Source organism: Garra rufa, chromosome 10 (assembly GCF_049309525.1).
Source record: "Garra rufa chromosome 10, GarRuf1.0, whole genome shotgun sequence".
Lineage (NCBI taxonomy): Eukaryota > Metazoa > Chordata > Actinopteri > Cypriniformes > Cyprinidae > Garra > Garra rufa.
The window spans coordinates 23,653,325-23,725,413 of record NC_133370.1 but is presented as its reverse complement, the minus strand read 5'-3'; the positions used below and the strand labels follow the sequence as shown (position 1 = coordinate 23,725,413).

The following is a 72,089-nucleotide window of genomic DNA, read 5'->3' as shown; positions in this document are numbered from 1 at the left end:
AAAATAAAAGTTCTAGATTGCACAGACTACTTTCACCTCAGATTGAGAGTGCACCTTGCCACAATGCTAATAGCAGAGTTTCAGGATTATCTGATGTGGAATTACAAAATAAGAGCCCATCCAAATCTGATTTATACACTGTTTTGTCTCTACTTTAAGAAGCTATAAAAATAAAAGTTCTAGATTGCACAGACTACTTTCACCTCAGATTGAGAGTGCACCTTGCCACAGTGCTAGCAGCAGAGTTTCAGGATTATCTAATGTGGAATTACAAAATAAGAGCCCATCCAAATCTGATTTATACACTGTTTTGTCTCTACTTTAAGAAGCTATAAAAATAAAAGTTCTAGATTGCACAGACTACTTTCACCTCATATTGAGAATGCACCTTGCCACAGTGCTAGCAGCAGAGTTTCAGGATTATCTGATGTGGAATTACAAAATAAGAGCCCATCCAAATCTGATTTATTTGTTGTTTTGTCTCTACTTTAAGAAGCTATAAAAATAAAAGTTCTAGATTGCACAGACCACTTTCACCTCAGATTGAGAGTGCACCTTGCCACAATGCTAACAGCAGAGTTTCAGGATTATATGATGTGGAATTACAAAATAAGAGCCCATCCAAATCTGATTTATACACTGTTTTGTCTCTACTTTAGGAAACTATAAAAATAAAAGTTCTAGATTGCACAGACCACTTTCACCTCAGATTGAGAGTGCACCTTGCCACAATGCTAGCAGAAGAGTTTCAGGATTATCTGATGTGGAATTACAAAATAAGAGCCCACCCAAATCTGATTTATACACTATTTTCTCTATATTTTAAAAAACTATAAAAATAAAAGTTCTAGATTGCACAGACTACTTTCACCTCAGATTGAGAGTGCACCTTGCCACAGTGCTAGCAGCAGAGTTTCAGGATTATCTGATGTGGAATTACAAAATAAGAGCCCATCCAAATCTGATTTATACACTGTTTTGTCTCTACTTTAAGAAGCTATAAAAATAAAAGTTCTAGATTGCACATACTACTTTCACCTCATATTGAGAATGCACCTTGCCACAGTGCTAGCAGCAGAGTTTCAGGATTATCTGATGTGGAATTACAAAATAAGAGCCCATCCAAATCTGATTTATTTGTTGTTTTGTCTCTACTTTAAGAAGCTATAAAAATAAAAGTTCTAGATTGCACAGACCACTTTCACCTCAGATTGAGAGTGCACCTTGCCACAATGCTAACAGCAGAGTTTCAGGATTATCTGATGTGGAATTACAAAATAAGAGCCCACCCAAATCTGATTTATACACTATTTTCTCTATATTTTAAAAAGCTATAAAAATAAAAGTTCTAGATTGCACAGACTACTTTCACCTCAGATTGAGAGTGCACCTTACCACAATGCTAGCAGCAGACTTTCAGGATTATCTGATGTGGAATTACAAAATAAGAGCCCACCAAAATCTGATTTATACACTATTTTCTCTATATTTTAAAAAGCTATAAAAATAAAAGTTCTAGATTGCACAGACTACTTTCACCTCAGATTGAGAGTGCACCTTGCCACAATGCTAGCAGAAGAGTTTCAGGATTATCTGATGTGGAATTACAAAATAAGAGCCCACCCAAATCTGTTTATACACTGTTTTTTCTCTACTTTAAGAAGCTATAAAAATAAAAGTTCTAGATTGCACAGACCACTTTCACCTCAGATTGAGAGTGCACCTTGCCACAGTGCTAGCAGCAGAGTTTCAGGATTATCTGATGTGGAATTACAAAATAAGAGCCCACCCAAATCTGTTTATACACTGTTTTGTCTCTACTTTAAGAAGCTATAAAAATAAAAGTTCTAGATTGCACAGACTACTTTCACCTCAGATTAAGAGTGCACCTTGCCACAATGCTAGCAGCAGAGTTTCAGGATTATCAGATGTGGAATTACAAAATAATAGCCCACCCAAATCTGATTTATTTGTTGTTCCCCTTCAGTCGAATCACTTCGACGTTACATTGGGATCTTGCTTGAGAGACCAATCATCTCTGAGCCTTATTCAAAAGGCCAATGAAAATTGGCGAGTGGTGTGTGCGTGCCAGCCACACCCCCGTACGTACGGGTTTATAAGATGGTGGCGCGCACCACTCAAACAGGCTTTTGCTGAAGAGCCGGGAGAGCCCGGCGTCAGCGCAACGTCAGGTCGTGGCAGGGGAATGTAACGTCTCCGTTCGACGTTACATTGGGAACTTAGACCCATGGAAAAGGCCACGACCCTGACGCTGCGTTACGCCAATGCCACGTGCAGGCAGGTCCTTTCAGAAGTGACCGCAGGCGGCTATTGTAACGTAACCTTCCCAACGCCCTGGGGGCCGAGTAGGGACCCCACAGGGATGCCAGTTATACTGAAGCAGGGGTTGGGGGGGGCGGTGCACATGAGATATTTTACATGTGGAATGAGAATAATTCGATGTATCCATAGGGGCTAGGGATACACGAGGGAAACCACGGCCTTCTGGCTGACCGGGGGAATAATACTGAAGTATTTTGCCACAACCTTGCGGGGCGAAGGAGACACGGCAGGAGCACAGTCAGTAACTACTCCACACTAGGCTGACTGCGGGGCATGGAGGACCCAGGTTCGCTTCTTGGAGGGAACAGCTGGGAAATGGCGCACGGATCCCGAAGGAATGGCGCAGCAAGCCGGCACCAGCCGGTCTCCCGTTTGCCTGATGTCTTATATTAAGACACGAGAAGACACGGCTTCTACGCAGAGGTTATAAAACCTGGCGAAGGTATTAGGTGTCGCCCAACCCGCAGCTCTGCAGATGTCTGTTAGAGAGGCGCCATGAGCCAACGCATAGGACGAGGCAACACTCCTTGTTGAGTGAGCTCGAAGTCCTAAGCGGCATGGCTTTACCTGGTATAAATAAGACAGGGAGATGGCCTCGACCACCCAGTGGGCCAACCTCTGTTTAGAGACAGCATTCCCTTTCTGCTGACCTCCAAAACAGACAAGGGGCTCCAGGGGCAGAGCTTGCAGGTTCACCACCTGATCGCGGAAAGGCGTGGTGGGAACCTTGGGCACATAACCCGGGCCGGGGTCTCAGGATAACATGAGAATCGCCGGGCCCGAACTCTAGGCACACTTCGTCGACAGAGAAGGCTTGTAGGTCCCCTACCCTCTTGATGGAGGCCAGCGCCGTCAGGAGCGCTGTCTTGAGTGACAGATATTTTTTTTAGCTCAACTGAGGCGAGTGGCTCAAATGGAGCGTCCTGCAGGCCACGAAGGGCGACGGAAAGGTCCCAAGAGGGTACGAGGTGCGGCATGGGAGGATTGAGTCTCCTGGCACCTCTAAGGAACCTCACATCCAGTGGGTGCTTACCTAGGGATGTTCCATCCACTGCATCGTGATACACTGCGATGGCCGCAACGTACACTTTGAGAGTCGAAGGGGACAGCCTGCGCTCCAACATCTCTTGCAGGAAGGAAAGCACAACTGCAATCGTGCATCTCTGGGGGTCCTCTGCTCGAGAGGGGCACCAGTCGACGAACAGACCCCACTTTAGTGCATAAGCCTGCCTTGTAGAGGGAGCCCTGGACTGAGTGATAGTGTTTACTACGGCCTGTGGGAGGCCAGCGAGGTCTGACGCGTCCCGTCCAGGAGCCAGACGTGCAGGTTCCATAGATCGGGACGCGGGTGCCAAATTGTGCCCATCTCCTGAGAAAGAATGGTCCTTCCTCAAGGGGATTTTCCAGATCTATCTGGGCCTCCCCGAAATGGCTACAAATCAGCTGGACTGTCTCGGGGTGGAGTCGCCATTCTCCAGGGTGGGTGGACTGCCGTGAGAGCTGATCGGCCACACGGTTGAGTTCCCCTGGTATTTGAATCGCACGTAGCGATTTCAGCCACGTTTGACTCCAAAGGAACAGACAGCGGGCAAGTTGTGACATGCGACGGGAGCGAAGACCACCCTGACAGTTGATGTAAGCTACAGTCGCAGTGCTGTCGGTACGAACAAGCATGTGTTTCTGACGCAACACCGGTCGGAAGCGGCGAAGGGCCAGAAACACCGCCAGCAACTCGAGGCAATTGATATCCCACTGCAGTCGAGGTCCTGTCCAGGAGCCCGATGCTGCTTGCCCGTTGCATACAGCACCCCAACCCATGGTGGAGGCATCCGTGTAGACCACGGTGTGCCTGGACACCTGTCCTAGGGGCACCCCTGCCCGTAGGAAAGCAGGGTCGGACCACGGGCTGAATAGGCGGCGACACTGCGGGGAAACGCCAATCCGGAGTGCGCCACGGTGCCATGCCCATCTCGGGACTCGATCGTATAACCAGTTCTGAAGTGGTCTCATATGAAGCAAGCCCAGCGGCATGACCGCGGCTGCAGCTGCCATATGCCCCAGGAGCCTCTGAAATGTTTTGAGAGGAACCGCTGTTTCTTGTCTGATTGTTTCCAGACAGTTTAGCACCGACAACGCACGCTCGTTGGTGAGGCGGGCTGTCATCTCGACCGAGTCCAGCTCCACACCGAGAAGAGAGATCCTCTGCACTGGGGAGAGTTTGCTCTTTTCTCGGTTGACCTGAAGGCCCAGACGGCTGAGGTGCTGGAGCACCAGGTCCCTCTGTTCGCACAACAGATCTCGCGAGTGAGCTATGAGAAGCCAGTCGTCGAGATAGTTGAAGATGGAGAGGCCGAATGGGAGAGCTTTGTACTGATACGTTCGATCCTCGAAAGCAGACCGTAGAAAGGGTCTGTGTCGAGGAAGAATCGAGACGTGAAAGTACGCGTCCTTCAGGTCGATGGCTGCAAACCAATCCTGGGGGCGGATGCATGTGAGCATGCGCCTCATAGTGAGCATCTTGAACGGCAGCCTGAGAAGGGGCCGATTCAGTGCTCTGAAATCCAGGATGGGTCTTTACCCACCGCCCTTCTTGGGCACGATGAAGTAGGGCCCGTAGAACCCTGACTTCATCTCGGCTGGAGGGACAGGCTTGATTGCATCCTTCGCCAGTAGGACTGCAACCTCCGCACACAGGACAGCGGCATGTGTGTCTGATTGAACAGTAGTGTGAAACACGCCTCTGTACCTGGGGGGACGCCTGGCGAACTGAATCGCATAGCCGAGACGTACCGTCCGTATCAACCACTGCGAGGGGCTGGGAAGCTGAAACCAGGCTCCCAGCAGAGTCGACAGGGGTATCAAGGGAACGTTGACCAACGTGACCGCGGTGGGGCAGCCTGGGGGGGAAAGGGGACTGATCCCAGAAGGATAAACGTCCTGGAGAAAAGTCTGGCTGCATTGAGCAGCGCTTACGTTCTTCCCCGATTCCCACGCTGACGACATCCGGCTCCGTGTCTGGTTCCGAGGAGTGGAAATGCTGCTCAGGAAGGAAACACGGGGCCGGAGCTCCGGAGGTGAGATACCCAACTCTTTTTGTGTACAGCAACTTCCGGCCCTCCACCGGAAGTGGGGAAGCAGATGTCCGCGTCCCCCAAAGAGCGGATTTTTCCACCTCCGGAGTCCCCGCCTCAGGGACGCTTCGTGGCTCGCCTGCGGGTATTCCTCGCAGGACCCTGAGAAACGGGCGGCGTCCCTCTCCCACGGGGAGCTCGATGTCGGGCTGCGAGTATCTCTGCAGGGGACGGAGCTAGTGTTGGTTTAGGCCGCCGGTGCCCCCCCCAGGAACCAATCGTCCAGCCTGGAAGGACTGGACGGAGGTTCTTTGGAAACCTCCAAACCGATCCCCCTGGCGGCCCGGAGGAGCATAGCCGACAGCTCGACATCAGTCTCCAAAGGAGCAGCGACCACGAGGGGGCGCTGCGCCAATGGAGAAGACGTCTCACCATCTGACTCTCCCTCTGATGCTGCGTTAGACATCTCATTCTCTGCAGGAGCACCGAAGGAGACGCTCAGCCTGGCAGGTGGGGAAGCGTACTGCTGCGGGAACTCGACGGGGTCACGCTGATGTAGAGAAGTCCGCTGGGCTTTACGGTAATTTGAATGTCTCCCCCAGGCCTCACTGCGGCGGCCGGAAAGTATTGACGGCTTAACGGCCGACTGCGGGAGGAAGGCGGGGGGAGCCGGCTCGTGAACGAGCGGCGGGACTTCAGCGTGTCCATGGTCATGCTCTCACAGTGTGGGCATGAACCATCCATGAAAGCTGCGTCAGCGTGCTCGAAGCCCAGGCACGTGAGGCAGCTTTCATGTCCGTCCGCTGAGGAGAGGAAACTACCGCACCCAGAAACGCACAGTCGAAAAGCCATTCTGAAAAGAACGTCTTAACAGCCGTGAGAAATTGCTCTTTTGTGATCCCGGTTTGCCCAGGGTATGTACGGGGGTGTGGCTGGCACGCACACAGCACTCGCCAATTTTCATTGACCTTTTGAATAAGGCTCAGAGATGATTGGTCTCTCAAGCAAGATCCCAATGTAACGTCGAAGTGATTCGACTGAAGGGGAACAACAAATAAATCAGATTTGGGTGGGCTCTTATTTTGTAATTCCACATCAGATAATCATGAAACTCTGCTGTTAGCATTGTGGCAAGGTGCACTCTCAATATGAGGTGAAAGTAGTCTGTGCAATCTAGAACTTTTATTTTTATAGCTTCTTAAAGTAGAGACAAAACAACAAATAAATCAGATTTGGGTGGGCTCTTATTTTGTAATTCCACATCAGATAATCCTGAAACTCTGCTGCTAGCATTGTGGCAAGGTGTACTCTCAATCTGAGGTGAAAGTAGTCTGTGCAATCTAGAACTTTTATTTTTATAGCTTTTTAAAATATGGAGAAAGTAGTGTATAAATCAGATTTGGGTGGGCTCTTATTTTGTAATTCCACATCAGATAATCCTGAAACTCTGCTGCTAGCACTGTGGCAAGGTGCACTCTCAATCTGAGGTGAAAGTGGTCTGTGCAATCTAGAACTTTTATTTTTATAGCTTCTTAAAGTAGAGACAAAACAACAAATAAATCAGATTTGGATGGGCTCTTATTTTGTAATTCCACATCAGATAATCCTGAAACTCTGCTGCTAGCATTGTGGCAAGGTGCACTCTCAATCTGAGGTGAAAGTAGTCTGTGCAATCTAGAACTTTTATTTTTATAGCTTTTTAAAATATAGAGAAAATAGTGTATAAATCAGATTTGGGTGGGCTCTTATTTTGTAATTCCACATCAGATAATCCTGAAAGTCTGCTGCTAGCATTGTGGTAAGGTGCACTCTCAATCTGAGGTGAAAGTAGTCTGTGCAATCTAGAACTTTTATTTTTATAGTTTCTTAAAGTAGAGACAAATAAAACAAATAAATCAGATTTGGGAGGGCTCTTATTTTGTAATTCCACATCAGATAATCCTGAAACTCTGCTGTTAGCATTGTGGCAAGGTGCACTCTCAATCTGAGGTGAAAGTGGTCTGTGCAATCTAGAACTTTTATTTTTATAGCTTCTTAAAGTAGAGACAAAACAACAAATAAATCAGATTTGGGTGGGCTCTTATTTTGTAATTCCACATCAGATAATCCTGAAACTCTGCTGCTAGCATTGTGGCAAGGCGTACTCTCAATCTGAGGTGAAAGTAGTCTGTGCAATCTAGAAGTTTTATTTTTATAGCTTTTTAAAATATGGAGAAAGTAGTGTATAAATCAGATTTGGGTGGGCTCTTATTTTGTAATTCCACATCAGATAATTCTGAAACTCTGCTGCTAGCACTGTGGCAAGGTGCACTCTCAATCTGAGGTGAAAGTGGTCTGTGCAATCTAGAACTTTTATTTTTATAGTTTCCTAAAGTAGAGACAAAACAGTGTATAAATCAGATTTGGGAGGGCTCTTATTTTGTAATTCCACATCAGATAATTCTGAAACTCTGCTGCTAGCATTGTGGCAAGGTGTACTCTCAATCTGTGGTGAAAGTAGTCTGTGCAATCTAGAACTTTTATTTTTATAGCTTTTTAAAATATAGAGAAAATAGTGTATAAATCAGATTTGGGTGGGCTCTTATTTTGTAATTCCACATCAGATAATCCTGAAACTCTGCTGCTAGCATTGTGGCAAGGTGCACTCTCAATCTGAGGTGAAAGTAGTCTGTGCAATCTAGAACTTTTATTTTTATAGCTTTTTAAAATATAGAGAAAATAGTGTATAAATCAGATTTGGGTGGGCTCTTATTTTGTAATTCCACATCAGATAATCCTGAAACTCTGCTGCTAGCATTGTGGCAAGGTGTACTCTCAATCTGAGGTGAAAGTAGTCTGTGCAATCTAGAACTTTTATTTTTATAGCTTTTTAAAATATGGAGAAAGTAGTGTATAAATCAGATTTGGGTGGGCTCTTATTTTGTAATTCCACATCAGATAATCCTGAAACTCTGCTGCTAGCACTGTGGCAAGGTGCACTCTCAATCTGAGGTGAAAGTGGTCTGTGCAATCTAGAACTTTTATTTTTATAGTTTCCTAAAGTAGAGACAAAACAGTGTATAAATCAGATTTGAATGGGCTCTTATTTTGTAATTCCACATCAGATAATCCTGAAACTCTGCTGCTAGCACTGTGGCAAGGTGCACTCTCAATCTGAGGTGAAAGTAGTCTGTGCAATCTAGAACTTTTATTTTTATAGCTTCTTAAAGTAGAGACAAAATAACAAATAAATCAGATTTGGGTGGGCTCTTATTTTGTAATTCCACATCAGATAATCCTGAAACTCTGCTGCTAGCATTGTGGCAAGGTGCACTCTCAAGATGAGATGAAAGTAGTCTGTGCAATCTAGAACTTTTATTTTTATAGTTTCCTAAATTAGAGACAAAACAGTGTATAAATCAGATTTGGGGGGACTCTTATTTTGTAATTCCACATCAGATAATCCTGAAACTCTGCTGCTAGCATTGTGGCAAGGTGCACTCTCAAGCTGAGATGAAAGTAGTCTGTGCAATCTAGAACATTTATTTTTATAGCTTTTTAAAATATAGAGAAAATAGTGTATAAATCAGATTTGGGTGGGCTCTTATTTTGTAATTCCACATCAGATAATCCTGAAACTCTGCTGCTAGCACTGTGGCAAGGTGCACTCTCAATCTGAGGTGAAAGTGGTCTGTGCAATCTAGAACTTTTATTTTTATAGCTTCTTAAAGTAGAGACAAAACAACAAATAAATCAGATTTGGATGGGCTCTTATTTTGTAATTCCACATCAGATAATCCTGAAACTCTGCTGCTAGCATTGTGGCAAGGCGTACTCTCAATCTGAGGTGAAAGTAGTCTGTGCAATCTATAAATTTTATTTTTATAGCTTTTTAAAATATAGAGAAAATAGTGTATAAATCAGATTTGGATGGGCTCTTATTTTGTAATTCCACATCAGATAATCCTGAAACTCTGCTGCTAGCACTGTGGCAAGGTGCACTCTCAATCTGAGGTGAAAGTAGTCTGTGCAATCTAGAACTTTTATTTTTATAGCTTCTTAAAGTAGAGACAAAACAACAAATAAATCAGATTTGGGTGGGCTCTTATTTTGTAATTCCACATCAGATAATCCTGAAACTCTGCTGCTAGCACTGTGGCAAGGTGCACTCTCAAGATGAGATGAAAGTAGTCTGTGCAATCTAGAACTTTTATTTTTTATAGTTTCCTAAATTAGAGACAAAACAGTGTATAAATCAGATTTGGGTGGGCTCTTATTTTGTAATTCCACATCAGATAATCCTGAAACTCTGCTGCTAGCATTGTGGCAAGGTGCACTCTCAATCTGAGGTGAAAGTAGTCTGTGCAATCTAGAACTTTTATTTTTATAGCTTTTTAAAATATAGAGAAAATAGTGTATAAATCAGATTTGGGTGGGCTCTTATTTTGTAATTCCACATCAGATAATCCTGAAAGTCTGCTGCTAGCATTGTGGTAAGGTGCACTCTCAATCTGAGGTGAAAGTAGTCTGTGCAATCTAGAACTTTTATTTTTATAGTTTCTTAAAGTAGAGACAAAAAAAACAAATAAATCAGATTTGGGAGGGCTCTTATTTTGTAATTCCACATCAGATAATCCTGAAACTCTGCTGCTAGCATTGTGGCAAGGCGTACTCTCAATCTGAGGTGAAAGTAGTCTGTGCAATCTAGAAGTTTTATTTTTATAGCTTTTTAAAATATGGAGAAAGTAGTGTATAAATCAGATTTGGGTGGGCTCTTATTTTGTAATTCCACATCAGATAATCCTGAAACTCTGCTGCTAGCACTGTGGCAAGGTGCACTCTCAATCTGAGGTGAAAGTGGTCTGTGCAATCTAGAACTTTTATTTTTATAGTTTCCTAAAGTAGAGACAAAACAGTGTATAAATCAGATTTGGGAGGGCTCTTATTTTGTAATTCCACATCAGATAATTCTGAAACTCTGCTGCTAGCATTGTGGCAAGGTGTACTCTCAATCTGTGGTGAAAGTAGTCTGTGCAATCTAGAACTTTTATTTTTATAGCTTTTTAAAATATAGAGAAAATAGTGTATAAATCAGATTTGGGTGGGCTCTTATTTTGTAATTCCACATCAGATAATCCTGAAACTCTGCTGCTAGCATTGTGGCAAGGTGTACTCTCAATCTGAGGTGAAAGTAGTCTGTGCAATCTAGAACTTTTATTTTTATAGCTTTTTAAAATATGGAGAAAGTAGTGTATAAATCAGATTTGGGTGGGCTCTTATTTTGTAATTCCACATCAGATAATCCTGAAACTCTGCTGCTAGCACTGTGGCAAGGTGCACTCTCAATCTGAGGTGAAAGTGGTCTGTGCAATCTAGAACTTTTATTTTTATAGTTTCCTAAAGTAGAGACAAAACAGTGTATAAATCAGATTTGAATGGGCTCTTATTTTGTAATTCCACATCAGATAATCCTGAAACTCTGCTGCTAGCACTGTGGCAAGGTGCACTCTCAATCTGAGGTGAAAGTAGTCTGTGCAATCTAGAACTTTTATTTTTATAGCTTCTTAAAGTAGAGACAAAATAACAAATAAATCAGATTTGGGTGGGCTCTTATTTTGTAATTCCACATCAGATAATCCTGAAACTCTGCTGCTAGCATTGTGGCAAGGTGCACTCTCAAGATGAGATGAAAGTAGTCTGTGCAATCTAGAACTTTTATTTTTATAGTTTCCTAAATTAGAGACAAAACAGTGTATAAATCAGATTTGGGGGGACTCTTATTTTGTAATTCCACATCAGATAATCCTGAAACTCTGCTGCTAGCATTGTGGCAAGGTGCACTCTCAAGCTGAGATGAAAGTAGTCTGTGCAATCTAGAACATTTATTTTTATAGCTTTTTAAAATATAGAGAAAATAGTGTATAAATCAGATTTGGGTGGGCTCTTATTTTGTAATTCCACATCAAATAATCCTGAAACTCTGCTGCTAGCACTGTGGCAAGGTGCACTCTCAATCTGAGGTGAAAGTGGTCTGTGCAATCTAGAACTTTTATTTTTATAGCTTCTTAAAGTAGAGACAAAACAACAAATAAATCAGATTTGGATGGGCTCTTATTTTGTAATTCCACATCAGATAATCCTGAAACTCTGCTGCTAGCACTGTGGCAAGGTGCACTCTCAATCTGAGGTGAAAGTAGTCTGTGCAATCTATAAATTTTATTTTTATAGCTTTTTAAAATATAGAGAAAATAGTGTATAAATCAGATTTGGATGGGCTCTTATTTTGTAATTCCACATCAGATAATCCTGAAACTCTGCTGCTAGCACTGTGGCAAGGTGCACTCTCAATCTGAGGTGAAAGTAGTCTGTGCAATCTAGAACTTTTATTTTTATAGCTTCTTAAAGTAGAGACAAAACAACAAATAAATCAGATTTGGGTGGGCTCTTATTTTGTAATTCCACATCAGATAATCCTGAAACTCTGCTGCTAGCACTGTGGCAAGGTGCACTCTCAAGATGAGATGAAAGTAGTCTGTGCAATCTAGAACTTTTATTTTTTATAGTTTCCTAAATTAGAGACAAAACAGTGTATAAATCAGATTTGGGTGGGCTCTTATTTTGTAATTCCACATCAGATAATCCTGAAACTCTGCTGCTAGCATTGTGGCAAGGTGCACTCTCAATCTGAGGTGAAAGTAGTCTGTGCAATCTAGAACTTTTATTTTTATAGCTTTTTAAAATATAGAGAAAATAGTGTATAAATCAGATTTGGGTGGGCTCTTATTTTGTAATTCCACATCAGATAATCCTGAAACTCTTCTGCTAGCACTGTGGCAAGGTGCACTCTCAATCTGAGGTGAAAGTAGTCTGTGCAATCTAGAACATTTATATTTATAGCTTTGTAAAAGCAGAAACAGAGAATATATATATATATATATATATATATATATATATATATATATATATATATATGTATATATGTATATGTATATGTATATATGAGCGCTATGGTAAAAATCACGTTCTAGACGAGCTCTGCCATTTGGATCAGTTCTCGGACGCATTTACCGTAATACGCTGTTTATGCGCGACCGTCGAAATATATTGGCGGCTAGATTGACTGTGCTTTTCGACTTGGCGGCTGGCCTGACCGCAGTCAAATACGAGGGGTATTGCACAAAAGTAGAATTAAGAAAGCCAGGATAACAGAACAGTCGCGGCTTGACCTAGTTTAATCAGTGCATCCTGGCTTAATCCGTTGCACGTTTGCTGAGCCAGGATGAGAACGCGCGGATATGTTAAGCCAGGTGTATATAGTTTGGATAAATGCGCGTTCACGGTATTCTTAAAAAGATCACGAAATCGATCACAGAATCACCGATGCAAAAATGGACAAAACCCGTGCGGCATACTTTTCGCCTAATGAGCAACAGCTTCTTATGGAAACGTATGAAGAAGTGAAACATATAATATGTAAAAAAGGCAATACAGCTGCTGTAATAAAGCAAAGAGAGAATGCCTGGCAAACAATAGCGGACCGATTGAATGCGTAAGTAGTCCAATTAACCAGTGCTCCACTGAAACCCTCATAATTACAATTCAAGGAGTTACTTGTCATTTTCAAAAATAATTGTATACTTTGCCTTAAATGTGTCCAGTGGACATGCATTTAACATGAAGAATAATTGCAAACACTTACCCACTATGTGCATCTATTTGATATATTTAGTTTATTTTATGTCTCTAATCTGTTTTAATCATTTTACTCTTGTCTATTTGTATGTAGGTTTTGTTTCTAATTGATTTGATGAAATCTATAATCAGATAATTTGCTCTATTTTTATCCATCTAATCTATTTTATCATTTGCATCTATCTATTCCTCTTAAAGAACAAACATGTCTGGCCAAAAAAGAACTTGGCAGCAAGTCAAGATTAAATACAAGAATATTTTGCAGGCTGGTAAGTGACTTGTTTGCTGAGAACATACAGTAGGTGACATGTTTGCTGACATTTTATTATCTGTGCTGATTTTAGCCATAAAAAAAAAAAGTCATATTACTGGTACGGGGGGTGGCCCTCCAACCCAAGACTTCACCCCAGCAGAGGAGCTGGCCCTGGACTTAAATAAAGGGAAGCCAGTGATTGAAGGGATCCAGGGAGGGACAGCCACTGACTCTGGCCCAGCAAGGGATACTGGCCTCTTCATACAATGTACATTATTGCCATACTACTGCGCATGGAAAATATTGAAATCCATTTATATTTTGTTATGTGGACTGTGTGACTTTGCCTTACCTTGCAGTGGCTGGTAACACCCTTACACTTTTGGAGCCACCAGACTATGATTTGCCGGTGAGTATTCTTTATTAAATCATTTGCTTTGCGTGTTCTGTCAAATATATCAATACCAGTAATGATTATGGCAGAGGGAAGCCACATCTACAGCAGTGGAGTGCACTTCTGCCGATGATGAGACCGTGTCGCTGGACTCTAGAAGGCTCGAGGTATCATGTCAATTTTGTGGAAATGGACAAATTTTTTCAGTTTATAATAGATAAGAAGTCAGGGAAGTGGTACTAATAGAAAATATCATTTGATAAAGGATCCTGACATTGGGCAGCCTGATAAGCAGCCTGGTAACATAGTGAGTAGAGTAAATTTACACTATGCAAAAATTCTGCTATGCTAACTAAAAGGTGTTCACAGAATTCACAAACTGTCAGATATCTCTACACAACACATCTTAAGAGACAGATCGAGCTGACAGAAGTCAAGATTGATGTGAGCAAAAGAAAGCTGCAGGACCTTGAGATGCAAATTAAACGAAAGACACTTAGGAAACTGGAACTGGAAATCCAGAAACTAGAAAAAGAAGTAAGTGACTTCAGTTCATACTGTAACCATGACTGTAACACAATGTATTAATCATCATAATTTCTTCTCTCCAAAGCTCCAAGCTGACAAGTGATAACAGCAAAATAATAAAAGAAAAATATTCCAAAACCATTGTGGTCTTGTAAAATTATTTATGAATGTCAAGTACACTTTATAGTTATTGATCCAGTGAAGTGGAACTAGAATTTGGGAAGATAACCACAGTGTGTGCTACTGATGCCAAATAAAATGCATGTACACATGAAAAAGTTATATAGCCTCCATTATCCTTTATTAAAGGATGGGCTAAATCAAAACTAAATTAACTGAAATAATTTGCAATGTATTGTTCTCAAGTCTACCATTTCTGTTATCTGGGAATATGGCAGCATTGTCCCAATCAACATCCAAAGCAACTCTGGGAGCCCTTTCTTTTCTTAGGCTGGCAATATTATGCAGCACTGTGCAGGCAACAGTCACGTCGCATGCTCTGTCTGGGACGACCCTCAGGTGGTGCAGGCACTGAAATCGGGATTTCAGGAGGCCGAAGGTCATTTCAATTCGAGCCCTGGTTTTGGCATGGGCATGGTTGTAAGCTTGCTGTGCTGGGGTTTGGGGGTCTGTAAGGGGAGTCATCAGAAATGTCTCACAGGCATAACCTTTGTCCCCCAGCAGCACACCAGAGAACTCACCTGTGAATACAAAACATAATTCTTACAAGTACTGTACTCTTGATGTTCAAGGTGCTTAAAAAAAATGGGGTGGTTTACCTAGAGAGAGTCTCTGGTAAATTCTACTGGCCCGAAAGAATCTGGAGTCGTGGACTGAGCCAGGCCACTTTGCCTCTAAATTTGTGATAAGGCAGTCAGCATCACAGATCATCTGAAAAAATATATAGCCTATTAAGGTAATTTAATGCACAGAATAATTATGTAGCTGACAGTAACCATTACTTATTCTTACCTAAACATTGACACTGTGGAAGGATTTCCTGTTCACATAATCTCCCTCATGTGCCCCTGAGGGCCGTTGGATACGAATATGGGTGCAATCCACTGTACCAATTACATTAGGAAAAGCTGTAACACAAAACAATGAGTGTCATACTGTGACTGTGCTAATGTAACATTTTGTAGTAATCTGTTATTATTCATGTTACCTGCAATCTTGTAGAACTCCTCCTTGATGTGGATGAATCTTCTGTGGCCAGGGAACGTGATAAATATGTGCACAAGAGATTTCAATGCCAGACTTACTTTTCTTATTGTGCGGCAAATAGTGGCTTTATTGAGGTTTTCTGCATCACCGACAGAATACAGAAACATGCCACTTGCAAAGAATCGCAGTGCTATGCAGACCATCTGTGGGACAGTGAGAGCATGGCTCCGTGCGGTCCTGTGCTGTATGTTTGGACCCAGCAGCCTACACAAATATCTGATGCCATCACTTGAGAATCTGTACCTTTCAGTCAGATATTCGTCTGAAAAGGCCAATGGGTCTGCCCTATCTCGGAAGACTCTTTCATGCCTGAATGCTCGTCTGAGTATTAAAACTTCCTCATCAACTACATCATTCAACAAAGGGCAAGCCATTGTGGATAGGAAACACACAAATCTTTAGTCTATATATACTACATATTGACCTCGTTACGGACTTAATTGAAACCACATTTGCAAATTCATGAGCCATTTCTTATTATCTCATCAACTGCAAGAAAATATAATATATTGATATTTTTTATCATTCAACAGTACATTTCTACTCTATACTTGCATATATAGATATACATAGTCTATATTCTATTTCTCATATTGTATAGTATAGTTCTTTTGCACTGTGTTGGCATTCATTGTGGACAGCAAAGTAATAATTGCTCAGGAAAATCTGCTTTCCTCACTGGGTGTTTTAAATCTCTTTAAATCTCGAATAATATATATATTCATCAAACCTCTGACAGTGAAATGAACAGCAGTTTTCAATAATAACTAAAATAACAGTACGCATAAATAGATAAATGACAGTATATCTAGTTTTTTTAATGCAGGACCATGAAATGACTAAAACACATTAATATCTAGTAGGATTTAGGGAGGAACTAGCCGACAAATCACTAGGATTAATCTTAGCCTGGTTGTTAGCCTGCTCCGGAGCAGGCTAGCTGCAAAGTGTAAATCTCCATAGTAACTTAATGTAGATTAATTTAGCCTCCCTTCATGCAACCGAGTCAAGGCTAAATTCAGCCCGGATAACTGGAAAATCCCAGCTTAATCCCTTATCTTGGTTTTGTGCAATACCCCCCTGATCTTGTCTAAGCTAAGTCAAAATCGATTATAATAAACGTGAATTTATGTCATTACACAAACAAATAGGGTAAGGTTTAAATGTTTTATTACCAATTACCATTTTCCTAACTTTAATCAACCAAAGCAAGCGTTTTACCGGCTGTTCGAATGTAATTAGTTCCATATGAAAGATGACCTAGGTTTAATTTGTATTATTTAATACAAACTGTTTTGTTTACATCCCCGATACAACATACTTCCGCCATTCTTGCACATGCGTACAACATCGGGATTCTTTTTTTTTATTTATTTTATTAAAGAATAATTGGACATTACAAAAATATTGAAATAGAAATCCAGATACACAAAATACAAGCTTAATCTGTATACAGTAATACAATATGTAATAAGAGGGGGAAAAATAATAATAAAAAAATAAAAATAAACTAATACCATAGAGAGAAAAAAATAAATAAATAAACGTATAAATAAAAAGTAAATAAATAAACAAAAAATAAATTAAAACCTAGAAACAACTAAGCAATAGTTCAAATTTTCTTCCTTTTCCCTTACTTATACAAAAATTATATTGTGGGAGCATAACCTGAAAAAAAGTTCTCCGTGAAATGTAACAACAAATGTAAAAGACTTTTTAAAAACTTCTATTTCTGATAAAAATAAATTACATTTTGGTATGCATTTAGCAAATTTCTGTTTATGAATATAATATTTGCCTTGCAAAATGTAAAAGTTAACAACGTACTCAATCATTTTACTTTTATGAGAATAAGTACAGATAACATTTTTTAAAGCATATAATTAACATTTCTTTGCAGAAATAGAAAGGTGCTAACATCAGACCAAAAACTAAGAGACAATTCACAATTATAAAACAAATGACACAAGTCTTCCTCATGTGTGTTACAAAAACTGCGGGTATTATCAATGTCTATGAATTTAGAAAGAGCTACTTTACATGGATAAATTTCGTGAAGTATTTTGAAATGCACCGCTGTAAGGCTACCGATGGGGAGGGGAGTCACACGATGACGCATTGACGTGGGCGTGGTGTCTGACGTCACACATGGATGTGGGCGGGGTTGGATGTCCACCGCAGGCTGCAGCCAGAGCCAGAGAGTTGCGACAACGGAAGTCCAAAACGCTCGATCGTCACGTGATTCACGCAGCCCTCAAATAGTTCCAGGAAGTTCATAGCGGGCAATTGGAATACACTGAGTTAGAGGGACAGAACAGCAATTTTTGGTATTTAGTTGACAAAAAATGATTTATTGACATTATTTATAAAATAATGTATACATGTATACGTAGTATATATATATGTAGTTGTAATAGTGTTGGTTTTAAAAGATAAAAACCGCTAATATTTGAGGATTAATGTGGTTAGCGATCTGTACCTGCCTTGTTAACATATTTAAGGCTGAAGTTACCATGGTAAAAGTCCGTGTTTGCTATATAAACAACATCGTGGTCTTTTACCAAGTAATTCAGCCTTTATATATAACGTTAAATACAATTATTTCTATATGTGCGTGTGTTCTTACACCTTGTATGTTAATCAAGTGCAATCACATCTTAATGTTTATTGTCGTTTTACTAATCTCATTGTAGGTGTTAAGTTTGTTGTCTTTTTTAAATTAATTCCAAATAAGTAAAGATATTTTAAGATTAAGTGAAAATGAATCTTGATTAAGGTTTTTGATTCTTGTGCACCCCTCAATTATTAATATCTAAAAATGTATTTGTAGTATATTCAAATTGAAAAAAATTAAAACATTTTTACACATTAAATCATATATTTTATGTATGTTGAGTTTTGTTATGCACATATTTACAGAAATCAATTTAGACATTAATAATAAATTATAAACCAAGTTGTCCTTGAACAGTCTCCATTACAGTGGGAGTGCACCAGTTACATAAAGCAGAGTGAATGTATGGTTACTCTACTGATCTGGAGAGGAGAAAAAAATTATGCATCAAGTTTTGTTCAATTTACATTTATTTGTATGGCACTTTTTAGTATACACATTGTTTCTTGCAGCTTTACAAATAAGAGCTCTGTTAACAGGCGTATCTGTTTTACTGTAATGTCCATATTGCAGAAATGTTCTGAAATTAAGCTATACAAATCATGCAGTTAAGTAACGTCACGTAATCAGAAACAATGAACAGATTAAAGCATGATGTGATCATGTTGATTACAGTGCAAGGGCAATTTATCAGTTTTGTATATTTATTTAGAGTCTGCTTCATCTGAAGTCCTCTCAAGGGTTGGCGTCATCTCTTCACAGGTGCTGGTCATCTGAAGTCTTCATAAAAAACTGGATATAGTCAGCAGGAGCAATCTATAGATTACATTGACAAAATGTTATGTAATCATACTTAGGAGCTGGCATTGTTTTACTTCAGGTGGTTCTTGTTCTGAAAGCAGGATAGAGAAGGAGAATAACAGGAGAAATGATTTTGTAGTTCTACTTAGCTAAGACGTTTAAGTGTAAAAACAGTAATAACATACAGGTTTATAATACAGCAGTGGTATATATATATATATATATATATATATATATATATATATATATATATATATATAGCCTAGCATGATTCTGAAACGAAAATAGCTCGCCTATTTTAAAATTTTCATTCTCACTTTGGTCAATCAGTATTCATTGCAATAAATTCAGAACTATTAAGTAGCTCCCATCAGCAAAAATCCTGTTTAAAAGCCTTAATTACACAATGATGGATGAAACTGCACGGACATAATGCATAACATCCCGTAAATCTACTAATTAAGTGAGAAATAATGTAATAATAATCTGTTTAATGCACAAGTTAAATTGATTAGCTGTGCTGATAGTATACAGTTTTGTTCTATAAATGTCTTACCGTTTAAAAGTTGATCACAGCGGTCTCTTCTGCTGCATCTCTACGGCGCTGATATTATTAGCGCGAACTTCCGGGAACTATTGAGCGTCTCCACGATCCGCCATTGCTGTAAAAAAATGGTCCATTGGCGTCAACGGAGTTGTCGCAACTCTCTCTCTGTATGGCTCTGGCTGCAGCGAGCCCTACTTGGAGGAAACGCTCATTCGCTATCACCAAATACTATAAGCCAATCAATGGCAGGGTTTTCAGAAGTACACAGACAACATGAACAATGACATCGTATTCATGAGATGGAGGATTTTAAGAGAACTGGTGGGATTTTTTTTTACAGGTAAGCCTGACTAGGACAGCAACGTTTGTAATTAGCCAAATGTTGCTGACTGGACTGCGTGGAGAAAGAATAGGAGCTGGAAGACTGTTTGCAAACAATCATTAGCTGTAATCATATTCCTCATTATTCCTCAGATCATCTGTGCATAACACATTCCGCAACGAACAAGAATGATAGCCTTATATTGCTGAAGAAAAGCGTTATAAATTCTGTAGCCATTCTGTATGTAATCAGGCCATACAACCCTGCTGAAACATCACAGAAATTCTAATGGTTTCCACTACAAATAAGATAGCAAGAACATTTGGGCCAGATGTGGCTGATAGCTGTCACGTTTGGCCTACAGTCGTGGCCAAAAGTTTTTAGAATTACATAAATATTGGAAATTGGAAAAGTTGCTGCTTAAGTTTTTATAATAGCAATTTGCATGTACTCCAGAATGTTATGAAGAGTGATCAGATGAATTGCATAGTCCTTCTTTGCCATGAAAATTAACTTAATCCCAAAAAAATCTTTCCACTGCATTTCATTGCTGTCATTAAAGGACCTGCTGAGATATTTTCAGTAATCGTCTTGTTAGCTCAGGTGAGAATGTTGACGAGCACAAGGCTGGAGATCATTATGTCAGGCTGATTAGGTTAGAATGGCAGACTTGACATGTTAAAAGGAGGGTGATGCTTGAAATCATTGTTCTTCCATTGTTAACCTTGGTGACCTGCAAAGAAAAGCGTGCATCCATCATCGTGTTGCATTAAAATGGCTTCACAGGCAAGGATATTGTGGCTACTAAGATTGCACCTAATTCAAAAATGTATAGGATCATCAAGAACTTCAAGGAAAGAGGTTCAATTCTTGTTAAGAAGGCTTCAGGGCGTCCAAGAAAGTCCAGCAAGCGCCAGGATCGTCTCCTAAAGAGGATTCAGCTGCGGGATCGGAGTGCCACCAGTGCAGAGCTTACTCAGGAATGGCAGCAGGCAGGTGTGAGCACATCTGCACGCACAGTGAGGCCAAGACTTTTGGAAGATGGCCTGGTGTCAAGAAGGGCAGCAAAGAAGCCACTTCTCTCCAAAACAAACATCAGGGACAGATTGATCTTCCGCAAAAAGTATGGCGAATGGACTGCTGAGGACTGGGGCAAAGTCATATTCTCCGATGAAGCCTCTTTCCGATTGTTTGGGGCATCTGGAAGAAGGCTTGTCTGGAGAACAAAAGGTGAGCGCTACCATCAGTCCTGTGTCATGCCAACAGTGAAGCGTCCTGAGACCATTCATGTGTGGGGTTGCTTCTCATCCAAGGGAGTGGGCTCACTCACAATTTTGCCCAAAAACACAGCCATGAATAAAGAATGGTACCAAAACACCCTCCAACGGCAACTTCTTCCAACAATCCAACAACAGTTTGGTGAAGAACAATGCATTTTCCAGCACGATGGAGCACCGTGCCATAAGGCAAAAGTGATAACTAAGTGGCTCGCTCGGGGACCAAAACGTTGAAATTTTTCGTCCATGGCCTGGAAACTCCCCAAATCTTAATTCCATTGAGAACTTGTGGTCAATCCTCAAGAGGCGGGTGGACAAACAAAAACACTAATTCTGACAAACTCCAAGAAGTGATTATGAAAGAATGGGTTGCTATCCGTCAGGATTTGGCCCAGAAGTTGATTGAGAGCATGCCGAGTCAAATTGCAGAGGTCCTGAAAAAGAAGGGCCAACACTGCAAATACTGACTCTTTGCATAAATGTCATGTAATTGTCGATAAAAGCCTTTGAAACGTATGAAGTGCTTGTAATTATATTTCAGTACATCACAGAAACAACTGAAACAAAGATCTAAAAGCAGTTTAGCAGCAAACTTTGTGAAAACTAATATTTGTGTCATTCTCAAAACTTTCGGCCACGACGGTATGGCATGGCTGAGCACATATGGGCCAAACTTGTACCATATATGTTTTGCCATGGCTTTAGAATTGGAGGGAATTTTCATTTGGGTAACTTTTTGTATATGGCCCATATGACAGTACACAGAGGAGAGCCATATATGGCTCGGATATGGCACATCCTGAAATATGTTAAGTTATGGTTAACATTTGGCTTTTACTAGGAAAAACACACATGACCTGCTATAGTCATGTGTGGCTGGTTCGTGGCAGTCCACATGTCAGCCCATTCATTCATTCTTCCTGTATTCCTATTGGTGGATTACTGAAAATTTGAAAATATATGTCCGTTCCCTGATGAAAAAACCAGCATATGCTGGTTAGGTAGGTTTTGGTGCTGGGATGCTGGTTTTAGCTGGTTTATGCTGGTCCTTTGCTGGTTTATGCTGGTAATGTTGCTGGTCAAGGACCAGCATAAACCAGCAAATGGCCAGCATAAACCAGCAAAGGACCAGCATAAACCAGCTAAAACCAGCATACCAGCACCAAAACCTACCTAACCAGCATATGCTGTTTTTTCCAGCAGGGTTATTTCCCGCTCTGCTCCCTCTTTACAGCCTTTGCCCACACACACTCTTATTCAGGTAAGTGCAGTTTTGGTGTTTTAAATGTTTTCTAGGGATGTAATTGTACGCTTATTCGTACAGAAAAAAAGAGTGCGTATAGGTATGTGTGCCGAACAAACACAGTTTCGTTTTGACCGCGATCATGTGCTGAATTCATATACGTGAATAAAACTTCATTATACATACCTCCTGTCCAGTAATCACGATAAGCTTTGTGTTTTATTATTTCCGATAAGTCTCATTTTTAAAATTATGTCTATTATATCAGAAAATTGAAACGATAAATTCCTTTTTGACGCTCTTTGATGTTGCGTGACAGACCGCTGTAAGTAACGTTACAAGCGGGAGAGCGCATGAATGCGATCATCCCTTTCTCCTTTCTACTAGTTTTAACGTGATTTAAAAACTAACAAATCTCTCTTGTCTCATGTAATCTCAATTAGTTTTCCTACCGTGGAAAAATGCTAATAAAACATGATTACCTACGAGCACTCATGTCATATTTGTTTTAATATTCAAATAATATCTAATATCATGATATGCTGCTAATGTTCTTTTTTCTATCCTTTTTCCTGACAGAATGTGAAAGAAAGGCTGGTGAGACTTACTAAAAGTATCCATTATTGTTCATTTATTTACTCATTTGACATTTACACCACACTTTGTTGTTCTGTATTGTACATCTGTTATTAAAAATTTTATTATATTAACAATGTCTGTGAATCAGTTTTGTGTTTAAGATGCGTTTAAGATTTACTGTGTAATTGGTATTTTAAATAAATAATAGGTGTGGCGTAAGTATTGTTAAATGGCTTTTGATCTATCAGCCACATGTGGTCCACATACGGGCCATAGCCCTTTACAGAACTCAGCCATATAAGAATACCATGTAAGATCCACATATCAGCCACATCTGTTTTCATGATTTGGCTCATTTTAGGTTGGGTTATGGCACTATTTTGGCTTGGTTCTGGCTAAAAAGATGTGGACCAGTTTTGGGCTGGGGAACCAAAACTTATCTGGGCCACACTTTAGCTGTTGGTATGGGCCAGATCTGGCCCAGAGGAAATTTGCTGACTGGTACCATTCTGAACATTACAAACCATCATCTTTTAACCATTAAAACCTTAAAATTGTTTTCTGTATTGTATTTTTGTGACATATTCCACTAGGATTTAGTGGTTTTAATAAGCCACCAATAGAAGGTGACCAATTACCAGTAGAAACCCACAGGGTTCATAAAAGTTTCCATTAAAACCAATACAAGTCCTATCATAACCAGTAAAACCATTACAAATGTTGTCAGGGTGTCTATTGTTTGTTGTTGTTTTTTTTTCAGCAGGGAATTAACATACAATTTGCAATATCCTGTCAAATTGTGATGCGCTGAGTTCTTAACATGTAATGCGACAATGCGATCTTCCAACACTAGGCGTCACTGAGGATCCAGCAACAAAGCACTTGTTGCTTTGCTGCACCTTGCACCATCCCGCACATACAGAACAGCACATTATTTAATTAGGACGAAATAAACTATGCAAAGGTATTGTGCAAATGGGCTTCGATTTAGGCATATTAGTTAAACATATTAGGACTGCGTTTGCCTAAAGTGAAAACTATTGTACAAATCAACTTAGAATTATTGACTTTGTTTCATAAAAGCATCGTTACCTGCATGCTCTGGAGTAACTAGCTAATCGCGGAGTGATAGTTTGCAGACAGACTCATTCAGTCACCTGCAAGAAAACCCCAAAATACACCTGAACGTACGACACTTTATGCGTTTCATGATTTATATCTGACAACATCTTTGTCATTGCCAGGATTAGACGCACGATTGTGGCCTTAGTAGATTTTTTTTTTAAAAAAGTTGCATGATTGTAATGCAACATTTCAGTACTTCTTGCGCGTTCATGTTAAGTGCGCTCTAGGGAAAGGCACCTTTAACGCACTCTTAATGGCTTAAATTAATTGTTTTCGGAAAACTGGGCCCTGGGTTATCGTTTTTGCAAATAATAAATATAGCTCTCTTAAATGAATTAAATTGCATATGAATATTTATCTTTCCCTCTCTTAGTTCATTATATTCATAAACATAATAGGCCTGATCTTAAAGTGCACTGTAGCCAAAGTTCACTGTTACAAGTCTGCCAAATCTAAATTGTAAAAACGTATGTAAAGAGCTTTGGAATAAGATATTAGACCTAATGCAGTTTTGTTGTTGTAGAGAATTGTACATTATCTCTGAGGATTAAAAAAAAGAAAAATACAAATAAACTGCTAAAATCGTCTTTTAATCGGTGATTTTAAATTATTAAATCAGAATTATAAGATATAATCTCGCAATTATCATTTTCTTTTTTTTTTTTGGGGGGGGGGGGGGGGGTATTTACATTTTTAATTTTGTTTTAACAGGACAAGGACATCACCATCCCCAACATCCAAACCCCTCGCTAATAAGGGAAATAAAGTTTATTTATGCATACATTTATATACACTTCAAATAAGACCAAATCAATTTCTAATACTGGTTATAAATTGTAACAATAAAACCGTACATAGTTCAGACAATGAAAATTGAGAAGGAAATCCTTACCACAAGTTTATGATGTCAAAGGACATGCGCAGTGAAATTTTGTGTTTTAGCGCATAAATTACCTGTCGCATATGAATAATATTACAACATTTGGCCCTTTTGATGTTTGTTCATTTCATAGGACCTAAAAATCACCCTTCCGCTGTTTGTTGTTTATGCATAAACAAAATTGTCATGTCCTGTTATATTACAAATTTTCCATATTTCATCTATTAGTTTTAAATGGTAAGGAAATATCTAATTTTAAAGTCATTTTGTTTACTACGATTAAACAATTTGGGTGTTTTTTGGGGGGTGACACAGAGTAAAACCATCAACTTTGTTTTAATTAGTCATGGACCAAATTTGACAGGGAACATTTGTACCTAATAATAATTGTTTCTCCCCCTCATATTAATTTTGTTTCATAACTTTCAACGTTCGTATTTTGGGATAGAAATAGAAACATTGCGAAATTTGGACCTTCGGCACCTTTGTACATGACAGCTCCCTTACGTTCTGCTTATAAACAAACCAGTCTGCTGCTGGTTTGTTGAATTTCTTTTACTTGCCACAGCATGTAGCACTTTTCTGTTAAGGATTTTATTTACAGGACAATATCGATATTTTATAAACAGATACTTCAATTTTACTATTAATCAAGTTTGGAATTTTTAAACCTGTCGATGCTTATGATATAAGATTTATTTGTAGTGCACTAACTTGCAGAATGAATAATGAAAAAATAAAGGGAATACAACTAATCCCAGTGATACAGCGAGACCCTCCACCCCCAGCGCTCCCCTTTTCCTGAGGTTTATTTGCTGGACGCTATAAAACAAACACCTCACTAATCTGAAACAGCCTGCGGGCAGCCATATTTTCAGATTAACACAGATAGACAAATCAATTAGTCTAGGATGTAGTGAATCAATAATCTTCTTAATCTCCGACGAGGATAAACGTAATAACAACTATGTAACACTTTTATAGGTGCTGTTTACGCTTTTGAGAGGATTATGATGATTAGCGCTTCTAAATACATTCCCCAGTTCCAGATCCATGAAATTGATGCTTTTAATCTAGGATAAATTATAATGGGTTTAATCGAAGTTTTTATTCGATTAAATATCGTTGATATAGTGGATACATTGAGTCTGCGTTTTTGCTGACACTTGAAGAATAAACCATTGCCTTTCTTAACACGTTAAGGGACAATGTGTCCCCGTGTGATGTGCCACTTAAGAAAGAACGCTTTATTTGTTCATCCTCTGTGAATGCAGGAATCCCTCCACACCCCACGACTGCCGTTCTAATTTGTCTGGCAAGCTGGAGGACGAGCGCTCGGTGCGCTGTTGCTGCTCCTGTTGCTCTGGCGCATGTGGTTGGATTCCCAGGGATCCCCAGTGTTCTGCAGCTTGCGCTCCTAACATCTATGACCCTTCAAAGAGGCCGTGAAAACGCAAAGCTCCTGTAGTCAATAGTTGTCTACCAGTCAACCTTTTTGAATACCAGGTCAATAAATGTAAAGTGTGGAAACAATGAAAGCCACTTGACAGGCGCGTCGACAAAGTGTGGTGCCTTTTATCGTTTTACATTACCCAACACGCGAGGACCAATGCCACTCACATCGTGCGCCTTTTGTTTCAACAATTGTTGGCTATTTGTTGCCAAAAATAGAGTGTCTTCAAGGGAAGCCAAGTCAAAAATCATGTCTTCTACAACATTGGGGGTTCAAGAGGTTTGGTGAATCTACTATCAAGTCCGTATTACCTTGTTAAGTAGCCCAATTATTGTCATTGATTGATTCATTTTAATCTGCCTTTATATGTAATCCTTTATCTAATCCTGTTTGACTCAAGAGATTAAACGGATTAACAGCGATTTCCACTGTATTTGGAATTAAATCAACTTTCTTTTCGCTAATCCATACTCTTTCTAAAAACAACTCTATAATAACAATAATAATGTTATTAATATTGTTGTTTTTACGCGCTTGACGTGTCTTTTTCTGCTGCTTGCAGCCTTTACTCCCCTCATGAACTGTATAATGCACCGTGACCTGAAATAAGACGTCTCATTTATAATGCTCATCGTTGTAATATCTGTTCAGAAATCCATGTGTTGCTATTCCCATGCCAGCCCAAGGTCTGCAGCCGCGGCCGCTGAGATATGTGACATTGCTTAATTGATAGCGCAAAGGTGACGGTCACGGTCCTGTCTGTGCTTAATGGCTGAATGACTCGCTTTGCTGAACAACCGGTGGGCGTTCAGGTGCCACTTGTGTCTCTCCACAGTGGACTACAGGTGCACCATTCCAATTCGTGGGCAGTTTATATGCGCGTTATGCACTTAAACGCGAACTTTGTGCTCTTGAGTAAATAGCTGATAAGTGACATTTCTTATTTATGTTATATAGCCTAATCTAGAAAAACAAAATCATTAGGCTGCTCGCTGAAAACTCGCGACGTTTTCCGTTAGAAATGCGTGTTTGCACCTTTTTAAACTTTCAAGCAATACATTAATTAAATGAGCAGTCTTCTTTAAAAGAGAGAGAGAGAGACATTTATCAACACCTTTTTTAATATTCTAAATACGCGTTTTAGCATACAAGCTGTACGGCTGCTCTGTTCATTCAGTGCCGGCAGTGGGTCTCTTTGAGTGCAGAGCGCGCAAGTGGTGTGATTCCCACGGATTGTCCCTCGCGTTGCAGCTTGCAGCGGGGTGCAACAACCATACACTCACCAGACCCTTTTTTCCCTTTTACTAACAAAGTGACCCCCTCCATCTTTATTTGAATAGCGGAGAATAAGGGTTGTTTATGGGCTCCAACCAGTTAGCATCTCAGGTACCAGCATAATTTGTTGTGAGGTGTCTTACAAACCTCCTCATTGGCGACCACTGTGAGGCACACTGCTCTTAATGCCAGTACCAGCCCCCTACATAATAAAACCATACCCGCTGCTTGTCGTTTCTCCGCTGGTTTATTTATTCGTGTTTGTTATTCAAGCACTTGTCTGGTGTTAAAAGAAAACCTTAAAGCACCCACTTTATAAGACAAAACTCCCTCTTTTCTAGAATCTATGGGAATTTGTCGGTGAAAAGCGCGCCCTGCTTCTCTACAACTCAACTGCAACTCTACAATATTTCTTTTAAATGCAATTTAGTTGGTATTTACTTATTTCGCCAAGTCAATAAATAATTAATTTTAAAATATTTTTTGGAAAATTAACATCGAGGTTTGAAAGCAGGATTTACCTACGTTTTCCTACATATATTAAATTGGTATTTACGTGAATTATTGTCTGATAGTTAAACCATTGTTCTCTCTTTTGTTTTTGTATTTATGAATAATAAGCTGTTTGGAGAATGAGAGAAAATATACAAACATGACTTTTATCTTATCTTATCTTTATCTATCTTTTTCTAAAAGATAATATTGGACAGTATTTAAAATTCCCAGAAGTCATTGTGGCGGTATAAAGTAGTAAGATGTGACCCTGGACCACAAAACCAGTCATAAGGGTCAATTAAAAAAAATTGTATGTATATATATATATATATATATATATATATATATATATATATATATATATATATATATATACATATGTTAGAATAGGACAATATTTGGCCAAGATACAACTAACCAAAATTTTCAGAAAAAAAATCTAAATATTGAGAAAATCGACTTTAAATTTGTCCAAATGAAGTTCTTAATGCATATTACTAATCAAAAATTACGTTTTGATATATAATTATGGTAGGAAAATTTACAAAATATCTTCATGGAACATGATCTTTACTTAATATCCTAATGTTTTTGGCAAAAAAGAAAAATCTATCATTTTGACCTACACTCTTAAAAATAAAGGTTCTTCACGATGCCATAGAAGAACCTTTTTTGTCTAAATGGTCCTATAAAAAACCTTAAACATCTGAAGATTCTTTCTTTCATAAAAGGTTCTTTGTGGCAAAAGAAGGTTCTTCAGATTCTAAAAAGATAAGAAAGAGATGGTTCTTTTAAAGAACCTTTGACTGAATGGTTCTTTGTGGAACCAAAAATTGTTCTTCTATGGCATCGCTTGAGGAACCTTTAAAAGCACATTAAAAGCTTAATGCATTTTTGCCTATTGCTACAAATATACCCGTGTTCCAGGGTCACATATGAACTTTTAAAGTACTATTATGTACATTTAAATGTTCAGAATTGACCATATATGGGCATATAACAGACAAATAAGGTATTTTTATACATTAGAGTACCGCGTTGTGTTTTTCTAAGCGTTCATTGAAAAGCCGCTCATTAGTTTTTAAAACCCTCTATATTAATACTAACTTCAAACTTCTTTTTTTAACGAAACTAAGAGACGATTTAATTTGTCGTTCTGTGGTGTTTTTCAAATAGCGCTTCTCTTATTGTAGGTACAATTCAGTAAGTCATTTTTATGTTTGTTTTGCCATTCAATATTTTTTCCGCCTTTTCAAGAACACGTATTGTCATTTAGGGTGTCGTTTAGGGTGACTATAGGTTGTTCGCATTGAAAGCTGCAAACGCCCCCGCTTTAGCACTGAAGCTCTTGCCTTATTCTTGTGATTGTTTCTTGAACAGGCGAGTGTCCACTGCTTCGATACAAACGTGCGGCCTGGCATCCTACAACCCGTGATTGATGAGAGACCTTTTCTTTGCCCTTTCTGCCTCTTAAATGACAGCTCCTTTCACTGACATCACTCATACACTAATGTTTGTGCTGTATTGTATGGACCTCGTGGACAACCAATGGGGCTTTAACATAGCTGCACGTCTTGATAATTAAGAGGCCGATGGAAGGGGCTTCGCGCACGCGAATGGTGAGCGCCTGAATGGTTACCTGCTTTAAGAGGAGCCTCAAGGTGACAGGGTCAACAGTAGGCCTACCTACCTCTCTGACCCCTTAATTACATGTGATAACTGGGGTGCACTTTATCCAGCCACTCTTAATGGCGGAAAGACAAACGGAAGCAGGGGCGGACTGGGACAAAATTTCAGGCCGGGAAATCTCACACTCATCCAGGCCATCCCAAAAACCCACAACAAATTCTGAAACCATGGACAATATATATATATATTTATTTTGTAAAGCCATTATTATTATCACATAAAAAGTATAATCCATTGGCTGGTGCCACGCAAAATAATTAAAGATTATCTCTTGAACTTCCATTTACCTTTTTATAAAAATGTAAGTATTACATTAGGACCATGTGCTATTGTTTTATCTTGCCCAAATGTCAAAACTGTTGGCCTACAATAATAGCTACATCTTGAATATATCTTTAGTAAAATCCTAATACTGAATTTTTGTTTGCATTATCATGGGTCATGTTTGTCCTTAGGAAAATTAACCATGGTTTAATTAGGCCTATGGTGAAAGTATGTGAAAGTAACTGTGTTTTTTTTTTTTTTTTTTGTTTGGCATTTTGATTACAATTTGTATAACCAGAGTTTTACTACAAATACCATAAAGTGTAGCAAAACCTTTTTTAATTTGTGGTTACCATAGTTTAACTATAGTAACAATGGTTAATGGTTTTTAGTGAAAACATGGTTAATTTTTGTAAGGATTGTATTGTTGCTAGCCTTAGCTCCCTCTAAACGTGTTATAAAACAATGTGAATATTTGTCTGCTAAATTCCTACTCTTTACAAAATTATGCCATTTTGTTAATTTTGCAGCAAACTGGCTGCTATTGATAATATTTGCAAGCAGTTTAATGCTTAATTAAGTAAACAAAACTACAATAGTCTATTTACAGATGTATCTGACCTGTAAATGAAGTACTGAACAGGACAGTTTCGACTCTCTGCTCCACCTGGGCGCTCCATTCTCGAGTCTTGCATTCTTTTGGCGGACTCACGGATGGGCGGAGCGTGCGCGTGGCGAATTGGTTGTCAGTCAAGACAAACCGGATTACGATTTATTAGAGTATTATTATTGAATGGCGAATTTGGAAATAATCACTTTAGTACATTCGGCAGGCAACAAAAACAACAACAACAACAACAATATATATTTGAAAATAAAATATAAGTAAAAAAAAAATGGCAGCGGGCCAAATTGGCTGCCAGGCCACCGCGAATTGTCCCGGTTCTCCCGATGGCCAGTCCGCCCCTGAACGGAAGGACAAAACTAACATTTAAGCGGCAATAATTAAGAGTGCGCAGATGACCTTTAACTGCTATTACTTGTCTGTTTTCGCTGAACAGCAAAATAACTGAGATATTAGCCAATTCAATAAATGTAAAACTGGTGGAAAGTTCATAGAATTCCAGAAAGGGGGGTATAAAAGGTGGTACGGGTATATTTGTAGCAATAGCCAACAATACATTGTATGGGTCAAAATGACTGATTTTTCTTTTATGCCAAACATCATTAGGATATTAAGTAAAGATCGCGTTCTATGAAGATATTTTGTACATTTCCTATCGTAAATATATCAAAACCTAATTTTTGATTAGTAATATGCATTGCTAAGAACTTCCTTTGGACAACTTTAAAGGCAATTTCTATATTTTTGTAATCTAACAAACTATACATGATGCATAAATTTAATTGACCCCTATGACTGGGTTTATGGTCCAGAGTCACATTACCATTAACAGGTGCACATAAGTACCTTAAAGGTACATCTTAAAAATAAAGGTTCTTGGTTTCATGAAGAACCTTTAAAGTGATAGGCAATCAAAAATTAAAATTATGTCATTAATTACTCACCCTCATGTCGTTCCAAACCTGTGTTCATCTTCTGAACACAAATTGAGATATTTGTAGCTTTCTGACCCTGAAACAAAATATAAAACAAAAGTAATCACTTTATTCAACAGTTCTGCTCCTCTGCTAAACCCTAGCACCATTATGGAGAGTACCACGACGCATGTAAACAAGGCGCAGCACATGTGTGTTCTACCTCAGCAGCACCACACGCATGAGTCCTGATACTCTCTCTGTAATGGTGATAGGGTGACGCGGAACAGAAGAGTTGTTGATCATGAATGTTAAAGTCATTATTTTTATTTTATTTGCACATAATAGCTTTGTTAAATTGTTATTGAGCCACTAATGGCACATGGACCATTTTTAACAATGTCCTTAGTGCGCTTCTGTGCTTTGACCATGGTAGACTCTTGCTGTCTATAGAGGGTCAGAAAGCTCTTTTTCATCAAAAATATATTAATTTGTGTCCTGAAGATGAACGAAGGTCTTACAGGTTTGGGACGACATGAGCGTAAGTAATAATGACAGAATTTTCGGAATTTTTATTTAACATCCATATAATCTTTCTATTGCACAAAATGTTCAAAACAAGTGTTCATTGAAAAGTTCTTTGAGGAACTCAAAATTGTTTTATGGCACTGATGCAAAAACCTCCTTTTGGAACCTTTATATTTAAGTAAAGTGTGGGACATACATGGTACATTTTAATACCGTTTAAAAGTGCACCAAACCACTGACAGATTTAAATTGTACTTTTTTTTTCTGAGAGTGCATGATGACAGGCATAATAATTATATTTGAAAGAAATTAATTTAAAAATATTCGTGCACATATTAAATATTCCTTGATTGCTTTTGTATCAATATTTACTGTATTTAAACGATATAAAATAATTAAAAACAAAAATATAAGAAAAACTTTTTTTTTTGTTCTGGTCATTTATTGAAGTTTGACTGGGACACTGGCGGAGAGACGATTTCTGATACAGTTGTCAATATAGGCAGTCGCTTTGTGGACAATTTAGGAGCATGTCCTGTCTCGGTGTTTTGGGCTCAGGGGGCGTGTACTGAGGGGGTGGCCAGTAAACATGCCTTATCCTAAGGTGAGCTGCCTCAGCTGCTGCACTGGGGATGCTTGGCGCTGATTGGTTGGCGCTTACGGTCAATGGCACGCGACTATGGATGTAGTTATAAGAGTCCTCGCGTGCCGCCTTTCAAACTGAACCAACTCTTGAGCATCAAGAGGAAAGATCGTAGAGTCGGCGATTGTTGTTACTGGGCAACAGCAACACAGCACAAAAAATGGACACTGTGTTGGATCCATTCACAGGCTTAGACTCCTTCTCCTCCCCTTATTTCGACGACGATGACTTCTTCACAGACCACTCGTCGAGGGACCACTTGGACACAGACGACTTTTTGGATGAGGACGTCGATTTCCTCACCAACCAAATCCAAGAATATTATAAGGACAGTCGGATATCGCAGGACGGAGATTATTGTGACGTTGGCAACTTCTCGTTTTCCTCGTCGTCTTCGACTTTCTCGTACGGATGCGCTGACAGCACCTCGGAACTGTCCCCTCACAGAGACGGTGCCTTGCTGAAGAGGCGGAGGCGCATGAGATCCGAAGCGGAGATGCAACAGTTGCGTCAAGCCGCCAACGTCCGGGAGCGACGGAGGATGCAGTCCATTAACGATGCTTTCGAAGGACTGCGATCTCACATCCCAACTCTACCATACGAGAAGAGACTTTCAAAAGTTGACACTTTACGTCTGGCGATCGGCTACATAAACTTTCTTGCAGAACTTGTGCAGTCCGACATGCCGATTCGGAACCCACACAGTGATACTTTGAACCAACCTAAAAAAGTCATCATTTGCCACAGAGGAACAAGTATGTATATCATTATCTTTACTTTTTATATATCATTGTTATCATTATTATTATTATTATGATTATTAAACAACTCTTGCTCGTTTTTTCCAGGATCCCCATCTCCAAATGACCCAGACTACGGTTTGCCTCCTCTCGCCGGACACTCTCTGTCATGGACTGATGAGAAGCAGTTAAAAGATCAGAACATCATTCGGACAGCGAAAGTCTGGACACCAGAGGACCCACGAAAGTTGCACTTAAAATCATCCATCAACAACATTGAGAACGAACCTCCCTTTAACTTTATTTCCTAAGGCAGTGCCATTATTATTCTGTATACACATTGTGTACAACTGAATTGTATGGATATATCCATGTTTTGTTTATTTGTAATGTATCATTGTTACTATGTGTGTTTCAGCTTTTTAGTCTGAATTGAAGATAAGGCCTCTGGCAATCATTTTGTGGCGTATTTAATTGTTTAATTGTGCTGTAATATATTTTTCTAATTTAATACGGATTTTATGTCAAACAAAACCTATTTTTATACAAACGAAACACGATCTATATTTATACTGATATGATGACTCAATAAATTTCTCTAATATCTCACTCATGTGTTCGAATCTTTTAATATAAAACAATACCTAAGTCCAAATGGACATTTTCTATTGTTTGTTTGTTTCCTCAAACTCAACAATAGTTAAAATATCAATTCTAATGATTTTAAATGAAATAAATTTAGGCAAACATGCATCCTATTGTGTATATATAATATATATAATTCGAATTTGACAACATTATAGCGTGAATAAAATAGCCATATGACGATATATCTTGTGGACAGGTCATCTTTTATTCTGTGCCTATGAATAGAGTCAAATGGTGCGATTAACTGTAACTAAAACGTGATTTCTGAATAGATACTTTAATGTGAGGTGTGAAGCCCTGGATATAGTGCAGAACGACAGCTGAAAGATGTCACTATTTATCATTATGGAAATCTGACGGACCCTCGCTGTGACTCTGACAGTTTGGGTGAAAAATAAATAAATAACTAAACAGGAGAGGAACGAGTATGTTTTAAAGTGTGGCTCTAAATTGGTAAAAGAGGCATGACGTTTCCTTTGCCTTGGGCAGTTGGCCTGAGTACACTGCAGGTGCTCCAAGGCAAAATTTTCCCGTGGTATCCACTTGTGTTTTATGTACCCAGTTGTCTCTACGTCAGCTCTCGCAGTTATTAAGAGGTAGCCCAAACACATGCCCATGTCCACATGTCCAATGTAAACTCGTGAAGAGCGACTGGAGGCTAATATCATGGATAGACTGAGGCTGGAAACACAGGTATTTATTTAATAATCATTTAACATCTCAGTCGTTTATAACGTAATCGTTTATAATGTTATTGCTTTATTAATATACTTTGTGGAATTAACTCATGTTTACTGGTTAGCAATGCATTTATTTCCCATGTTTCATGTAAGTGTATTATGCGGAGATGACTATTTAATTAGTGTCAACAATATTTCGCAAACTCTATTGTGAACGTCCCTAATGAATTAAACGAAATCTTAACTGATCGACATAATCCAACCTTTCCATGTATTAGCGCCTCATTAAACGCGTTGATTTCTGCTATCCAGGGTGCAGGACTAAAACCATGTAATCCCATTAGGCTCATTAGAAAGTCAAATGTTACCAAGTCAGACTTAACTAAGATAAAGGACCCCCAGACGTCTTATGGCGATTTCAACTATTTGCCCGTGGTAACATTTCAATTTGATTAGGGGAAGACAAAAAAGCTGCTATCATTGTATTTTGGCACCTCATGCTAGTGAAAGAGTGTTTGAAAACAAGCAAAGTACAAAACCCTTAAAGCATCTTTTGGAAGAGCGCCGGTGGAGCGGAAGCAAAAGGCTGATGCACTGGATCTTTTCAGGTTTTTTATTTTGTCACTTTGGGGTTTTGGCTTGGCAAAGCTTAAAAGGCGACCATTTATTGCTTGTCAGGTTTATTCCCGTTATTAGCCTATGTGTTCCAACGTCCCACAGACGCTTTTGGAAAGTTCACGACTGTGGATGCCTGTGGGTGGATAATGCTGTTGTGCGGAACGGGAATTAGAATAGCTTACTTGTTGCACCACAGGACGCAGTTTGGCTTAGCCAGTAGAGGAGATTTTATTTTAAACAAGGTACAAACAGATTTCAATAACGTGAGTTTTTTTTTTTTATCTTGCGAAAATTTGATTTTTTATTAAAATCAGTCTGCTGTAATCAGTTTTTGAGCCCCATGTAGTCCACACCTAATTATTAAAGAAAGTGAAACGATTACGCACGGTTTATAACTATCAGTGTCAACAATCTTTGGATGCGCACTAAGCTGGGAACTACGCCTATCAAGATTCTCATAAGCTTTAAATCTGATCAAATTCGGATTATCGCCTGCAAAAATACGGAGGATAAGATTGAAACTCTGAGTCTAGCGCATTTTCATTAGTGCATGGCAACAGTGGCATCGGGGTGCCAGCTGCCAGCTTGAACAAACACCAGTTGATACCCAAACTATTTAATGCCTACTAAATCCCCCACGTCCAAGTCGCGTCCGGGGGGTACAGTGTGATCCTCAATGCAACAAATATATCACTAATTATTTGTCCAAAAATATTACCTCGAGAGGGCACAGGCTAACAGGTGCTGGAGAAAGCCGGGCTCATCATGCACCCCGGGTAGGGGGACTTTGTTGCCAAAGTACAGGCTGTCCAGGCGCCCCTAGTTTTACACGGTGCTGAGTCTGCAGATAATTGCCATGATATCTTTATTGCTGGGACTTTAACATATCCGTGGCTGTCGAGTTTCTCCTCGATGCACCTGGTATTTCAAACTTGTTCTTTTTGTGCGCCCGGGTCCTGGACAGCAGCTGCTTAAAACAAGCAAAGAGGGAGGCCCGTCTCCGGCTACAACGTCTCCAAGACGTGTTGGCATGGTTGTCTTGTCTTTAATGTACCATTAGCCTTTGTCTTGACACAATATGGGGACAGTAAAGCATGACGTGCGTTATAATAAAACATTTTCAATGATCCACCCGGATTTAGGGCGCCAACGCGAGCCAGCCGACAGTATTGTTTTGTCCTCCAAGTCCACGGGCAATAGACGCATTGCTCTGTCTTGATCAAGCCATTAAATTTATGTCCAGCAACTTTTCACGTGCAGGAAAAAAGGAGCACATTGATGTCCTCGCCATCACCTGGCGCTCGGTTTAGAGAGAAGGGTAATGCGAGGCGCTTCGTAAAGTGACTCCGTTAACATAAGGCCCTCACCATCCTGCTCCATTGTTTCGTCTTGTTAATAACTCATTACCCGGATTTAACAAATCCTCCATTGCATATGTTTGGTGTCTCCATATTTTGATCCGTACGATTAAGCAGATGTTACGATTGAAAACTGAAAAGTCCAAGGCTACTCATGTCTGAAAGGAGAAGAGCGGTCTCCGCGCGGGACTAACAAAGAGCCTTGGAGATCTTCAGAGAGACATTTACGACCAATAAACAGACTTCAACCTGCTCTATTTCAGCCATTGTGTCGTTTTTGAATAATTAAGGTTAATAAGAATAGGTTTGTATACTTTGAATGCCAGGACCACAGGTGCGGGGTGACATGATGAATGATGTGCCTGATTTTTGCCAAGCTTGAGAGCCCTTCTCGTGGACCTTCAAGCTGATAGAAAATATTGTCATTTCTTTAATTCACAGCATTACTTTCATTCCGAACAAAGCCGGGTGATGAAAAGCTTATGTTGTAATGAAACACACTACGTGGTGGCTGCACTGCCTCAGAAAAGAAAGAGCGAGTCAATGCCCGGGCGCGCTTGGGTTTGTGCGCACGTAGCCTGCTCCATCTAATTCAAATAAAGGGAACCTTTCCAACTTTTAAAAGACCACGTTTTACCTTTATTATGGCCTTTAAGCCGTATCCATTAAGCATATGGTGCGAAAGCAGCAGCCTTTGTACTGACGAGACCCTCGACAGAGCAACCGGTGTCTATTGCGAATCATTTAACTTCTTAGCAGCCAAACAGGTTCCAGGGAAACAAGTGCACAAAAGCGCGCACGCGTGCAGGATTTTTAAGAAAAATAAAATATTGTTCAATTGAGCATAAAAGGAGACAATCGCCCCCTCAGACAGCACCTCATTCTCTTTTCCAACAAAAGACGCCGTCTACCTTCAGAAAAAAATACTGTTATGCCATGACATTGGACCTTGGAAAATAAAATATCACCAAGGCAAGCTGGCTTTTTGCGCACGGGATGCTTGGCTAACAAGAGCGAAATGGGTAGCTGGCAGAGTTTGCTCGTCTTAAGGTGGCCACTCTCTCTTCACTCCATAGCCTGGATCCACTTGGGCCTCAAGATTTTTCATTTCTTGCCTCACTTTTATCTAGAAGGCTTTCTTTATGCATTTAATGTTATATATATATATATATATTTTACCTCCTTAGTATTCCTAATTTTCTAAAACTCTAAAAAAAAAAATAATAATAAAAAAAAATTTCACCTTGTAAGCAGCGATAAAAAGCCTATCTATGCAAACTTAAGTCTTTACACATCTTTACTTGAACGTTAAAAACATTATAATCTCAAGTAGCATTATGATTAATCACGATTATAATAATGATTATGATCCACAGCAATTTAACTAATGGCATTGATGTTTTTCCAAGTCACGGTCAAATCAAACTTCAAAAGCATTTGCGCACAAAAACTCCACTGGTTACTTTAGGAGCCACAGCTGATCGTACAAAAAACTTGCATTTGGCTAGTAGTGGTAATCTAGGCAGAAAAGAAAAAAAATCGTTGAACTTTAAACTCATAACACAAGGTTCAAGACTAGTCACAATAGCATCTCTGGTGCTTTATAATAACAATTCAGATTGGTTGCCCTACACCAGGGACAGCTGGCTTTGCTTGGCCATGGAACCCCTTACCACCCTTGGTGGACCATACACAACGACACTGACCTTACCGCGGGGGAAGCCAAAATGTGCCTTTGACTGAATTAGCCTCAAAGACGTCGTGCTATGATCTTTGTTCGCCAGAGAATGGACTGAATATTGTTCTTAATATGAGAGGCATTGTATCCAGCTTTTGCGTGCCCCATATGAAATATTACTGCTCCTTTATTCAAACTCTCGTATTTCAAGGCAGGCATGTAGTTACCGTATGCGGTTTTGTGTCACTGCTAAGATATCCAGACCCTGCCTGTCACTTCATTGCAATGCCCTGATCTGAAACTTTTATTAATGTTTTTTCGCTTTGTTCGAACTCATCTCCAAGGGAATGTAGATACCTTTAAAGTTCTTCAAGAAACGAGGGCTTAGAAAACCCACACAACTTGAAAAAATCAGTTAACATATTAATACACGCCCTTCCGCAAGGCAGTTTATATTAATTTCCATAAATAAATTATCGTATAAATTGTGTACCTTTTTAAGCTTTTGATTTTCGTAGCTTAATTTTAAAGCAGTATTTTTATTTTTTTATTACACGACAAAATTTACGTTTGATTCTACTTTTTCATTGGTTGCAGTTTTCCTTTATTCTTCCCTCTAACAGCAACTACTTTCCTGCTTTTCCAAAAGAGCCAGCCTTCTGCCTATGAGAAGGGAACAGCTTCGCGTTGATAATTGATCCACTTTTTTATTCAGACTTCTACCTTCCGCAAAGAGACAGAAAAGTCGGGCTAAAATGTGATAAATTACAAATATGCAAATTTCATTCAGCGGCGTTTGTAAGTGTGTCTATCTGAAAGTGAATAAGGCCTTGCAGTCAGTCTGCGCGCACTCGGGGAGCTCGGGACCCCAGGGCGCGGATCAAAGCGCCCCATTCTTTTTCATCCCCGGTATTCTCCCACAAACGATTTCGATACAATATGTTTCCATGATGCACGTCATGTGCCTGGGACGCAGAACTCGTTGCATCTTTGCTCAATGCGTCCAGCGCCTTTTGTTCGACAGGATGGACTTGAGAGGGTTTTTCCCCTAGTTGCCAGGCTTCTAAAGTGTAAAAGCATGCATCATTTTTCACCAGGTCTCGTTTTAATATTCACAAAAGGAAATCTATGAAAACAGACCTTTCAGTTGTTCGCTGGCATGAACCTCACTGCTGTCCAACTGATTTCTCCTATTATAAGCATTTCTCAGCGGGGAAGTATTTGCAACACAAATGCAGCTGCAACACACACACACACACACACACACACAAAATAGTATATTTAGAGTAAAGAGGTCCAGCTTTATGTCATTAATACATCATTTCTCAAAACTTGCTTATTTGTGACCCTGGACCACAAAACCACTCATGAAGGTACATTTTTTAAAATTGAGATTTATAGTAATCTAAAAGCTGAATAAATAAGCCTTCCATTGATGTATGACTTGACAGGATATGGCAACTATTTGAAAATATGAAATCTGAGGGTGCAAAAAAAATCTAAATCACCTTTTAAGTTTTTCAATGCAAATTACTAATGAAAATTTGAGTTTTGATATTTTTACGGTAGGAAGTTTATAAAATATCATAATAAAACATGATCTTTATTTAATATCCTAATGATTTTTGGCATAAAATCGAGAATTTTGACCCATACAATGTATTGTTGGCTATTGCTACAAATATTCCCGTGCAACTTACGACGTTTTGTGGTCCAAGGTCACATTTGATAATCATCTGAAAATATAAAAAGTGAAGACTATATAATTATAAAAGTGTGATTTAAAAAAACAAAAACAAATTTGCTTGAATCCTTTTTTTTTTTTTTTTTTTTTTAAATATCCAAGTTTCTTTGGCAACCCCAGCACGCCGAAAAAATTCAATTCCCTCTTCCTCAATTGTTTTCTAGCTTTGAATAAACTTATAGCTGTGGCAGAGGGGAAGCAAAAGCGTGAAACAGCAGCTCAGTGCAACTTGACCATAAGTTTAGAGTGATTGGCTGAAATGGCCTTGGGCCAGAGCTGGGAAAGCTTCCAGGCCAGACTCCTATTAACCCTCTATGGTGAAACTCTGCTGGAATCCAACACACCAGCCATCGCCATTTATCCACCAACTAATGAAACTAATTAATTTCTGGAGTTCAGTGAAAATTCCACTTTGTTGTTTTACAACCTGAGCCTGAAACCCTGTGAAAGTAGCAAACATCTTTAGTGCGATACCCCCTCCTGAGATGGTTTTAGCTAATGATATATATCTGACATCTTATAGTAGTTTCTATGGCAACTAGGCTGCAAGCAGTTCGGACCACGCTGGTCTGTTCAGTAGCACAGCAGTATGGAAAAGTTGTTTTGTGACTCTGGCAATGGACCAGTTAGTGGAAGATTACAAGGAATTAGGCCATAATCACATAATCCCTGAGAAAAGGGTCACGGCACAGTGATCAGGCTGATCAAGTCATAACCCAATAACCATCCGTTGTACATGACAGATAGTTAAAGGAGAAATTGGTAATTGATTCTAAGCTTGTCCCAGAGGGTCAGTGGGGTCTGGTGAGACCAGAATTCGGAGAACAGCTCCGCAGGGGTTTGCCACCGAGCGACACTGTTTATACAGAACACTACAGCTACCAGCCAAACCACTCTGTTCTAGCCATTTAGAAGGCCAATGCTACTGTTTATCATTTTATACTACAGCTTATACTCGTTTGAAACATTCTTTTTTTTTTAAAGCAAGCACGACGTGACAAAATCTAAAAGTAGAGCCCATTTCAGACAATCGTTTATTCTGTACAGAAGTGAAATAAAGACCAAGCAAAAGCAAAGGGGGCAGAGCAAGACTAAAGACCAAAATGGGTTCGAGAGCCAAGATCTTATTGTTCGCCTCCACAGCCATTGAGATCGCCTCCAAAAGCTGTGCATTCCGCTGGTTTTGTGCTGTATGCGGCATGCGGAAAGCGAAAGACCATTCTTGGAGCACTCTTTACTGTGGCAAAAGAATGCATACAGTTACTCATGTCTGCACCTCTCCAACAGCATTCAGGCTTAAGAGCTGCAGTAGACTGAGCCCATTCACGGCACAGTCAATTACAGTCAGTTAAAGTCACGATAGCCTTTGTTTTCTCTTAATGGGAGCTCTGTGTGGCTTCACTATGGGGGAAATCTAATGAATTTACTTAAAGAGATTTGATGTTTTCTCATTGCTTTGCTTGAAAGCATGCCAAGCAAGTTCAAACGCACCGTACAGTGCCGTGATATCTTCACTGGTAAAGCGAACTGACTTTTGGTCAAATGTATGAAATAGAAATTTAAGTGCAAATGCTTTATTAGTACGAGAAACTGATACAGATCAATTTCCTTAAATATGATAACAGACTATGAGGTCAATCTAACTAGGTTCTTCCTTTTTTTTAGATATAAAGCTAGTAATACACAATTAAAACAAAGGTATTATTGAGGTACAAACTTAAATCTGTAATTTGATGTGTCTAGTTTCCAGTGTCATTCGCTTCCAGCTATTTTTAGCTGTACAAAACAGCTTGTTTGATACTGCAAACTGGCCTGTCTTTCCATATTATTTTAATGTTTTATCTTAATTATGAACACATAGGTTTGTAGTGCAAACAGTTTTACTGTTTACTGCACTTTGTTATTCTTCTCATTATTTCCCTAAAACAGCTAATGAACCGGAAGTTTCGCACATTCACAGAAAACGGCTTACTTCCACATTGAAAAACAAAGTGGATAAAGAAAATGTTTGTCCAGAGTGTAATACCATCATCAAGTTTTAAAAAGGACAAAAACAAGCTGTGCTCAGACTTAGCCATTTCTGTTTTAAATGTGATTTGAACTTGTGTGATTCAAAAAACCTAGTGTGGTTGCCTGTTGAGAAGAGAGAATGAAATCCAGTTTATTCTTCTTCATCTTCCTCATCTGCCACAGTCAACTGTGAATCTGCAATACCATAAAACACTTAATTAGCAAAAAGCTTCACAATGCAAAGACAATCAGAATCAAACTTGTACTGAAATTAACATCTAAAATATACCAAACAAACTGGTTTTCACAAAAAAGTAGACACCAATTAAGGTAGTGCATAGTGTTGCCAGCTACATAACTGAATATCACTAGTAAATCATATATTTTATTCATATTAGAGCACTTATAAATTGTGATGCACGAACTGTGGGTTTTAACCATCCCAAGTCATTTTTTGTACCAATCAAGTCAATGCGAGTACTGCCCATGGGAGGGGCAACATGACATTTCCCTGGCCGATTCAAAACAGGTCACGGACCCTCCATAGACACCAAGGCGGTGGGAGGGAGAACTTAACCACACCGTGTAACCGAATCAAACCAGTGGTTACCCCTTTTCAGCCCACTGGAATAGCCATAACAATACCATTCACTTTGCAGCAGAGAAGACATGCTCCTTTGAGACTGACTGAGAGGCTTTTTATCAACTAAGCGGCTTTGTAGCCTTTTAGAGAGAAAAAAAGAGAAAGAGAAAAAAAACAAAGTTTGTGTTGAAAGTTGTTTATTTTTTCCCCCAAAAAAACACAATTATTTTATTTGGTGTGGGTTAAGGTTAAATAAGTCTTAATAATGGCCGACGACAGAATATGCAGTTTTACGTGCGGAAAAATTGTCAAAATCAAGACTGCCCTAGTGCTGACCTAGGCCTTTCAGGTTGCTTGAACACATCAGAATTGCCATTGTTGAGGTTGATTAATTGAGTCTGATAAGTTACCATGAATGAAGATTGTTATAGTGTTTAATGTGGTGGGCCTGGGTTTGTAAATGCCTCTTTCAAACAGTTCTGCAGAAAAGCATATGGGCCAGACGTATTCATGAACAAAAAGGGGAAAAAAGCCAAAATTTATTATGGTTGTGTCCAAGCAGTCTTGTCCCCGTTCTTTTGATCATTTGCCGAATGACTTTGAAGCCATGCACTTGCCATATTAAAAAGGGAACATTTAAATCTTAGAAAAAAGTGAGGTTTTACCATGCTGCTTAAACTTTACTCTGTATATGTGGCTAAAAAGTTTCATATTTGTAACCCTGGAACACAAAACCAGTCAAAATTAGCATGGGTATATTTGTTTTGTGCCAAAAATCATTAGGATATCAAGTAAAAATCATGTTCCATGAAGATATGCAGTAAACTTCCAACCATAAATATTTAAAAATTAAATTTTTGATTAGTATTACACATTGCTAAGAACTTTATTTGGACAACTTCAAAGGCGATTTTCTCAATATTTTGATTTTTTGCACCCTCAGATTTCAGATTTTCAAATAGTTGCATCTCGGCCAAATATTGTCCTATCCTAACAACAATGTATAAATCTCAATATTAAAAACTGACCCTTGTGTCTGGTTTTGTAGTCCAGGGCCACATTTAGTATATTAAACATTTAATTTTAAACAATTGTAAACATTTTTCCTTAGTCAAACATGTTGCCATTGATATCTGATTATTCCTAGATGACAATATTCATATTTAGAAATGAAGCTCAGCTAACAAGACCCCTCAGACAGACGGACATGTCCAAACAAGAGCTTGTAAAAGTGCATTGGCCATAAAAGCTTGAAATTATTCACACCAACTTAGATTGGTGACGCACTGAATAAACATAATCTGCTGTGTGACAACAATGTTTGCCAACTCTTTCTAAGTGTCAAGACCCTCAGTAGCCGGTGCCTTATCTCTAGTGTCTCAATTATTGGGTGTCAGTGGTGATGTATGGACCAGATTCCCATGGTTTAGACAGGGGCCAGCTAGCAGTTGTAGAGGTCACTGGCCAGGCCCTTTGGACAGAGGACCAATGACCCCCTTCATGCTGACCCACTATAAAGTAATGCAATGGCCTGTAGACATCTCTATCCATCCAGAGCCAAGCAGCAAGTACAAGGCTTTTCTCAAGTACTTAAGCAAAAATACAGAGGTTTAGACATGATGTAAAAGCCAAATACAATAAAAACAATAATTGAAGAAGTTCTATATACATTATAATATTTAATTTATTCCTGTTGTGGCAAAGCTGATTTTACTCCAGTCTTCGCTTTCACGTGACCCTTCAGAAATCATTCTAATATGCAAATTTGGTGTTCAAGAAACATTTTTTTATCTGTGTTGAAAATAGCTGTAACTGCTTAATATTTTTGAAGAAACCATGATACATTCTTTTTCAGGATTCTTTGGTAACTTTCTGTAACTTACTGGCTCAACTTTTTGTGTGTTTATATAGACGTTTTTCCTGAACACGGAAGTAAGTCCGACTCTTAACTGAAAGAATGCTTTGCATTTCCGGTCTGCATTGTTTCTAGTCAAATTAGGGTATATTCCGAGCTAATAAACTAATGTTAAACCTATTCAAATGTTTTTAAAAAGCACATGGCTCCATAGCGCCATCACTTGGCAATGTCGCAATGACCGTCATTTGTCAGTACTTTAATGAGTGTGTAGATGACACGAAGCAGCGGATGTTAGCTACATTAAAAACAGATGGACGCTATCTGAATGGGTTCCTATGGAAACCGGAACAGAAAATCATTCAATCTGACGTTAGAATTCGTAATGGCGGCGCTCATCGTTTACTCAGGAAAAAGGTCTATATATCACATTCATTCTAAGTGTATAAATTGATGTGATTAATTCACATCAATTTATACACTTAGAATGTATAAATCACAACAACTAACACCAATGCACCAATGTAGAACCAATGACACACATCCATTGTCTATGATTGCCATCCTGTTGAAATCCACCGACAGGACAGCGGTGTAATCTGGACAGATTGATTAGTTAGCTTCTGTGCATCTGATATTTGTGTCTGAGAGCTTCCATATTGACAGAGGGTATTAAGTCTTTTAGTTATCTGGCCAAGTCATGCCTGCTAAGCTCATTAGCCTAGATCCCAATCATCAGAAAGTCAATAATAGCCAAAAGAGAGATTAAAAAGTAGCTGAGGCAAGACAACTCTCTCCATCATTTCTCATTCCTACTCCTCATGTGTCACTGCCATTATGATAATAGCACACAAGGCAGTCTTTCAGAGTGATGGACATGTTTGGTCAAATCAATATCTTTGAAGATGTTATAAACATGATTTTTGATGTTTAGATGTTTTAGTTACTGGTCTGTGTTGTTGTCTCTTTTCAGGTGGTCATGGACTAACCTAATCTGGGAAGAGCATCTGCCCCTCTTTTGCTCCGTAGGCTGATGTCCATCTGATGGACTCGGTCCAACTTCTGCAGGCCTCCAGCACCTATATGTGGCTTACAGCAGAGGCACATTTAAGCTACAACTCCATCACACCAAAACCAGATCAGTTGTCAGTTAAAAGGGTTCTTACCAAAGGAGCCATATTACTATAGCCCAGCTTTTTATAAGTAGCGTCTGCTGGACTCTTCTGCCGTGGTGAGGAAGGAGAATCCATCTGCAAGAAAAAAGACATACGAAATATCTCCAATTTTCACATATACACGTGTTGGTTTTACTTTATTAGTGAGGACATCTCATAGATACAACTGTTAAACTCTCATAAATCTGTTGACATCATGACAACACATTGATTAAAAGTTTGGGTAACACTTTAGTTTAGGGACCAACTCTCACCATTAACTAGTTGCTTATTAGCATGCATATTTCTAGAATATTTGCTATTTTATTAGTACTTATAAACAGATATTATTGATGAATTCCACATGACCATCTTTTAGATCTTTTAACCCGACCCAGTACCTAAACCTATAGTACCCCTATGTCATCCAAGATGTTCATGTCTTTCTTTCTTCAGTAGCAAAGAAATTAAGGTTTTCGAGGAAAACATTCCAGGATTATTCTCCATATAGTGGGCTTCCATGGCGCTCAACGGATTATGCTCGACACATTCCCAGCCAAGGAATAAGAGTCTTATCTAGTGAAATGGTCGGTTATTTTCTACATTTTTTTTTGACAATTTCTATATTTTTTTAACCTCATCTTGTCTAGCTCTAAGTCGTCCTACATCGCTGCAGAAGTACCGACCCAGTATTTACAAAGAGAACATGCAAAGAAGGTCAAATGCCAAAAAAAGATAAAACAGCGATGTGGGACAATTTTGAAGTCGGAGGAGAAAATGAGATTTTCGACATATGCTAACTGTCTTGAACTGGAGTGCACAGAGTATGCATCGCAGAGCACGACAAGACAAGCATTTGTGGTTAAAAAGTGTATATATATATATATATATATATATATATATATATACAGTCCCTGACAAAAGTCTTGTCGCTTATCTATTTTGTAGAAACACCTGCTATTAACCTGACTTTTAATTAATCAATTGGTGTTACAAATAGCTCATATGAAAAGCTAAAGCCCTCCCAAATGATGTTTAATGCACTGAAATAAATTAGTTTCACTGAAAAAAAGATTTATCATTTAATCAAGACAGAAAGGTCAAATTTTGGCAAGACAAAAGTTTTGTCGCCTATACAGTAATTGAACAAATTTACTGCAAATACAAAAATATGTCAGCAAATTAAGTAGTGGTGCTGTGAGATCCAAATTTAATATCTTGTATGACTTCCATGAGCTTGAAGGACTGCATCCATGCGGTTTGGCAAGGATTCATACAATTTGTTGATGAAGTCATCAGGAATAGCAAAGAAAGCAGTCTTGCATGCCTCCCAGAGTTCATCAATATTCTTTGGTTTCGTCTTCCATGCTTCCTCTTTCATCCTACCCCACACATGCTCAATGATGTTCATGTCTGGTGACTGGGCTGGCCAATCCTGGAGCATCTTGACCTTCTTCGCCTTGAGGAACTTTGATGTGGAGATTGAAGTATGCGATGGAGCACCATCCTGCTGCAGAATTTGGCCTCTTTTATGGTTGGGAATATAAGAGGTAGCTAAGATTTCTTGGTATTTTAGACTACTGATGTTGCCTTCCACTCTGCAGATCTCTCGCACACCCCCATACTGGATGTAACCCCAGACCATGATTTTTCCGCCACCAAACTTCACTGTTTTCTGGGTGAATCTCGGATCCATGCGGGCTCCAGTAGGTCTCCTGCAATTTGCGGCGACTGTGGTGTAATTCAACAGAAGATTCATCTGAAAAATCCACCTTTTGCCACTTTTCCAGCGTCCATCCTTTTAGCAGGCTGTGTGCCTTAGCAAATGCCACACGGTTTTTCAATTGCCTTTTGTTTAGTGCTGGCTTCTGGGCACTGATTCAACCATGGAGGCCATTTCGAGACAGAATCCGACAAACTGTTCTGGTTGACACAGGGACTTCAGGTGACCAGGTCTCGTGGAGCTCTGCTGCAGTGGAAAATGGGCTGGCCTTGGATTTTCGAGCCAACAAACGGTCCTCTCGAGCAGTTGTCTTGCGGGGTCTGCCTGACCTGGGCTTGTCAAAAACATCTCCAGTCTCTTCAAATCTTTTTTTTATCCTCTGTACTTGACGCTGAGACACATTGAAGGTGTCTGCCACATCAGCAGTGGATCTGGTCTTCAGCCTCTTGATAATCAACACTTTAGTTTCAGGGTGAATCTTAGGCATGTTTGCAGAGGTCTAGTTGCAGTTGATGTGAAGGTCTAGTGTACTGGGGTTCTTTTTATACACACCTGAGACATAATTGATCAATTGTTAGCAACAGGTGAAGCTCACATGACAAGGCGACAACACTTATGTCTTTGCAAAAATTGACTCAATGGGCTTTACCAAGCTGTGAATATTAGAATACTTTTTGACAGTTTCGTTTTGCATTGAAACATTATATAACAAGCTTTGGGGATTAAAATGAGCAATTTCTTGTAAAAAAATCTTGATTAGAAATATATTTCAGCGGCACTTCAGGTCAATTTGTGCACAAGCGACAAGACTTTTGTCAGGGACTGTATATATATATATATATATATATATATATATATATATATATATATACACACACATTTTTTAACTTTTTAAGAAAATGACCAATCTTTTCACTAGATAAGACCCTTATTCCTCGGCTGGGATCATTACAGCCCTTTAAAGCTGCACTGAAACTGAATTTTTAACCTTCAATCTGTTGAGCACCATTGAAGTATGAAGTACTATGTGGAGAAAAATCCTGGAATGTTTTCTATAAAAAACTTAAGTTTTCTTTGTGACTGAAGAAAGAAAGACATGCATATCTTGGATGACATGGGGGTGATAAAATTATCAGGAAATTTGTATTCTGGAAGTAGAGTAATCCTTCAACAACTACCTTACTACCTTAAAATATAATACTTTTATTCAGCAAAGGCACATTAATGTTACAATAACTGTCTTTCAAATAAATGCAGTTCTTTTGAATTTCTATTAATCAAAGAACCTTAAAAAGCTATTGCATTTTGGCAAAAAATATTAATCAGCAAATATACTATCGAGCTACAGTTTAAACACTGATAATCATAAGAAATATTACTTGAGCACTAAATCAGCATATTATAATGATTTCTAAAGGATCGTGTGACGCTGAAAACTGGAGCAATGGCTGCTTAAAATTCAGCTTAGCTGTCACAGGAATAAAATACATTTTAAAATATATTATAAAGAAAACACTTATTTAAAATTATAATAATATTTCACAATATTACATCATTTTTACTGTATTTTTTACCAAAAGATGCAGCCTTGGTGAGCATGGAGACTTCTTTCAAAAACAGTCAAACGAAATCTCCAAACTTTTGAATGTTAGTACACACGATACAAATACAATACATACAGTGGCAAACATTAGGCATATGTCCTTATTAAGACTTTCTAAGCTGTTTTTATGTGCATTATTTGTGTAATAAATGACATCCGGCACACACAGGCAGGCCTCAACGAGGTGATCCGAGTTGCGTTTGTCCTCCTGGTAAATGGAGTGCGGGGTGCAGCGCAAAACAAAAACAAAACTTATGCATATTCATCAGCCTCCACCAATTGAGGCCAGAGATGAGGGGCTTAATGGGCGTGCACCTGTTAAAGTCTGTTCTGGGTTAACCTCTACTGTATATGTGCTCTGTGTGTGTGCGAGACAGGCCACAGGTGCAGATTTCATTAAGGGTTACATGATTAAAGCTCCTGCCCTCTTTCAGTGTGGTAAGATCGGCTTTGATGAAGAAAAATACATGTTTTGGTGTAAATATCATGGAAGACATTATTCAGAGAAGCAACTGACCGCAAAGCTAACTGAAGCATTGTGGAGAATGGCTTCCTGCCGCTGCAACGTCTGCCGCAAGAACATCTCATCCTTGATAGCATGGAAACTTGAGAGAAACAGTCAAGATGTGAAAAAGCTCATACAGTCAAATGAGTCAACATTTAGAGTAACAAAACTTTGCGGTGTACCTCTGTCTTAAAATCTCAAACTTTTTTTCCCACACCTGATTGGACAAGCACAACTGCTTATTGAGCCTGGCAACATTAGGAAACAGTAAGAAGGGCAGTGTAAAGAAGAACAAGTACTGTAGGACTGATCCCTTTTAGAATTGTATACCTTTCAATCTCCTTTTTCTGCATTGCTTCAGTCTTTTTAAGTTGTTTTATGTTTTGCACCAACTCTCTATCCCCAACAAGCTGAAGGAAAAATAAAGCTACGATTCAGATTCAGGTTAATGCATGCATGTAAGCCTATTTATACTTCAACAAAGTGAAGGGTACCTCCATGGCTGTAGGTTCTGCCAGCTTCTGCTTCTCAAGCTTCTTTTCATTGACAGCTTTCTGACAATGGGAGAATCACAAATGCATCCGAATATTACAGTGATGCATTACTCTAATAGTATTGTATGCCAATAAAGGAGTACAAACACAATGTTGCTTTTGCCGTTGAGTTTTCATTACTGTACATCTTTAAGGGTTAAATCACCCAAAAATGAAAATTAGCCCATTATTTACTCATTCTCATGTCATGCTAGGTTTATCTGACTTTCTTTCAGTCGAATGCAATCAGAGTTATATTAAAAAGTTTTCGGGCTCCTCCAAGCTTTATAATGGCAATGGGCGGGTGTTTTTCCTCAACAGTCCAAAACAAGACCAATAAAGTGCATCCAGCCATAATAAAAGTGACGTCCCACATCATCCACCCATGATGTGGCTTCCATGTACAACCGTTAGAGCAAGCTAGATTAAAGTGATTATTACGTTTTAAATATAGATATTTTTCTTACAAAAACACATCGATTTGGTACAGAAGGGCCTTTATTCACCCCCCGAAGCCATGTGAGGCACTTTTAATTATGGATGGATGCACTTTATTGGACTTGTTTTGGACTGATGAAGAGAAAAAGCTGCCCATTGCCATTATAAAGTCAGAACAATTTTTTAAATAACTTAGATTGCATTCGTCTGAAAGGAAGTTAGTTATATACACACCCAGGATGCTTTGAGGGTGAGTAAATAATGGGTTAATTTTCTTTTTTGGGTGAACTAACCTTTTAAAGGGTTAGTTCCAGGGTCCGAAATTAACAAGGGCTTGTGGCAAAAAAATGCCATAAAAATGAACTAAAATTTAATTTATATTGTGCAGCGTTGAGCCTAGTAACCAATCAAACATCTTTTTTGTTGAACTTAGGAATGCATTGGCCAATCAGAGGTGCTTAGATTAGTCAACTCTGAAAATGCCAGCACTGTTGATGAGTGTGCATGCTTACGAATTCCTTCATTACAAACAACACAGTGCAGATATGTATTATGTAAATAAAAGACTATTTTCATACATTCAGTGATTATAACAGGAGTTTTTGCATAACTTGTGCTAGACTAGGCTAACATTATGGACCAACATGTTTGTCGAAAAAACAAACATGTTCAAAACATGCTCGAACGGAAAAATTTTTTTTTTTAATAAGTTTTCTATATCGATATTAATAATCTTTATTACAATATAAAGAGCAATAGTGTACAATAATGATTTTACTGCAGCTCCTGTTTTTTTCTATAATTTAGATCCAATTTTAAACAGTCTTTTGTTATTGAGAACAGTTTAAAATATTGTTTAAGTAATTTGGTAAATTTAAGTATTTGTGACCCTGGACCACAAAACCAGTCATAAGGGTCAATTTCTTCGAAACTGGGATTTTTACATTGTCTGAAAGCTGAAAAAAGCTTTCAGTCGATGTATGTATGGTTTGTTGGGAAAGGATAATATTTGGCCAAGATACAACTGTTTGAAATCTGAGGGTGCAATCAACATATTGAGAAAATTGCCATTAAAGTTGTCCAAATGAAGGTCTTAGCAATGCATATTACTAATCAAAAATTAAGTTTTGATATATTTACGGTAGGAAATTTACAAAATATCTTAATAGAACATGATCTTTACTTAATATCTTAATTATTCTTGGCATAAAAGAAAAATCTATAATTTTGACCAATACAATGTATTTGTTACCTGTGCTACTTAAAATTGGTTCTGTGGTCCAGGGTCACATTTGACATTAAAGACAACATAATGTGGTGATTATGATTAAAAATTGCCCTCATGAATCTAAAAGTAAGTTTAACTCAGGATTAGAACAACATGATGATGAATGATGACAGAATTTTCATTTTTTGGTGAACTATCCCTTCAAATCACTGAATCTAGCAACAAGTTTCATGTGCCTGTCCACCTCAGCTCAGATAAAAGGAAGTGGCTTTTGAGCTTTATCTGTTTTGCCAATGGAGATTTAAATGGAGGGCCATATTCTGTGTGTCATTATATCAATCCATAGCTCACAAAGGGTCATTTTACCACCAAATGTCTACTTTGTGTGCCATGTCCAATCAAGGCCTGACACAGCTTTGTGGAATGTCATGTTGGCTGATTGAGTGCGTACGTTCAGAGCAGTGTGAAGGTCAGGTCACCTCAGGTCAGCTCGGACATCCACTTTTCCACCCGTGTTCCCCCAAAAAGGCCTAACAGAACGTGGGAGTGCCTTTTTAAGTTTCTCTTAGTAAGAGTGGGTGCAGAGTGTGTTGTTAGTCTAACCCAACACAGAAAGGATGTCAGTCTACCCTTTTTCTTTCATCCTAACCAAAGAAAACAAAGAATGGGAGAAAGAAAGTTTTCTTGCCAGATTGTTCAAAGACCCTTTGTGTGCAAAAAGGAGTAGGTGTTGATTTGTGACAATATAAAAGTGAGTTGTGTAAGGCCTCTGAAGTACTCTGCATTAGGAACAGACACTAATGAAGACATGCTACATTTCAGTCTGTTTCCTTACTAGTTTGATGGATGCAGGATGCACATTTATAATTTTGATACATTTCATGTACACTACCACTCATAAGTTTAGGGTCAGTAATATTTATAATGTTTTTTGAAGAAGTATCTTGTATTGTATGAAGAACAGTATTATTGTGAAAGATTTATTCAATATAACACAACTGTTTTCTATTTTAATATAGTTTAAAATGTAATTTATTCTTCAGTGTCACATGATCCTTCGGAAATCATTGTAATATGATGATTTGGTGCACATTTATTATAAATGTTAAAAACCGCTGCTTAATATTTTTGTGGAAAGTGTGATACATATTTGGATTCTTTGATAATTAAGAGTTAAATAAACAGATTTTAAAATATAGTGCTTATAATCATTCAAGCACAGACCACATGTTATGATCTATTGTTTGCCAAAGTAAATAAATCAAACTATTTGCAGATTGTATTAACATTTGAGTCACTGTCTATAGAGGGCCAGGCACGTGGCAGTTAACATCGAGGCTTGGGCGTTATAAAAAAAAAAAAGTTAAGAGTTCCTCACATTTCCATAATAACTAGCCACTACAGTGGCCAAGCTCGTTGTAAGGGTGCCCTTTATGAAGTGGACTTTAAACCGGGCTCATTGTCCACTTCTATTCAGCTGTACCCCATCACCCACTCCAGCCTGTCACTGTGTTGTGTCAGCTGCATGCCACATTCCACCCTCTGCTAGGCGCTGAGGCCAGGGATTCACACTGGCCGCCTCCTCGGCCGCCTCTATGCGGTCACCATGTTGACAGAGTCATCGTCCTGATACCCCCTTCCCCCCCACCCCGCTCTAACCTCACCCTTCCCGTCCAACAAAGCCTTAACAAGCCATAAACAAGCAAATAAAAAAGGGAAGCATATGCAAGCCTGGATGCTGTAGCCACTTTTGGGATCAGCTACACATAAACTAATATTACAGTGTGTTTATTTAAAGGTAAGTAAGATTAGCACTGGATCTAGCATAATATAAAAATCCAAATCATATAAATATATATAATGAAATATTAACACGATCAACAGGGCACAACTGGGAGTTATAAAGTCAGAATTGCGTGATATAAACTCACAATTCTGACTTTTTTCTCAGAATTGCAAGTATATATATATATATATTCTGAGAAAAGTCACAACTTCAAAATATAAGTTCGTAATTCTGAGAAAAAAGTCAGAATTGTGAGTTTATATTTTGCAATTTTGACTTTATAATGGGTAATTGTGAGTTATAAAGTCATAATTGCATGATATAAACTTGCAAATGCAAGTTATAGTCAAATTGCAAAATATAAACTCACAATTCTGACTTTTTTCTCAGAATTACAAACTTATATTTTGCAATTGTGACTTTTCTCAGAATTTAGAGTTTATATCACACAATTCTGACATTATAACATGCAACTGAGTTTATACCATGCAATTCTGATTTTATAAAATTGCAATGCGAGTTTATATCACACAATTCTGACTTTATAACTCAACATTGTGAGTATATATCACGCAATTGTAAGATATAAACAAACAATTCTGACTTTTTTCCTCAGAATTGTGTGATATATATACTCACAATGGTGAGTTATAATGTCAGAATTGTGTGATATAATCTCACACTGAAATTTTATAAAGTCAGAATTGCATGGTATAAACTCACAGTTGCGTATTATAAAGTCAGAATTGTGAGATAAACTAAATTCTGAGAAAGAAAGAGTTTATATCATGCAACTTCATGCATATATACTCACAATGGTCAGTTATAAAGTCAGAATTGCATGATATAAACTCACATTGCATGTTATAAAGTCAGAATTGCATGATATGAACTAACAGTTGTGTGTTATAAAGTCAGAATTGTCAGTTTATTGCAATTCTGACTTTATTTCAGAATTGCAAGTTTATGTCTCGCAGTTTTAACATTATAACTTGCAACTGTGAGTTTATATCATGCAACTTTAAGGAAATGTCAGAATTTTGAGTTTATAGTTTGCAATTTTGACCTTATAATTTGCATTTCCGAGTTTATATCCTGCAATTCTGACTTTACAACTCGTAATTGCCCATCATAAAGTAAAAATTGCAAGATATAAACACAATTATGACTTTTTCCTTCAAAATTGCATGATATATACCCACAATGGTAAGTTATACAGTCAGAACTGCATGATATAAACAACTGCGAGGAATAATGTCAAATTTATAAGACAAACTCGCAATTCTGTTTATATTTTGCAGTTGTGACTTTTTGACATACACTTGTGAGTTTATATCATGCAATTCTGACTTTATAAAAAATAAAAAAGGTAATTCTGACTTTTTTTCTCACAATTATAACTTTTTTCTCAATTGCGAGTTAGAAAGTCAAAATTGCAAGATATAAACTCACAATTGTGATTTTTTTTTCCCAAAATTGCGAGTTTAAATTTTGTAGTTGTGACTTTTTTTTTCTCAGAATTGCAATTCTGACTTTATAACATGCAATTGTGAGTTTATACTGTATCACCCAGTTCTGCCTGTATAACTTACCATTGCGAGTTTATATCACGCAATTCTGAGGGAAAAAGTCATAATTGTGAGTTTATATCTTGCAATTTTGACTTTATGACGGGCAATTACGAGTTATAAAGTCAGAATTACATGATATAAACTCGGAAATGCGAGTTATAAAGTCAAAATTGCAAAAAAATTTGACTTTTGAAATTCTGACTTTTTTTTTATATATCACAATTCTGACTTTATAACACACAACTGTTAGTTCATATCATGCAATTCTGACTTTATAACATGCAATGTGAGTTTATATCATGCAATTCTGACTTTATAACTGATCATTGTGAGTATACATGCATGAAGTTGCATGATATAAACTCGTAAATGTGAGTTATAAAGTCAAAATTGCAAAATATAAACTCACAATGCTGACATTTTCCTTAGAATTGCGTGATATAAACTTGCAATTGCGAGTTATAATGTCAAAATTACGAGACATAAACTCGCAATTCTGACATTTTTTTCTCAGAATTGTGAGTTTTCATTGTGAGTATATATCACGCAATTCTGAGGGAAAAAGTCAAACTTTAATAGCGAGTTATAAAGCGAGTTATAAAGTCAAAATTGCATGATATAAACTCGCAAATGTGACTTATAAAGTCAAAATTGCAAAATATAAACTCACAATTCTGACTTTGTCCCTCAGAATTACGTGATATAAACTCACAATTCTGACTTTATAACTCACCATTGGGAGTTTATATCACGCAATTCTAAGAAAAACAGCCATAATTGTAAGATAAAAACATTTTCAAATTTTTTATTCATTGGTGGAAACAGGCTTTTGAAAGGTAGTATTTCAGTGAGAAAAACATTATCAAACAAAATGTCATTATTACTTAAAAAAAAAAAAAAGTCTTACTGACCCTAAACTTTACAACGGTAGTGTACATAAAGAGCATGAATTGTACATTTCTTTTAGTCAGCAAGGTTATAATTCACATCTGTGACAGAAAAAGCATTTTAGATATGTTTTCAATAAAAAAGAAAAAGATCTGCACTTGAAGAAGGGAGAGGGGAGCTGCCATCTATCACTCAGGGCTGTTAATGAATGCGTTTCACTGTTGGTACAGGTTGAATTTTAACCGCAGACTCATGGCTAAATCGATATGACTTAGACACTGCGTGTGCACCTTATCCTCAGTCTTTGCTTTAGGACACTGATGTCTGGAGTAATGGAGAGACCGTCCACTGGTCAAGGGTTCAAGACCTCCAAACATCCTGAGACAGATAGGACTCGCGTCAAGTCCGTGCCATATCTGAACATGCGTTCAGCTGGGTCTCATACTCACCTCCTTCATGCGTGAGGCTTCAATGCATGCTATTTCTTTCTCCATTTCCTCTTTTAACCGTTTTACCTGCAAAAGATAATAAAAAGTTACCCCATAAACCAGAGTGTGACTTCATGTTGTTGTTATTTAGGAGTATTTACACTCAGGTTAAAACTTCAGAAGTGGTCAGCCAATAGTGCCGTTGACAAGTGCAGTTGGGTGGTTGACGGGCCGTTCATTTGGGTGTCTTTTCACAGAGGCGAAGCTTACACCCAGCTGAGCTTCACACTCCACTCTGGCCTGGGCTTCAGCCTCTCATTATAGGTCTTTCCTGCGGCCTTCTGGCTATAGAAACAAATTTTCTGCTCCATTGATCAAAGTCACCAAAATAAAGTGGAGAAAAACGTCGTTTTTTCAAAACGTCATTTTTTCATTTTACATTTTTATGCATAGCCACCATGCTAGATCTTAACATTGAGTTTGTCAGTCACAGCACAAAGGGGCGGCTCAACAAAGGGCGCAAGACTGAAAAGAGGCCAATCTAAACTGCTACACTAAATATGGATAATCCTTTTCTCCCGGTGGCAAACAACATTAATGAGGTCTTCATTAGTGGTTTTAGCCAGGGCTTCTACATGGAGTGTGTTTGGCCACCACCTGCTCCATTAGTGTCTTTCCTGGCCCGAACAGGTTTTGTGTCCACTAAGTATTATGTGAAGAGCCGGAAGAGCATTACTGGTCTGAAACTAATATGCCTCTCTATTATAAAACACTTCAAAATAAATAAATTAATTAATTAAAGGGGCTATATGTAACTTTTTCCCCAAAATAAACGTAACAATAGCCTTTTTATTTGACCATTTATGACTCAAACATCTCCTGATGAGCATACTGACACCTTGTCAGCTCACAGTGGGTGCACCTATAAGCCTGTATCCTATTTTTCCTATTTTCTGTCGGGCGGATTTGTCGCGCGGTGTCTGCGGATGTGACGTCGAGCGCGTTCATGTTAAACGTTTCAGATCACTCTGCCACCACTGCTAGTCATATATATTCCAAACAAACTTAGTTTCTCAAACAATATATGTATTTGACTGTTCTTACCTCTGTAAACATAATGTTGACTTCTTTGCAGCGGATGACTTGTGAAGTGTGTACGTACGAGCGCTCGCTGTGACAGCGAGCAGAAAGGAAGAGCAGTTCCGTTTTTTGGCCACAGGTGTCAGTCGTGAGTTTAAATTTCAGAAAGTTACATATAGCCCCTTTAATTACTTTAAAAAAGACAGAAAGAAAAAAAGAAACGATTTTAAAAAAGGCTGCAACATATATATGTAATCAAAATATATATATAATGGTATATCTGTATATTAAATTATACAAATTAAAAATATTAAAAGAAAAAAAACTGCACCTTTGCATATTTTGCACTCTGCAGAACTTGAGTTCTGTCTTATCCATTTCAACAACTTCAATAAAATAAAACACGTTTAAAGTTTTTTAATTAATTCAACATAAGTAATTAAAAACTATTATTCAATACTTAGTGAAAATATTCAAATAGAAAAACTTAATTTGAATAAAAAATCTGCATTGCAAAACATTGTTTTATTAATTTCAACAATTCATTTTCAATAGTGAGCTTTCTAGTGTCATCAAAACTACATATCTTAGTCATCTTATGTGATATATATGAGCATATTTGAGATATATATATATATATATATATATATATATATATATATATATATATAAGCCTGTCTCATCTTCTATATTTTTAAGAGATTTTTTTATTACATTTTATATCAGCATATTAAATTAAAAAAATTAAAAACAATTCTTTTTTATTTAAGAAAACTGTCTGCACAACAAAACTGGAGTTTAGGTTTTATCAATTTCAACAATCCAGTGTTAAGCTTTTTAGCAATGTATTTTCAATTAAAATTAATAAAATAAAATAAAACATAATTACACATTTAAAGCAACTTAAAGTTGTTTTTTTAATCAATGAATGCAACATAAGTAATTAAAAAACTATCATATAGCATATCTGTATATTAACTGAGCATATTTCATAACTTCTGTATATTTCTTTGATATTTTTAAGGGAAAAAAAGCTAAAAAAAAAGGCATTTCTGGCATTTTTCATGACTTTTCTGTATTCTGTATGATTTTAATGTGCTTTTGCTTTAACTGCACTGCATAAATAGAAACCTAAGTAAACTGCCTAACTTACAAGCAACAAGTGACAAAAATAAACATCTGCATGCATAGTTTTCTCTACTCTGCTGAAGAGCTGTGCTAATATGAGCGTTTGATTGCAGGGTAAATTATGCCAGCTTTGACAGGACCCTTGCTGCTTGTCTCCCAGCAACCCTGCAAGGCCAGAGGGAGACTTTTAACCTTCTAGATTCTGTGTGGCCGAATTCAATGGCTGAGTACCATAGAGTCTTTCACACTCTTTTTACGTTGTCCTCTGTGTTCATATTTTAATTCCAGCCATTGTGTGGCAAACTTGGTGCATATTGTTCCTTGCAATCAACCGCAGACGCTGTGTAAAATGATACTTGCTAACCAGTGCTTGAATACCCTTTGTCAGTAAAACCGTTTAAGTATGTAAAAGAAAGAATCTGCTTTTTCTAAATATTTCAACAAATTATTATTGTATTTAAAGCTTTGGATGGTAAAATAAAGCAACTGGCTGACATGCGAGCTCATGACTTATGAATACAAGGCAGCAGTCCAACTTCGAGCGCATTCAAAACGCACAACAAAGCACTCTGACCACATGGTTTCTTACTGTAGTGCAATAATATAAACTCTGGCATGGTCCCAATCTTAACACCACACAGTGCTACTTCATACACACTTCATCTTTACTGCACAAAAGATAAAACACTAAATAAACAATAATATATCAATACATGTCAAAAACGCTGCGCCGCGTCCATTCGCCAAATGTTTTACCAAAATCAACATGCTACAATGTCAGCTCGATGCTTCATATCGTCAGCTGTGCTTGATCACATATCATAAAATAATTTAGTTCTCCCTCATGCACCAGTTGCTTCAGAGTATTTAATTCATGGTAATTTGCTCCGCTGGCATGCTTCTCTCTGCTCACACAGCTAACACACGAGAAAAGCATGCAAAATTATGAGGGACAACATTGTCTAGGCCGTAAACCTCACATATTGTATGCTGCCCTATTTATCTTGGATGTCACACAGTAACCATTTCTGGTAAAGAGGATTATTTCCTGGGAGAAACAGGAAAATTAGCGTATGTAATGGAAGTGAATGGGGCCATATATATAACTGTATATATATACAGCTGAGGTCAAAAGTTAACATACACCTTGCAGAATTTGCAAAATGTTAATTATTTTCCCAAAATACGAGGGATCATACAAAATGCATGTTATTTTTTATTTAGTACTGGCCTGAATAAGATATTTCACATAAAAGAGGTTTACATATAGTCCACAAGAGAAAATAATAGTTGACCCCGTTCAAAAGTTTACATACGTTTGATTCTTAATACTGTGTTGTTACCTGAACGATCCACAGCTGTTTTTATTTGTTTAATGATAGTTGTTCATGACTCCTTTGTTTGTCCTGAACAGTTTAACTGCACACTGTTCTTCAGAAAAATCCTTCAGGTTTCATAATTTTTTTTGGATTGAATTTAATAATAATAATTTTTTGTGCATTTGAACTCTTTACAACAATGACTGTATGATTTTGAGATCCATCATTTCACACTGAGGCCAACTGAGGGACTCATATGCAATATTACAGAAGGTTTAAACGCTCACTGATTGACAAATTCAAAACGTTTTCACAACTGGCTCCTAATGCATTGCGTTTCCTTATGAAGCATCAGTGGGTGTTTGAACCTTCTTTAATAGTTGCATATGAGTCCCTCAGTTGTCCTCAGTGTGAAAGGATGGATCTTAAAATCATACAGTCATTGTTGGAAAGGGTTCAAATCCACAAAAATGCTGAAAAACCAAAGAATTTGTGGGACCTGAAGGATTTTTCTGAAGAACAGTGGGCAGTTTAACTGTTCAGGACAAACAAGGGACTCGTGAACAGCTATCATTAAACAAAAAAATACACAACTGTGGATCATTCAGGTAACAACAGAAATCAAGCGTATGTAAACTTTTATACAGCATCATTTTTCTAAATTCAACTATTATTTTCTCTTGTGGACTATATTTAAATAACTTTTATGTGAAATATCTTTTTCAGGTCAGCACTAAAGAAAAATAACATGCATTTTGTATAAACCCTTTTATTCTGGTAAAATAATTAACATTTTGCAGATTCTGCAAGGTGTATGTATACTTTTGACCTCAGGTGTATTTTAGACAGAAAATTAAAATTTGCGCACTACACTGAATTGCTAGCTAAATTTCAAACAATTACATAGAAACAGCTAACTTAATTAAATGTGCCATTTAGAAGTAGAATTTTTTTTTCTTGCAAAACACACTCCAAAAAGTTCTGTTTTATTTACAACTTTTTAAAAAATGTAAAATAGTGTTCAAATTGATTTTTTTGTTTGTTAGTTTGTTTTTTGTAACTATTAAAAAGGAACATTTTATTGTTTACCAATTGGCCCCATTTACTTCCATTGTGTGTCTCAATAAAATATAATATAGTTTTTTTCTAGTCGTTGCTTTTAAAAGAAAACAACAGACATTATTAACATTATGCCACCAACGTGGCTTATTGAGCTTAAGTAGTACTGAACTCTGAATTACTGAACTGAAGTACTGAATTTTTTTGTATGTTTATATTGACTGTCTTTGAACTTATTGTACACCATATTGGTCAACAACTGTGTTTAATAGTGCTATATAAATATGTTTAAATTGAATAATCCTTTAACAAAAGTAAAAAATCTCACCTTTTCTCTGCCACTTTCTCTTTCAAGGTTTAACTGCATTTTCAGTTGCTCATGTTCACCTGCCAACTGAAATGAACAGAAACTAAAGTTATTTTAAATCAAACAAAATGCAATGAACATACAAGGGTGTTTCTGACTTATTTCTGTACTACATAATACCGTTTGAAGGGCTTTTTTGCTGTCTTCAGCCTCTGATGTTAACTGTGCCAAATCCAGTGCTATGAACAGAAGAGAGAACATTTAAAAAAACACACAAAAAAATCCCCAGTGCAATATTCATTCCCACAACTTTTCACAATATCTAGAAGAGAAACAAAGGCTGACGCCGGGAGCACAACGACAGGACATCCACTTGTCTTTGTTCATCTTTCGCATCTTGGGTCAGTGGACTGAAGCCCAGTCCTGGCCTGCGTGACCTGTTCTGGCTCAGGGTCCTGACAAGTTTCTGACCTGGTGCATTTCTGTTGACACGTCCACTCGCATGCACTGACCAAACACAAGCCACTAAGTTCAAGGGCCAAGTGTGTGTTAGTGCCCAAGTGCTTTTATTTCCATAGAGACTTAAGACCTGGACAGCTCTTATCTTTAGTCACAGCCAATGCAAAACGTTTTAGCAGATGGTTCTTCACATTTTGAATGGGGATACATAAAAGAAGTTTATGTTCCAATAAAACGGATGATATACGTTGTTTTAGACTAGAGCATCGACATGTTCATGCGTAATTTCAAAAAACAGTGGCGTTAAATATACAGACGGTTACCAAAGTTACATAAGCAGTGAATGAATATCAAACACTATGAGAGATAAAGGCCTGACCCTTGAGAATACACCTGTCTTGTGTTTGCTTTCTCCTCACAGACTCCCACAGAGTGTGAGATGATAGCTATGGTCTGACAAGTGTCCTCAAACATTGCGCTCTGAATGCTAACTACCTCACACACCGGGAAAGATAAGAGAATGAGTCTATGTTTCCAAAACAAGCATTTGTGACAAACCATTGGGAAAAAATTAAGCAGAGTTTTTGTAATTAAAATGTGACATGTTACTCAGCCTCTGCTCTTTGGATTCCAGGACTCGCTGAATTTCTTCCAGCTCGACGTGCAGCGAGTCAATGTTATCTTTTAGCTTTTCATTCTCTGACTTCAGTCTGCTTTTCTCGGGGTCCTCCGCTCCCTCGGAGCCGATCTGAAAAATGACACAAGTCCTTTTTAACTTTCCCTTTACAGCGCAAAACAAAAGCCACGCCGCTCAAGCTGCGTGGCAAATATGAGTGCCATTCAGGCACAAAGCAATCGTACAACTTTCTGCCTCCTACCATTTCCCCCTGAATAATAAAAAGTGAGAAACAAAAAAGCAAACACATTTAGAAGAGGGCGATCTCTTTTTTTTCCTCCTCTTCTCTCTTTCGGCCTTTTCTTCTCGCCCGGAAGAAAGACGGCAGTACATTACATACAAAGCCCATAATTCATGGGGACATTTTTATTGACAGGAATAATACATATCATACTGTTTGTGTGCCCCTGTCATTCAGGTCAATTTATTCTGGAAGTCAAGGAAGGCAGCTGGGGCCTATCCACCCACAGTCTGGACTCTGCTTTCTAACAAGCTCGGCAGAGCCGGGCCGCGAGGGGGGCGATCGGAGGATGGCTGAGCAGCCCCAGGGGGTTCGCAGAGAGCACAGTTTCCCGGGGGGGGCTTGTTGCCTTTGTGCTGTCCCTCAGTAGCAGCGCTGCCAGTGTCACCAGGATCACATCACATGTCAGCGCGCTGAAGTTTGCAGACTGGGAGCCGCATGGAGCCCATCAGGTTCCTGTGATATCCACGCAGTTGGCCCTCTACTTTGTACCGCAGCAACCATTCATGCCCCGAACATTAACAGGGCTTTTGCATGCCTGTCACACTTAAGATTGTGCAGGCGTTCAAAGGCTTTCAAAGGGTTTTCTTTTTTCCACTTTATTCACTCCGACTCTCTCTCACTCATTCATAAAGAAAGTAAACTGCAATCATAAAGAGGTTTTGATTGCTATACGTTTACTTGATGTTTGGCGGTTTTCCTTTTTCGTCACACTTGGATCTCAACTTATGCATTCTCGTACAAAAGGTAAAAAAGCAGTCACTGGGGCAGTATCATTTCAAACCATACTAATATGTATATTTATAAAGGTACTAATATGCACTATTTAGGTGTACAAAATTGTACCTGTTTTACTCATGCCCTGATTTATGACATCTTGCATATGGTTGATAATTGTTTACTATAGATTTAATCCCAGAATAAAGAGCCATATGTTATGAATGTGACTCCCCAAGTGTGACGGTCAGATGATGATGATGTTCATGTCATGAATGGGCATCGAAGCATCCAGCTTGACGGAAATATGACTCCACGCAGGGTGGCCACCTCAGTCCAAACGTCAGCCACCCTTTAGCCTTCCCTGGCTGTTTCATTGCCATCTTCTAGGGAAAGACAGTATTATACTGATACTAAACCTATTTTTCCTTCTCAAAAAGAGGTTTTATACTCTAAGGAGCATCTTCCTGCCCTGTTTGACCACCCCAACCTTTAACTCTGGCTCCACCATCTGCTGCACTAACAGAACTACAGGTGATTAGCCATGCATCTCTCCTGTGGGCGTGAGAGTTCTCATTAGCACAATGAACAAAGCTCGAACTCCGCCGGGCTGCACTCATTTGTTACACTTTGAGTGGCAGGTTTTGTATGGCCGTTCTCCCGGCCATCTGCCTACACAAGCAGCCGTTTTGGTTGGACAGAGCTCAGACATTAAGGGTGAGAGATAACTCTCTCAGGCGGAGTGAGAGGGCCAGCCTATTAAAAAGGCCAATAATAGACACCTCACTTATTGGCACCTGATAGCTCATTCATGTTGCATGTAAACCCATTTCGCAAGGGCATAAAGGTGAGTAATTGATTTCACTTTGCAGAACGCAAGAACCTGCTTATTAGTGTACAGCCATGGGGCCGGGCCACTCCCAAGTGCACTTCAAGCCATAATAGAGCAGGCCACTAAACAATAATTACCATCCTGCTGGTCAATAACAACACAAGCTGGATGACATTTAAGCAATCAAGAATCATATTGACATCATTAAAGATAAATGCACTACTGGCCAAGCAATGCTTCAGCAAGACGCCTGCCATCAAAAGAACTAAAGTACTGTAGAAAATAAATGCAACTGTAAATAATTACACTAAATTATTAAGCAGAACAACTGTTTTCTACATCAGTAATCATAAGTAACATTTCTTAGGCACCAAATCAGCATATGTGACCCTGGACCCTGGATTTTCTTTTATGACAAAAATCATTAGGATATTGAGTAAACATCATGTTCCATGAAGATATTTGGTAAATTTCCTACCATTAATATATCAAAACTTAATTTTTGATTAGTAATATGCATTGCTAACTTCAATTGGACAACTTTAAAGGCTATTTTCTTAAAATTTTGATTTTTTTGAACCCCTAGATTCTGTTTTTCTTCAGTTTTCATGATGTATAAATCTCAATTTAAAAAAAAAAAACTTAGGTTTTACTGGAAGTATATTTTACAATATTACTGTCTTTATTTATTTGTGATCAAATAAAGCCTTGGTGAGAATAAGCAACTTCTTTCAATAAGCCTTAACCTTTTGAACAGTAGTGTATGCATTGTTTAGCAAATCTCCATTTTTCTCCTTTTTGCTTCTTAGTTCTTCTACATTGCTTCTTCGTGTAGATAGTGTATATACATACTGTACATACAGGGCTATATTTAAACAAATTAAACTAATTTTTGTACATAGGTTTTTCTGTAATGAATGGAAATGAGTCTGTACCTCATATTTATTCAGTTGTTCACCCATACTCTCAATCTTCAAATTCTTCTCCTGAAGCTCATTCAGAAGGTCCTTTACTCTTCCGTCCATATCATCACAAACCGGATCCGTTTCTTCTTTATTCTTGTAAAATGTGGGCCGTGCAAGATTTTTTTTCACAATTTAAGGGTTAATTGTGAACTTTGTTAATGATATCAAATTAAAACAATACTTTTTACAAAAGTATTACAAATGTTATTAGAAATGTGACCCTGGATCACAAAACCAGTCATAAAGGTCAGTTTTTTGTAATTGAGATTTATACATCATTTAAAAACTGAATAAATAAACTTTCCATTGATGTATGAAAACCTAAATATAGAGAAAATCGCCTTTAAAGTTGTCCAAATGAAGTTCTAAGTAATGCATATTATTAATTAAAATTTAAGTTTTGATATATATACGGTAGGAAATTGTCCTACGGTACAAAATGCAACATGATCTTTACTTAATATCCTAATGATTTTTGGCATAAAAGAAAAATTGATCATTTTGACCCATACATTTTTTGGCTATTGCTACAAATATACCCATGCTACTTATGACTGGTTTTGTAGTCCAAGGTCACAAGTTCAATAAAGCTTACCTTATAGCTGGCTTTGATCACCTGCATAGCATCTGAGAGCTGCTGCTGATAGCTTCTCCGAAGAACAGATAATTTCTTCAAACAAAACAGACATTAATAGAGTAGAAACATGATTACATTTATTGTGTATAATAAAAGCAGCATGGTATACAAACCTCTTTGTGGCAGCTTTCCAAATTCTTGATTTTATCATTTATACTTGCATAAAGGGCATCAGATTCATCCTGCAGTTTGGTCTCATACTGCGAACGTATTATTTTCAGTTTCTTTTCAGTGTCTTCTTTTAACATGTTCATTTCCTGAGATGCAATCAAATATTGTAAAACACATAAAAGAACTTTTACAAAGAATAGCACTAGAAACACCAAGGTTATAAACAACTTATATAGTTATTGTAAGTTAAAATAAATAAATGGTTACATAAAACCAATTTCCATTCAATAAGTATTTTTCCTTTTGTCGTATTTGCTTTTTTTGGTGGAAATGATACATTTCTTTCCCAACTACAAATAAATAAATTCATGCAATGAATGCAAAGTGATGCAACTAGAACATGCATTTAGTAGAGCATTTATTCGGCTGCAAGCCTAGTCAATATGTTTAACTCTGCAGGCTGAAGGATTCCTTGTGAAGGCACTGTTCTGCACCACAAAGCCATCATATGCCCTCTCAGCAGGTGACCAAGGCGGCCCGCAGTGAGGCCACTCAGAGTTAAAGTTAGAAGAATCTTGAACTAATAAGATGAAAAGCCAGCAGCATGAATGAATTCACTGAGCATATCTAGCGGAATGCACTGACAAAGTAGCAGCTTTCTGTGGCCTTTTTTTAAAGGCAAGACAAACTTGCATTCATAAAGATGGCTGCAGATTGATTGATAGCTGACAGACTGCTTCCTATTTTTGTGCTTTAAAAATGTTCTATGAACAGACTAGCTAAGCTAAGCAAGGGACTATTTAATTAATGGTAGCACTAGCAGATACACACCTTCATAAGCTCTGCAGTGTTGGCAGCTAGTATCTTTATATTTGGCAGCTCTGATTCGTCAGTTTGGACACAGGCATCTTGTCCAAAAAACCCTGTCCTCAGCTGGTTTGACAGAGCATATCTGAAAAGGCAGAAAGATCATGTGATGAAATTAGGCTAAATTCAGATCTGAACAGATTAGCACAGACAGTTCACCAGCAAAACTTATCTTAAATTGGTTTTGCCTCGGGGGTCTTTAACAACTTTACAGCTTGTTTGTAAGAGAGCAGAATTTACCGACGAATTTCCTTAATCTCTTCTGAAATAAGCGCCTCCTCGGCTTCATCTGCAATGCTGTCTATTCTCTTTTCGATAACGTCCATGAATCCAAACTATAGTATACAAAATGCTATCGCTCAATGTTTGACTACAGATTTCGGCAAAGCTAAACCGTTGCTGTAGCAACATAAACTTAACAGGAAGCGAACTACTCTCACTGTAACCAGAGCTGTTTTGTGCTGGACTCGCTAAATAGAATCAAAGTCCCTTTAGGGCATTCTATAGTCTTTGATAGAATACAGTTGTTTCACATTCTTCTTCTTATTATTATTATTATAAATGATAGTTACACGATATAGAAAATAAAATACGTTAGTTTTTATATGAAACGTTTGTAAGGAAATAAAAAACATACTTAGGCAACAAAATTAGGTAATAATTCACAATATGCCAGGTCAAATCCGTCTAATTTAACTAAACGCCACCTCATACCTAACATTTTTTTTGTTTGATAAACTGCCTTGTTGTGGTGAACGCATATGAATACATGCTCCTCTACTGCGTGGTTCTCAAACAACCACTATGGTCTCAACAAATTTAAAGGTGGTTGCGGCGCAAGATTACTTAAAATAATTAAAATGCAAGTATTATTAATAATTAAATTAATATTATTAATAATACATTTAAAAAAAATCTAACTTATGAAATGGTAAAAACACACAAAAAAAATTAAAAGCTAAAAACAATTTTCCTTTTTTTCTCTCAAAACCTATCCACCTTTTTCCTGAGTAACCGTGAGCGTCTATGATGGATTCTAACTTCCGGTTGGGTGCTCTCGTGTTCCGGTCTCCATAGAAATCTATGTTAAAATGGGTTAAAAGATCGACTGATTTAATTAAACCTAAACCTTTTGAATATAACTAAATTAAAAATGTGCACAGGGTTAAGCTGTGCTGTTGTTGGCTGTCACAGTAACAACAATAAGCATAAAGTACTTGTTATACCAGCAAAATGTTCAGTGCTGTATTCCTTGCATAAACGATGACAAAAGAAAACAAGCATGGTTTAAAGCTTATAAGTTAAAATACTTAGTGTAAAATAAAAAATAAAGTGTGCTTGCTGTGAACTGGTGAAATATGGTGCCATGTGCTTTTTAACCCATTTTCATAGGTTTAACATTATATTATTGGCTCGGAAAATACATGAATTTGACTAGAAATACCAGAAACCGGAAATGTAAAGCACCCTTCCAGTCAGTCGAGACTTCCGAGTTCAGGAAAAAGGTGAATAGAGTGTTTGAAAGATAGGGGTTCGGAATTTTGACTATTTGGATTGGTGTGAAACGCAGCAGGCAGTCGGTAAGGACTGAATGGGATGACTCTTAATTGAAGACGCACCAAGCAATGTCTAGGTTCCTTTTAGTTTACTGAAGAACTTGAGTATACATGTGTGGTTCTGTAAGAATTGAACAAAGAAAATAAACTTATTGATATATACATATACAAATATAAACATCCACTTTAAATAGTTAAACTGTAATTAAATGAACATAGTAATAACATGAATAAAGCATTCTGAACATTTCTGGGTGTTATTTCTCCAAATGTCCACATGAATATTGCTTAACTGTGCGGCCATAAGCACGTGAAAATGACTGATTGTTGGGTGATAACAATAATCTCCAACTAGTGCATACAAACAGCAATGACACCATGTGCAATAGATATAAACGTCTCGTATTAAGCAGAACATATAAATACTCGGATATATACTGAATAGAAAGATGAATCCAGTCAGGATGTAGCTAATAAACTGGTCTTATGATTTCGTAAACATACGACAATTTCTCAAACACGACAGAAATATAGGCTGTATACAGTACTAACTTCTTTCACATGCAAGCACACATTAACTCAATATAACTTCAACTCAGTGAGGATCCAGCAGGGATGGATAAGTTAAACTAAAACTGACGAACTTTCTACTTCTACCAGCGTGATGCAACTGCTTCCCTTCGAACTCCTCTTCCACTCACGCTGAGGACGCAGTGGTAATATCGAACGCGCTGATTGGTTGGGATTATCCGGGTTATTCAAGACTATCCGGGCCTTTTATACAGCCGCCCCCGAATTCAGGGACTGAATTCGCTCCTCTCTCAAAAGGCCGGCATCCTGACATTAATCGTCCTCAGGTAGGGCTGAAAGCTGAATGAGTCGGGCCACAATTCGTGTATAAGTCCTGTCTTTTACATCCACACTGGCTGTCCGAACTCTCCCATCTGAGCCTGGGAAAACCTGGGTTACCTTCCCAACTGGCCAGAGGGCACGAGGAAGTTGAGGATCGACAATCATAACCACATCACCAATCTCTAGTGTCTTCTTGTCGGTTTTCCATTTCTGGCGGGCTTGGAGGCTGGGTAGGTAATACTTAAGGAAGTGTCTCCAGAAATGATCTGCAAGCAGTTGACTGTGGCGCCAGCATCTGCGACTCAGGATTTCGGAATCTTGATAGACTACCTGAGGTAAGGATGCATCTCGACGCCCAATCAGGAAGCAGAACTGGGTTACTGGGTCAAGGTCGTCTACATCCGAGGAGGTATACCCAAGCGGCTTTGAGCTGAGGACCCCTTCAACTTCAATCAAGACTGTTCTTAGCACTTCCTCTGTGACAGTCTGGGCCCCGACGGTGACTTTGAGGGCTGCTTTGATTGAGCGGATTTGCGTCTCCCAGCAACCTCCGAAGTGAGGTGCACCTGGTGGGTTGTAGACGAATTTGATTTGCTGGCTGGCGAGGTGACTCTGTAGTTCAGCCTGCATGGCCGCGAAGGACTCCCTCAGTTCACGGTCTCTCCCTTTGAAATTTGTGCCCTGGTCACACAGCAACTCGTATGGTTTCCCTCGGCGTTTTATGAATCGTCTCAGGGCCATCAAGAACGAGTCTGAGTCAATACTATTAAGAATACTCTCTAAGTTGTCTGACAGGGTGTTGTATTACTCTGGCTTTGGCAAGGTTGTGGGTACAGTCACTGATCCACAGAACGCAGAGCGTCTTAACTCACTACTTTGCTCTTCTAGAGGTAAGGGAGTTTGTTTAGGCCAGCTATCTGGTGGCAGCTTGAGAAATGGTGGTCCCTGACTCCACCGGCTCTCTATGGAGAGGTCTCTAAGGAACTTGCCTCGTGTTATGTCATCCGCTGGGTTGTCTCCATATTTGACATAGTGCCAGGAAGCCAATGCTGTCAGCTCTTGAATCTCTGCTACACGCGTCCCTACAAACACTTTGTAGCGGCATGAACTGGATTTCAACAATGTAAGCACCGTGGTGGAGTCTGACCAGAGTGTAACAGAGTCTATGGGGATTGTCAGTTCTGTAACTAAGAATTTGGAAAGCTGTGCACCACTGAGAGCTGCACATAGCTCCAGACGGGGTATGGACTGCTGCCTACGAGGAGCAACTCAGGACCTGGCAGCCATAAAGGCAACTTCCACTTGACCCCCGTTCTTTTCTGACCGCAGGTAAGCCACTGAGCCGTATGCCTGTTCTGACACGTCACAGAAGATGTGAATCTCATGTCTACAGGACGGCTGATCCATCTGTGAGCTGAAGTAACATCTGGGTAGACATATATCTTCAAGTGCGCTCAATTCTTTCTCCCATTCACACCATAAGGTAAGGAGGTCCTCCGGTAACTGTAGGTCATTCCAGTCGCGTCTCTTGTCCCATAAACGCTGCACCAGTACCTTGGCTCGGGTAGTATAAGGGATGATATAACCAAGAGGGTCATATTGGCTTGCCAGTACACAGTAGATCCTGCGCATTGTCACGGTAGAGCAGCTTTTACCTCGATGTTTGTAGCGAAGAACGTCAGACTAGCAGTGCCAGTGCAGTCCGAGCGTTGACTCACAGACATCTTGCTGGCCTTGGAGGAGCCAGAGGTCACAGGCATCTGACCTAGATTCAGGAGGGAGGTGAGATATTGCGGACGGGCAATTGCTGGCCCACTGCCGCAGTTCAAAGCCACCAGAAGCTAGAAGTGAACAGAGCTGATCAACCAAGTCTTTGGCCTTTTCTTCAGAGGTGAGGCTATGAAGACAATTGTCCACATAAAACGACTTTTCAATGACTTCTCTGACTTTGTCTCCAGGCAGGCTGTGATCCACGACATGCCTCTGCAGGGCGTAGGTGGCACAACAGGGGCTGCATGTCGTACCGAAGGGAAGCACCTGCCATTCATAGACGTCGGGAAGTTGTTCTGGCCTTAAATCCCTCCACAGAAATCAAAGTAAGGGCATGTCATCAGGGAGCAGCCTCACCTGGTGAAACATACCCTTGATGGCACTGCTTACAGCTATAGAGTGCTCACGGAAGCGTAGCAACACGGCCAGCAGTGATGGGCTTAATGTGGGACCTGGAAGGAGGAACTGGTTTAGGTTGTGGTCCTCGTATTCAAAGGAACAGTTATAGACAACCCGGTTTTTGCTGTTATGCTGTACCATGTGGTGGGGAATGTACCACGACTCCTTGGAATTTTCAACCTCACTTGGCTCCAGCTTTACTGCATAGCCAGCCTCCTTCAGCTTAGTGATCTCAGCTTGGTAGGTTGAAGCCTGATCGGAGTTCTTTAGCAGCTTCCTTTCAACACTCCTAAGTTGAGGGAGAACAGCCTCTTTGGGCATGGTTAAGGGTGGCATGTTTTTTACCCGAAGGAGTGGTGTAGCATAACGCATAATGCCATCTACTTCTACCCTTGTGGTATTCTCCTGTAGCAGTTGGATGGCTTCCTGATCCAGCTTGGATCGTGTCACAACCTTTTCACTGTGGTAGGGAACCACATCCATCTGCCACAGTCTCTCAACGTGAGCGAACAGGTCAGAATTGGGGAGAACAGATGTGAAAAGGCATTGGTGAACATTTAATCCATGTTTAATCTCATGCCT

The 72,089-nt window shown here is 38.7% G+C and overlaps 2 protein-coding genes across 2 annotated transcripts; one reads left to right on the top strand and one right to left on the bottom strand.

The window, feature by feature from the left end:
* Window positions 1–32,870: 32,870 nt before the first annotated feature.
* ptf1a (pancreas associated transcription factor 1a) lies at window positions 32,871–34,110 on the top strand. Its single transcript, XM_073849867.1, has 2 exons — window positions 32,871–33,516; window positions 33,610–34,110. The coding sequence occupies exons 1-2, from the start codon at window positions 32,922–32,924 to the stop codon at window positions 33,810–33,812; spliced, it is 798 nt and encodes a 265-aa protein (XP_073705968.1). The 5' UTR covers window positions 32,871–32,921; the 3' UTR covers window positions 33,813–34,110.
* Window positions 34,111–41,397: 7,287 nt separating this feature from the next.
* Window positions 41,398–67,256, bottom strand: c10h10orf67 (chromosome 10 C10orf67 homolog). Its single transcript, XM_073849659.1, has 16 exons — window positions 67,171–67,256; window positions 66,895–67,015; window positions 66,066–66,209; window positions 65,911–65,985; window positions 65,286–65,408; window positions 62,494–62,632; window positions 61,606–61,664; window positions 61,447–61,512; window positions 56,554–56,619; window positions 50,155–50,214; window positions 49,991–50,070; window positions 49,843–49,908; window positions 49,673–49,760; window positions 45,842–45,925; window positions 45,665–45,764; window positions 41,398–42,432 (listed from the first exon to the last, which is right to left on the bottom strand). Exons 1-16 carry the CDS (start codon window positions 67,254–67,256, stop codon window positions 42,389–42,391), a joined length of 1,401 nt encoding a protein of 466 aa, XP_073705760.1. The 3' UTR covers window positions 41,398–42,388.
* Window positions 67,257–72,089: the final 4,833 nt, after the last annotated feature.

What these genes read in the sequence shown, in the direction of transcription:
- ptf1a (XM_073849867.1), top strand. Translation starts at nt 32,922, where the DNA reads ATGGACACTGTGTTGGATCCATTCACAGGCTTAGACTCCTTCTCCTCC. An exon ending in CATTTGCCACAGAGGAACAA is followed by an intron (nt 33,517 to 33,609) that starts GTATGTATATCA and finishes CGTTTTTTCCAG; the next exon opens with GATCCCCATCTCCAAATGAC.
- c10h10orf67 (XM_073849659.1), bottom strand. Translation starts at nt 67,256, where the DNA reads ATGGACGTTATCGAAAAGAGAATAGACAGCATTGCAGATGAAGCCGAG. An exon ending in ATCCAAAGAGCAGAGGCTGA is followed by an intron (nt 61,665 to 62,493) that starts GTAACATGTCAC and finishes TTCTGTTCATAG; the next exon opens with CACTGGATTTGGCACAGTTA. An exon ending in TTTGAGATTTTAAGACAGAG is followed by an intron (nt 49,761 to 49,842) that starts GTACACCGCAAA and finishes GTTTCTCTCAAG; the next exon opens with TTTCCATGCTATCAAGGATG.